Source organism: Cyprinus carpio, chromosome A20, assembly GCF_018340385.1.
Source record: "Cyprinus carpio isolate SPL01 chromosome A20, ASM1834038v1, whole genome shotgun sequence".
Taxonomy (NCBI): domain Eukaryota; kingdom Metazoa; phylum Chordata; class Actinopteri; order Cypriniformes; family Cyprinidae; genus Cyprinus; species Cyprinus carpio.
Window position 1 is genome coordinate 23938599 of NC_056591.1, and position 70000 is coordinate 24008598.

General features: G+C 38.7%; 4 protein-coding genes and 1 pseudogene across 7 annotated transcripts in view; 3 read left to right on the forward strand and 2 right to left on the reverse strand.

The window, feature by feature from the left end:
* The window catches only part of LOC109076449 (serine/threonine-protein kinase PAK 5-like), a 42321-nt gene extending 40777 nt beyond the window's left edge, over positions 1–1544 (reverse strand). Inside the window, exon 1 of one of the 2 annotated variants that reach the window (XM_042778190.1) lies at positions 1405–1544. The gene's annotated coding sequence lies outside the window, so the exon portion shown is untranslated. Of the gene's footprint in view, positions 1–1212; positions 1234–1404 lie in introns of those variants that run through there. The other variant, XM_042778192.1, reaches the window with a different exon arrangement.
* A 7530-nt stretch (positions 1545–9074) lies between these two features.
* On the forward strand, positions 9075–13076 carry LOC109080167 (galectin-5-like; the record flags this gene model as incomplete). Its single annotated transcript, XM_042778351.1, has 4 exons — positions 9075–9353; positions 10212–10300; positions 11824–11995; positions 12124–13076. Coding segments are annotated over 4 exons (699 nt in total), but the record flags the coding sequence as incomplete, so codon positions are not given.
* On the reverse strand, positions 12998–34021 carry LOC109080165 (mitogen-activated protein kinase-binding protein 1-like). 3 transcript variants are annotated; one of them, XM_042778199.1, is made up of 29 exons: positions 33803–34021; positions 32847–32938; positions 32370–32432; positions 31457–31514; positions 31206–31376; positions 30994–31131; positions 30723–30902; positions 30486–30646; positions 29389–29578; positions 28490–28621; positions 28228–28412; positions 26628–26719; positions 26421–26546; positions 26241–26314; positions 26028–26149; positions 25865–25940; positions 22583–22694; positions 21286–21349; positions 21100–21210; positions 20899–21011; positions 20402–20427; positions 19654–19857; positions 18854–19103; positions 17025–17162; positions 16859–16922; positions 16557–16783; positions 14854–15348; positions 13641–13726; positions 12998–13564 (listed from the first exon to the last, which is right to left on the reverse strand). In XM_042778199.1, exons 1-29 carry the CDS (start codon positions 33908–33910, stop codon positions 13358–13360), a joined length of 4065 nt encoding a protein of 1354 aa, XP_042634133.1. In that variant the 5' UTR covers positions 33911–34021; the 3' UTR covers positions 12998–13357. The 3 variants fall into 3 exon arrangements, with proteins under 3 accessions (XP_042634133.1, XP_042634132.1, XP_042634131.1); XM_042778198.1 differs by having other exon boundaries at positions 14854–15345; positions 30723–30905; positions 33803–34020; XM_042778197.1 differs by having other exon boundaries at positions 30723–30905; positions 33803–34020.
* A 3529-nt stretch (positions 34022–37550) lies between these two features.
* LOC109080164 lies at positions 37551–38462 on the forward strand. Its single transcript, XM_019095268.2, has one exon. It carries the CDS (start codon positions 37551–37553, stop codon positions 38460–38462), a length of 912 nt encoding a protein of 303 aa, XP_018950813.2.
* Positions 38463–45665: 7203 nt separating this feature from the next.
* LOC109078966 lies at positions 45666–52773 on the forward strand (annotated as a pseudogene).
* The last annotated feature ends 17227 nt before the right edge of the window (positions 52774–70000 follow it).

A 70000-nucleotide genomic window follows, 5' to 3' on the forward strand; every position in this document is an offset into this window, starting at 1 on the left:
CGTGTCATGATGAGAGGAACTTCCTGAAGTCCAGAGGAAGTGATGGAGAGCAGCTCACTGAGTTTCCTCCTCCTGCGTCCTGATTGGGTGAAGGAGCGCTAATGGTGCTGACCAATCCGATGATGCTTCTGAGACCGTATAAACACACATCAAGACACTGACCTCAATAAAGCCGCTCCACCGCAGATACACCAGACTGAACTGGGAAATCATACAGTCGAATCCAATCCAGAGGAGATTCTTCAGAATGGACTTTAAAGGAATAAATCACCAACAAATGAAGATTTGCTGGAAATGTGCTCATCCCATTGATCTAAACTGGACTGCTCATGACGCGCCCCATATTAGTTTTCCCAGTATTCCCTAACATTCTATTGAATTAATAGGAAATCGTACAATTTTAATGAGAAAACATCACCTAACGAGTCAGTGTTTTTAACACTTTAGTCTCCCTGTACATACAGCACAAACGTCCTGAGCATGTAAATGGTTATTTGTTTAATGTTGGGAAGTTTCCTGTGTATTAAAAAGATGCTACAGATCATATTCATCACAGTAGAGAACATCAGATGAACACATGAAGAACATCAGACGGACGAGATCCTCAACATTTGCATTTCAAATGACAAAGTGCTCATGAAATCTGAATACAGATTTATGCTTTATATGTTAATACGCGCTGTGAAAGCATCCTCCCTTTACAGCATTTTATACAAGAGCCTAAATCTTCTCTCAGTGCTGGAGCTGTGCAGGAAGGTTTCTGAAGCGTCTCCGAGTTGTGGCCACAGTTCTTTTTCAGTTCAGTTTTTTATACAGCCAGTTATACACTTTTTAACCTAAACCCACCCCACCCCTCACAGAAAACTCTCTGCATTTTTACAATTTCAAAAAAACTTTGTTTACTTTATTTTTATACCAGTTTTACAAACGAGGACGTCCCCAAATGTACGGGTTTTGCCATTTTTTCTGGTTTTGCTCACTTTTGGCTACAAATTTGTCCACAAAATATGGTTAAACAGGTACACACACACACACACACACTCTCTCTCTCTCTCACACACTCACACACACACTCACATACACACACACACACACACACACACACACACACACTCTCTCTCACACTCACTCACACACACACTCACACATTAATATTAATCATGCGGGCGCTCGAGCCGCGTTCAGCACCGAGGACAGCGGCGCGCGACGCACCTCAGGCCGCGTCGGGAAGCGTCGTTTCGGGCTCGCGTCGGGGATCCGACAGTCAGCGCCGCTCGAGCGTTTAGGCTCGTGCATGAGAGTCGCCGCGCTGTCCTTAAGCGTCACGCCGCGTTATAAGCGCCGAACCGCATCCAATCGCGCGGCCGCTTGTTGCTAGGAAAGACTCGGATGAAGATCGCTCACCTGCTGCGGTGGGAAGCGCGTCACATGTCCTGTCAGCGATGTGCTCCACTCCTGCGGGAATGTCGTGGAGGGAATAATGATGTTATGTGGTTGTCCGTGCCATGTTATTCTCCGGGAATTGATGCTGGAGACTGCGCGCTACATCCGTGGCTGCTGGGAAATCACGGCACCTGACAGCACCCTACTATGGCGAAGGCTTCAGCATGAATATTCATGAGCTAGGCGTTCGCTATTGGACGAGAGCAGCGCGACGTCACTACCAAGCCCGATAAAATTAAATACCTAAGACTTTCCATTGGAGACTTAGAACGTAACGTCAACATTGTCTTATTAATTAATAATCTTAAAGCAAGACTTTACTTTTATTAATTAAACCTATGATTATATAAAATAACAAAAGAGGTTAAAAAAAATCTGTATTATTATTATTATTATTATTGTCTACATCTTCATATCATTCGATAAAATACTATAGTATGACAACTGCAGAACTAAGTGCTTAAAAAAACCAAAAGACATTCTACAACTATTTAGAAAAGTGGAACGTTACTAATGTATTATTTTTAAAACCTCAAAACATTGTAAACTAATTGTAGGAACATAATAAAAGCGTTTCATTCTGAGATAAAATTAAAATAACAAGTCTCGATATATCCGCAAAACACTTGAAAAAAAAAAAGATGTTTTTAAAACATTCGAGACGACGTCTTCGTCACTAAGCAGCGTGGGGTTAGCGTAATTAATATTCAGAAACATAAGCCATCGCCATTGGAAGATGACCAGTCAACGTAGGCACGTTCTCTTTAATATTCATGAGCTACGCCTTCACCGTGGTAGGGTTTGTAACGTCGAACCGAGCGGCTTCGGATCATAACGCGTTTCAATGATAGAAATAACCTCTCAGAGCTTCAGATCCAGCGTCAACGCGTCACACACGCGAACCCGCGACGAATTCGCTACGTCGAAAAACGTCGTCTCTATTGATGTGGTGATGTCACGCCGCGTCTTTGGGGATTCTGGGTTATAAACTCTGACACACGGTCCCGAATCCAAACACCACCAAAACGCGACTGCTCTCAGCGTTCAGACGCGTCGTGCGAGATCCGCCGCGAGACCCGTGAATGACGTCACGACGCTGTCGATGACGTCATCGGTATCTCTGACCGCTGACCTGATGGTCCTCCAGCCACTTCACTGTAAAAATCAGTTTCGTACAGATCTGTTGTCTGGTTAAGATCAATATTAACAAAATCACAACTTTTAAAATAATTCATATTTTATTTAAAGACGTTAGTAGCCTATGATAGCTAATGAAGAACTAAAACATTTAAGTTATTCAGGAATGAATTCAGTTGTTATGTATGTATGCCAGAGCTGTAGTCCGTCACTGATTCCACATCACATGACAAACAATGTTAGAAACGATATCCCTGACATTACACACAATCAGAACACTTTCGAACGCTCACTCGTGTAATCACATTGATTTAAATAAGATAGTCTTGTTCCATATTGATATAAAAATGCAAAGAAAAAGAACATATATTCCATTCATTGTTACAACAGCCTTAATTGCATTAAACATTACATTAGGTCAAGGTTTAGCAGGAACTGCAGGGGGGTTGTGAGTTTAATGAAAAGCTAATAATTAAATCATAAAAAAAACATGATTCGAAATAAAACACTTACTAAAAAAATGAAAATGCAAATATATTAAAGGTTTACCTGCATGTCATGGTCAGAGAATTGTGAGCACGCAAATGTGATGAACTTATTAGCTTCAAATCTCAGGTGGACTTCAAGTGAATATATGAGCTGAAAGAGGTTTCGCTGACACAGCAAGTTGATAAGAAACAGAAATCATGTAAATAAGAAAGTAACGTGAATTTGTGCATTTTGATGTGTGTTGAAAGAAAAAGCCTACTTCAGATAAACATGAATGTGTTCATCAGCAGCTGATGCAATGTTGAAGCTGAACTGATTTCTGTGAACTTCTAGTCTCTGTGTGGGAACTGGAAGATCTAATTACAAGTTACTTCATTTTCAGAATCTGATCACGTGTAATCAGGGTACTGTATGAGTGTAATGTGTGGCGGCTTTGTTATGTCATGCATCACTCCATATTCAGAAGATCTGAAGATCTGTGCTGACCGTGTGCCACTGAGGGGCAGCACACACACACTGTCTGAAAGAAATAAAGTGATGTATTATCTCTGGATCACATTCATGGCTTCCTCTTGATTCTGGCAAGAGACTTTATCTCTGTGTCTGTGTGAGCTGAATCTCAGCCAGTCTTCTGAGATCATGTGCTCGGATCTGTGTTGAGAGATATCAGGTTCATCAGCGGAGCATGATGGGAAGGCCAGCTGACACACAGAGCACCTGGAACACAAGAGAGGAAGCATTACAGCTCCACAGGAAATGACACGATGAGCAGTGTTCTGTACACGTCTCGTATCTCATCTCAAGTACACTCACTTTACCGTTAGTCATAGTGAAAGTGATGCAGCAACAATTTTACACAATAAATATTGTTTATTTCAGTCATTGTCAATTTATATTTTTATGACAGATTTTCATAGTTTAAAACTGAATTTCTGGGTTTTGGATGAGTAAAAAAAACAAACAAATCTCCTCATGAAAGATATTTAAGAAGTAGCAGAGAAAGTAAAGAAGGCATGAAAAGGGTTAACAGAATTAAAATTTAAGGAAAAGTTAACTTAAAATGTGCTTGTAAATCTGTTCATCCTCAGATTATAAGTTTGTTTCTTCATCATGTTTGTAGAAATGTAGCACTGCATCAGTGTCTCAGCAATGGATGCTCTGCAGTGAATGGGTGCCGTCAGAATGAGAGTCCAAACAGCTGATAAAAACATCACAATAGGTAATCCACAAGTAATCCACAGCACTCCAGTCCATCAGTGAACATCTGGAGAAGACAAAAACTGAAACAAATCCAGCATTAAGACATTTTTAACTCAAATACAATAGAGTCTATAATCCATAATAACACTTCCTCCAGTGAAAAAATGTTCTGTTGTGAATCAGGAGAGAAATCTGCACAGATCAAGCAGCGTTTAAACAGATCTAAACAAATATGTGTCTGGATTTTGATGTGAGAGACAACAGCAGATGCACTTTTTCACTGCAGGAAGTGTTATTATGGATTCTTTGATGAAGAAACAAACTCCTCCACATCTTGGAGATCAGGACCTTCTGCAGATCTAATAGAAAAGGACATACATGATTGAGCTGAGATGAAATATGGGAGAGATCACCTGAAGGCAGATGTTTCTGTTCAGTAACGATTGAGACCGAGAGCAGCACTGACTGTGAGGAACAATGAGTCCTTTAGCATCATGTGAGGAAGTTTAGAGGAGCACAGTGAGCTGCGGTGCGTGTGGAATGTGTTGTGAACACAGTGTTGGTGGCGAGACACACAGTATAATGGTATTCTGTGAGCTGGTGATCCAGCAGCACATGACTGTCGACGGCAGCGCTCACAAGAGACTCATTACAGCACAAACCAGCCACTATAACACATCTACATCCATCTGTTCACCCTAAACACATCTCAACAAATAACACACTGCAGCGCAACAAATCATGTTCTCATTCAGTGTTTGTCTTGGATTCCAGTCTCTAAACATCCTTAAACCAAGACACATTTACTGGAGATGCACGTGACTTAATATATAAGATCTTGTTTTCTGAAACATTTATCAACATTTTGGATTAAAACAAGAACATTGTGGACAAAACAACAACAAACTCAATTCAAATAGAAAAAAAGATTATTTTTCTGACCCAGTTGGCAGAATTTAAAAAAATGTTTTAAACATAAATTCACTTAATTGTGATACATTTTTCAGAAAAAAAGAAGACTTTATAGTCATTTTGCATCTCCAGTAAATTAATCTTGCATGAATGTTTAGATATTTGTGACCCTGGACCACAAAACCAGTCTCAAGGGTAAATATTTTGATCATCATCTGAAAGCTGAATAAATAATCTCTCCATTGATGTATGGTTTGTTAAGATCTGATAATATTTGTCTGAGATACAACTATTTGAAAATCTGGAATCTGAGGGAGCAAAATAATCTAAATATTGAGAAAATCATCTTTAAAGTTGTTCAAATGAAGTTCTTAGCAATGCATATTACTAATCAAAAATTAAGTTTTTGATATATTTACGGTAGGAGATTTACTAAATATCTTCATGGAACATGATCTTTACTTAATATCCTAATGATTTTTGTCATAAAAGAGAAATGTATAATTGTGACTCATACAATGTATTGTTGTCTATTGCTACAAATACACCTGTGCTACTGATGACTGCTTCTGTGCTGCAGGGACACAGATGTGCTGGAAAACAAGAAAGAAATGCTGAGAAAGTAATCCAGACCGATCTGACTCTCGACTCACATGATGTGTGTAACTGGATCAACTTATAAAACTGCAGGTTACCGTGGAAACCGCTGGAATATTGACCGTGTGTTTGTGCGAATCTCATCATCCACACGACTGTATCGAGACAAATCAAGAAAACACAACTAGGAACTTATTGTTTTTATTTTCAGTAAATATTATGCCAGTAAATATTATGCCAGTTCTTTAATATAAGGTTAAAACTGACTGTAGAAGAAATGTTTGACTAGTTATTATAAAATATAAAGAGTTTCTGAATGTCAGACAAAAAAGACAAAACAGGTCATGTTCGTCAAATCTTCTGTAATCTGGTTTATTTTTGTAACATTATTGGGGAGTCTCACAAACAAACAATAAGTGTGGAAGTCACTGATATGTAAAATATTTACACACACACACACACACACACACACTCTCCACACTCACACAACACACACACACACACACACACACACACACCACTCACTCACTCACTCACACACTCACTCGAGCTCACACACACACACACACACACACACACACACACACACACACACACAACACACACACACACACACACACACACACACACACACACACACACACACACACACACACACACACACACACACACACACACACACACACTCAACACACACACACACACACACACACACACACTAAACACACACACACACATACACACACACACACACACACACACACACACACTGATACACACACACACTGACACACTGAAACACACAGACACACTCACACACACTCACACACACACACACACACACACACACACACACACACACTCACACTCACACACACACACACACACACACACCCACACACACAGTCACACACTCTCACACACCACACACACACACACACACACACACACTGATACACACACACACACACACAAACACACACACACACACACACACTCACTCACACTCACACATATAGACACACACACAAAACACTCACACTCACACACACACACACACACACACACACACACACACACACAAAAGATTTTCATCCTCATTTTTTTGTCTTGTTTTTCAGTAAAAATATCTAAACATCCTTAAATGAAGTGATAATTACTTGAGAAGCAAACTTACGTAAGATACAATACTTATTTTCTTTAAAAACATATCTAAATTAAGTGATTTCGCACTTAAAACAATAAAAAATTGTCTGCCAGTAGAGTCAGAAAAATAAACTTGTTTCCCCTTTAAATAAGTTTTGTTTTTCTTACCATATATTTTCTTATATTTGTTCTTATTTTAAGCATAATGTCACTTCATTCTGATACATTTTTTAGAAAACAAGACTTATGCATCTTATAATTATAAGGATGTTGAGATATTTGTACTGGAAAACAAGACAAAAATGCATTTTTTACAACGTATGTATTCTTTCAGAAGGTCATACAGCATATAATGTGTAGATTGTGAGTGTGGTGAACAAACGTGCTCTTTCTCCAGCGTGGAGTCATAATGAGGAGGAGACACATATAAACCCACGCAGACGCTGCTCTGCTGCTCCTCGACGTCCTGCTGCTCATCCACAGGTACTGTGATCCTCAGCTTCTCTTCTACACGCTGGAGTAGCCAGGAATGATGTAGCTGTCAGTATTGAGTGTGATGTGGAGAGGTTAGAGTGGTTAGATTTGATCCTGTGCTTGTGATGTTGTAGATTTACAGCACTTAGTGTCTAAAGACACGCTCACAGCAGTGTGTGTCAGTGTTTGCTGCTGGGCTCAAGACTCTGAAATATCACTGTTTGCCCCTCAGCTCTTAAATACTGATTTAACATTCACACTTCTAGCAGTCAGATCACTAGTTAGATCACAAGTACTGCTTTAGAACGATGATTAGCTGAGTGCATGCGGCTTTAGTGGAATATTTGAAATAATTCAAATAACGGGTAAATATTAAAGGATATACACTAATGGTCAAAATGTGAATATCTGTTAAACTGTAATTTATTTCCGTGATGTGCAGCTGTATTTTCAGCATCATTACTCCAGTCTTCAGTGTCACATGATCTTCAGAAATTATTCTAATATGATGATTTGCTGTTTAAGAAACATTTCTAATTATTATCAATGTTGAAAACACTTTTTTTTTGTTCATCAAGGATGCATTAAATTGATCAAAAGTGTCAGTAAATACATTTATAATGTTAGAAAAGATTTCCATTTAAAAAAAAAAATAACAAATGCTGTCCTTTTGAACTTTCTATTCATCTGTGAATCCTGAAAAATAAAAATTTATATTTTCATTATTGATAATAATATAAATGTTTCTTGAGCAGTAAATCATCATATTAGAATGATTTCTGAAGATCATGTGACACTGAAGACTGGAGTAATGATGCTGAAAATACAGCTGCACATCACAGAAATAAATTACACTTTAACAGAGATTCACATAGTCTAGTCACCTTTTTTTCATATGCAGTAAAACAGAAATACAACAGACATACAACAGACACATTCCTAAAAAAAAAATATGTGAATACTTAAAAATATAAATAAAATAAATTTCCCTAAAAATTTCCTTTAGGACCGTTTAAACAACTGAGGAGACAAACGAATATTTGTATCAGTTACTTTTCATCAAATAGCATCGGTGCAATCAAGCCATCAATATTGCCAGAAATTAAGAAAACAGCTGTTTTAAACTTTAAAATTTCACAGTTTTTACTGTTTTTGTGATCAAATCAATGCAGCCTATGTGAACCTATGTGAGCCTATCCTATCATTTAAAAAAAAAAAATCATTATTCCCAACTTATGAGCAGTCCAGTTCTAGTGATATGGCCCTATACTGTCAGACTGGTCAATATTAAGGTGCTAAAGGGATACAGTGAACGGGTTTATCATCATCATGTGACGATGTTCAGATGTCACTCAGTGCAGATGGTGAGTGGATCTGTGATGATCTGTGGTGGTTTATTTCTCAGGTTCAGGTCCATCATGAGTTGCCCGTCCTCCGGTCAGCAGGGCATTTACCCACAGACCCCTCAGCAATGGCCCGGTCAGCCCTGCCAACCCTGCTGGTCCTGCCAACCCACTCAGCCCAACTGGCCTGTTAACCAGCCCAGCGCTTCGGTTCCTACGACCTGGCCAGTCCAACCCACCCAACCAGGCTGGCCCAACCCTCCAACCACTCCAACAATCCAACCCTTCCAACCAACCCAACCGATTCAACCAACCCAACCCTTCCAACCCACCCAACCAACCCAACCCTTCCAACCAACCCAACCGATTCAACCAACCCAACCCTTCCAACCAACCCAACCAAATCCACCAGTTCAACCAAACCCTCCAGTCCAGCCGAGCCCACCCATTCAGCCGAGCTGGCCTGCTCAACTACCCACCCCGACGGGTTACCTGCCCTCTCCAGTCCCTCCGGCATGGCACGGTAATCCCGGTCAGCCTGGTTGGCCCGGTCAGGGGCCCGCAGGAGGAGCGCCGCAGCAGTGGCCCCCGGCACCAGCCATCGCTCCTGTAGTAAGACACTGAACCAGTGCTTCACCACACATCCATCAGTGCAGATAATAAAACAACGACAGCGCTGCTCACACTACACTCACATACAAGACTCCCACGACTCATGCTGACGCCCTTTCTAACTCCAGTCTGCTGAACTGCTGAATTCATATTTTAAGATGTTACTAACAGAAGATCAATGCACTGAATGCGTTTCAGTCTTGTTTTCCAGAACAGATATCCTTAAATCAAGACACATCTACTGGAGAAGCCACAAGACTGTTAGGTTTTCTGAAACATCTACCAAAAAGAAGTGGGTTTATGCTTCAAACAAGAACTAAATATCTGTCATTGCTGTGGGAACAATAAACGTCCAATTTTAAGGGAAAAGCAGAATCATTTTCTGAGCCCACATATTTGTTCTTATTTTAATCATAAACTCACTTCATTTTGACATAAAAAAAAAAATCATTGATTTATGAATTGTTTGATATTTATAATGGAAAATAAGACAAAAACACTAAGAAAATGCAGTGTGCATCACGTTGTGATCTCGTGGCTAAATTAAAAGAACACAAACTTTAAATCTGCAGGATTGCAGCAAACTGGAGTAGATTGTATATGGACATTTTTGATGTATTGTATGCTAAATTATGTTTTTTAAAAAAGATGCTGTGGATTGTGAGATCATGTAAGACCAATGCAGCATCTGAATTAGTTTTGCACGCACAAAGACTAAACAGATCCACCTCTAACAGGGAGGAGAAGCACTTCATGTAGTTGCTGAGGTCGTCCAGCCGAGATGAAGTGTTGAGCTCCAGTAGATGTAGAGATCATTCACTGATGTTCCTGAGCCTATTAATGTTTCCTGTTTTTCAGACGGTTCCTTTCAACATGAATTTCCCCCGCGGCATCTACGACAAGCTGATGCTGACCATCAGAGGACAGATTAAACCAGACGCCAAGATGTACGCGCAGACCTCATTTTTCATTTATTGATGGCTGAATTTCTGAACTTACAGAAAATATAGGCCCTTGCACATCCAAATCATTCATAAAACTCCAGTATAAACACACATATATATATATATATATATATATATATATATATATATATATTAGGGCTGTCAAATGATTAATCACGATTAATCACATCCAAAATAAAAGTTTTGTTTACATAATATATGTGTGTATACTGTGTATATTTATTATGTATATATAAATACACACACATGCATGTATATATTTAAGAAGAATATATTTATATATTAAATATATTTATATATAATATAAAAATATAAGAAAATAAATATATAAATGTATATACATGTAAATATTTTCTAAATATATAATTTATGTGTGTGTATTTATTTATACATAATAAATATACCCTGTACACATACATATATTATGTAAACAAAACATATATATACAAACATACAAATCCTTATCAATAAATTAAAATCCCTAATATATATATACATTTTTTTCTAAATTTCACACACCATCTCAGACAACTTGCATGACGATGGTTTTTTTTTTTATTTGCAACATTTCGGTCAAACGAACTTCCTCAAGCCAGAGCGAAACAAACCTTGCAAATAAAATGTTACGATGATTTAAAGGGACAGTTCACCCCCCCAAAAAATTATTCTATCAGCATTTACTCTCCGTCATGTGGTTCCAAACTAAACTTAAGGAGCACATCTTACCAGATCAGATATTGTTAGCTCATGTTGGATGCAGGGTTGCCAAGTCCTCGTTTTTCCACAGAATCGGGCTGATTTTAAACTTTGAAATATTGCATTAATTACATTTGACTGAAATGCTTGTATCGAAATGTTTTGCATTCTACCCATGATTAAACTGTGCTAAATGTAAGTTTTGTGAAGTAGGGTCACTGGTAGGAATCCTTAGAGCTGTATTTATGATCAATGTGCCTAACAGTGATTGTAAAATATGTATTTGACATATTTTGAGTTTTGATGTTTGGGATAAGGTCATTGTGCTACTTGGGGCTGTTTTTAATTGGCATGGGCTAGACCTGGCAACCCTGGCTGCTGAAGCAGACTATTCCAGTTTAGTGTAGCGTATGATTTCCAGCTGAACTAAATGACTTTTATTTCTATAAAAAAGCAAATCGACAGTGGGGTGGTTCCTTCTGTTGAACACAAAAGATGATGTTAGTAACCAGACAGTTGTTGGTGCTCACGGACTTCAATCGTATGAAAAAAATACTATGGGGACCATCAACTGCATGTTACATTCTTCAAAGTATCTTCGTTTGTGTTCAACAGGAGGAGGAAACTCTGAAAGCTTTGTAACAACACCGGAGAGAGTAGATGAACCACCTTGTTATGATTGAGCAGTGTGTGGGAATATCAGAACTTGAAATCATATAGAAATGACTCCAGATCTTAATGTGAACACAGTTTGATACTTTGACCAAAGGCAAAGACAAAAGTGTTACTAATGTTTCTTCCGCCTCCAGGTTCACGATCAACTTCCTGCGCGGGAACGACATCGCTCTCCACATCAACCCGCGCTTCAGTGAGGGCGGGAAACCGGTTCTGGTCCGCAACCACAAACTGGGAGAACGCTGGGGGAAGGAGGAGCGGGATCTTCTGTCTCCGTTCCCCTTCATGCCCGGTCATCACTTTGAGGTAAACGACTCGCTGCAAGATCCTCTGCCTAAAAACAGAGTGTTGAAGCGCTTCCCGTTTATGGGTGGAATTAAAGCAGCAGGACAGTCCAGACAGTGAATGACTCTGACCCTCACGTCTCTCTGTAGATGAAGATCCTCTGCACATTCACCGAGTTCAAGGTGGCCGTCAACAACACGCCGGCCTTCGACTTCCAGCACCGCATCAAAGAGGTCAACCAGATCGACCGCATCAACATCCTGCACGACGTCACGCTCACGTCCGTCAACGTGGAGACGCTCCCATGAGCCTCAGCGAACCAAACCGAGCATATTAAAGAACAGCGGCGTCACACAGCGTCCAGAGGCCCCAAAGAAACACAAACCTTCACCGGCTCTCGTGCATTCTGACCCGGAGAGGAATTTCTTCTTCACAAAAATGCTAGTTAATGTTTTCACACTGGACTAAAACTTATTGACTGCTCACACAAAAAATGATTATTTTGGGATTTTTTTTGTTTTGTTTTTTCAAACTAAAACCTTGTTAGGTGTTTCTAGTCAAAAATGACCAGCCTACAAAAAACTGCTTATAATGTTCTCATTATTATTGCTATATTATTACCAAATACTGAATTTAATCTTTTCGTCTTGTTTCTTATCTATAAGCACAGGCTTCATGTTTCTTTTTGGAGCTGATTGATTGGATTGAAGTGTTAAGTGAAAGTTTTAGAAATAGAGGTTTTCTTTTGCAAAACAATGGGACATTAACTAACAAAGAAATACTAACATCATTCCTTTTATTCTGTCATATCGGTAAAGTATAACAAGATCCAGATGTCTGAGAAACTTGAGAATCTGTCACGGATAAACTTATCATTTGTGCTGAATGTAATGTGTCTTACAGTACAGTATAATCAATTCAACAGAAGAACACTAATATATTCAAGACCCCACTAATAATGAGTGTGAATTAAAGTATTATTTTAAGCCAATGTGAATGAATCAGAAATGTCATCTACTCACATTTATAACATATTTCAGTTTATTGTGTAAGAAATCAGGTCAAACAAACAAACACTGATAAATAAATAATTCATGTCTGATTAATGTGTCATTCAATAATAAGACAAAACACTAATATGACAAACTGCAGATTACAGACACATTATTAACTTATTTGGCAATAAAACCAATAAAAATGGACATTAAAAGCAATTAGGAACACGAATACTCTGGTAAAAATAAAAACTATTAAAATCCACAAGAGTAAACGACACGGGAGAAACACCTCAGATCACAGAAGTTCAAATCAGTCAAAGTTCAAATTAAATATGCAAATATATGCATGTGAAACACACACACACACACAGGTGACTCTGCAGCTCTACTCGTCCTGAAGGAGTCTCCTCTCCACCGAGCGCAGCAGCAGTTGTGAGTATTGCTCCAGTAACGCGAGCGTCTCCTTTCCCTCCTCCATCCTCACGGCTCCGGACACTGAATCCAGCTCCGATCGCACGTGCAGCAGCGTGTCTGACATCAGCTGACACATCTGCTGCTGCTCCGCACTGCGCTCGGCATCATGGGAGATGAGCTGAAACACCACACACAGTGATATAGTAAAGACTCCGTGCCATCGGTTACCATGCAGTCCATCGCTGGTCACTCACCGTCCTGTAGAGCCGTGTCGCTGTCCTCACGCTGCTGCACAGATCAGCTGCGGCCCGTCTGCAGATCTCCAGACCGACCGGTGCGTCTGTGAACAACATCAGCATCAGATCAATGACAGGCCATCAGAACGCCATCAGTACAGACTCATGAGACGCATGTGAAGCTGCTATAAAAGGTGCTCTGCAGTGAATGGGTGCCGTCAGAATGAGAGTCCAAACAGCTGATAAAAACATCACAATAATCCACAAGTAATCCACAGCACTCCAGTCCATCAGTTAACATCTGGAGAAGACAAAAGATGAAACACATCCAGCATTAAGATGTTTTTAACTCAAATACATAGAGTCTATAATCCATAATAACACTTCCTCCAGTGAAAAAGTGTTCTGGTGTGAATCAGGCTGTTTAATCTGCACAGATCAAGCAGCGTTTAAACAGCTCTAAACTAATATGTGTCTGGATTTTGATGTGAAAGACAACAGCAGATGCACTTTTTCACTGGAGGAAGTGTTATTATGGATTATAGACTCTATGCATTTGAGTTTTTTGGGTGAACTAATCCTTTAATAAATTCAACTCTAACATTCTCCAGATGTTCACTGATGGACTGGAGTGCTGTGGATTTCTTGTGGATTATTGTGATGTTTTTATCAGCTGTTTGGACTCTCATTCTGACGGCACCCATTCACTGCAGAGCATCCATTGATGAGACACTGATGCAGTGATACATTTCTACAAACCTGATGAAGAAACTGTTTTAAAAACACAATGTTCATAGTGTTTTTGATTTTCCAAGAGTAAAAAATATTGAGAGATTGTTTATGTTGGGCAAAAAGAAAAAGATGTCAAATTTACCATCACACTGCAGTGTTAACTAGCTTACTGTTATTCAATACCAAGGTAAGAAAACAAAGTATTGTTTAATAAAATGAACATTACATTTTTAAAATATAAAACATTGCTTAATTTGTGATGTTAGTAACTGTGGAGAAGCGTCATCAGTCTGTGAAAAGAGTCCAGAGAGACTCGGACCTCATGACATCAGAACATTAAACAGCAGGAGAAACTAAACCAGCTGTGACGAATGACTGAGAGAATATGAACACAGCGTGAACTCACCCGAAACACACAGACGGCTGGAAGAGAGCGAGAAGAAGGGAGAGAAACAGAGAGGAAGAAGCATGACGGAGGAAGAGCGTCGCCGGTGCAAACCTTGATCATCAGGAGCGTCAGACGCCACAGAGTCAGCCTTCTCCGCCGCTCGAGGACGCTCCGCGTGAGCCGCCGTCTGCTGGAGGTCCGTGCTGGAGGAGGAGGAGGAGGATGAAGAAGAGCTCGGGTCAGTGAGAAGGCTCTGAGATGAAGCCGATCTGCGCTGACACACGCGGGGTCTGACGGCTCTCAAGGGAAGGGCTTTGGGAGTGTTTGTGAGGAAGGACGGGCTGCACGGCACAGGGATCACCAGACTCTCGCAGGAGCTGCTGCCCACATGCAGGCTGTCCCCGATGGACGCCGAGCGGCTGGTTTTGGCCATGGAGCTGGTGGTGGGGCTCATGTAGGAGCGCAGGACACGGCTCTGGGTGGGACTGTCCCACGGCTGAGGGGAGGACGGCGCTGTGACAGACGCGTGATGAGGGGCGAGCTTCTCCAGACTGAGCTTCAGCAGCGCCTCTCGCCGCAGACGCGACGGAGACAGGGACCTTCCTGCTGGGAAAAATAAATAAATAAATAAATACATACATTAATAGATTTACTAATACATTCAATAATTAAAAGTATAGTTAAAAATGAACATGAACAAAAGGGCAAACAACAACATAAAAAAACTATCACACTTATAATAGAAGTCAATGGCGACCACATTCAAGTACCCTAATAAACATAATATCCTAATAAATGGATTGTGATATAAATAAATATACATGCTGAATATGAGACTGAAACACTGGATCATGAGCTGAACTCTGAAACGTCAGTACATTGATTTCATTCATTATTTGCAACCAAAATAAAATTGTTTTACATTTGACAATCAAGAAATCATGACAAATATTAGCATTTACTGTTGCACTGTAAAAATATTTTTTATAATTATTTATTAAATACTAAATTACATTTATTTTACTTTATAGTATTATAGTATTAGTACAAATTATTTTGTTTAAAATTGTAATATTTTTATTCACTAATACTCTTATTTTGATTATTTTTTATTTTAAAAAGTATTATTTTATAGTCATTGAATGAGTCAAAACATGAAAGCTCAAGTGGAAAGATTTTACTTTTTTGGTTCCGTGAGTGAACACTTTTTGAGGATCATTTCAAAATAAAAAAAAAAAGTCTTCAAAGTAAAATGTATAATTTCTTGAGAAAAAAGTCTTATTTAAAAAAAAAAAAAAAAAAGGGACCTGATGCTTTAAAAAACATCTGCCAGTAGGGTCAGAAAAACAAGCATTTTCCCTTTAAATAAAGTTTATTTTTCTTACTACTTTGGCAGATATTTTTTCTTGTCATTAGCATAAAGTCACTTCATTTTCATATATTTTTCAGAAAGACTTCTTATGTCATATTGCATCTCTAGTAAATGTGTCTTGATTTAAGGATGTTTAGATTTTTTTGTCCTGGAAAATATATTCATTTTTTGCAGTGCAGAAAAACAATTTTGACAATATTGTGCATTAAAAGCCTTTAATAAAGCTTTTTAAAAAAGAATGCAAAACTCTGGTAAAATGATCCCATGTGACTCGTGCCATACAGTTAGAGTATTCTGGAGGCATGTGATTGAGTTTGGTGAAAAATAAACCAAAAATGTAATTTATTATTTAGCAAAAATCTTGACCTAATGATGAACGCTCAATCAGTGTGATGTATTCCAGAGCATTTGCTGATCAGCCCTCATCAGATCAAACACTCACGGTGGCTGCTCAGACTGTGTGCTGAAGCAGATTTCTGGAGTCCAGCTGAGGTCCTGCTGACGGGGCAGGAGACGCGGCTCAGGTACGGGTGGCTCCTCTGCGGGACGCGGCGCTGCTCTGGACGATCGGGGTCACCTGCGTCCTCCATCAGGGGCCTGACGCCGCTGACCGTGGGCTTCACTGCCACACTGGATCTGCCAGACTGATGAGGAAATGCCGAGTCCATCCTGCATGTACAGAAGATTATGTTACTGCATCAGTACATGCAGCTGGAGTAAAGCAGACCATCATCGTGAGAATACCTGCTAGAGGACTTCTGGCTGTGCAAGCATGCTGAGATGCTTCCTTCAGATCTCATCTGAGACCCTGAGAACAAATAAAATATTCAAAATTATTACATTCATGCATTCAGCCAATGCTTTTATATAAAGTGACTTACAAAAGAAGCAGAAAAACTAGAGAGTTTACCTGCATTGTTGCCGTCCGTCAGCGTCTCAGAGCTTCTCCTCCAGACGTCCTGATGCGGAACACTCTCAGAATCACAGATTGGCCGTGTGCTACTGCTACCATCACAGGATTCATCGTCAGAGCCCAGCGCCTCCACATCTGAGAGAAAAACAGCTCATGATTCTTCATCTCTGTGGTTCATCTGAGCGGTTACTGGTGGCTTCTCGAGTTACTGTTGCATTCACGCATTTGGTGACTTTTATCATGCATTCCCTGGGAACTGATTCCATGATACCAGTTTTGAGCTACAGTACATGAATGTTCAGATATGCAACATAATATACTAGAGTGCCAAGTTTCACTCTGAAACTTGCAGTGCATATATTTATTTATTTGTGCGATGTCAGACACTGTATCCTCTCAGCTGTGTTCCTTCTTAAAGAGAAATGGTATCTGTGAGGATTTCCAGTCAGGATTTAGACCGTATCATAGTACTGAGACTGCTCTCATCAGAGTTACAAATGACCTGCTCATATAATCTGATCGCGATTTTTCTGTGCTGCGTTTTACAATATTTACCACAACATTCTTTTGAGTAGACTACAAAATTATGTTTGCATTATTGGAATTGCATTGTCATGGTTCAAATCGTACTTATCTGACCACCATCAATTCGTAGCAGTGAATGAGCGAGATATCATATAGATCACAAGTACAGTATGGAGTGACAAAAGGCTCAGTACTAGGACCATTGCCTTTCATGCTTTACATGTTAACCTTGGAAGATATCATCAGGAAACATGGTGTTCGCTTTCACTGTTATGTTAATGATACTTAGCTCTATATTTCTTTGCAGTCAGACGATACATAATTCGCAAAACAGACAGATCTTTTTGCTATTTAGCACCCAAACTCTGAAACAAGCTACCTAGCGATGCTCAGGAGGCAGACACACTCTGTCAGTTTAAATCCAGATTAAAGACTCATCTCTTTAACCTGGCTTACACATAACACACTAACACATTTCTATATTTCAAATCTGTTAAAGGACAGGATTAGGCTTATTAGGCTGCATTAATTAGGTCAACCGGAACCGGGAACACTTCTCCTAACACCCAACGTACTCTGTACATCGCAAGAAGAATTGCACCTACGCTAATATTAGTCTGTTTCATTCTTATTCCAAGGTCACTGTAGCCACCAGATCCAGTCTGTACCCAGATCAGATGGTGGATCAGCACCTAGAGACGACCTCTACAGCCCTGAATGTCAGCTGATAGACACTAGAGAGCCCCAGAGATAGATCCCCTGCAAAGACCTCATCAACTACACGACGACTGGCACAAGACCACGGGAACCAGACAAGACCTCTGCACCTGTGCTGTAGCCTGGAATTAAACCACGCCATGCTGGTTTCATCTGGTCAGAGGAGAACTGGCCCCGACTGAGCCTGGTTTCTCCCAAGGTTTTTTTGTTCATTTCTGCCACCAATTGAGTTTTGGTTCCTTTGGCTTGTTTAGCTGTGGATGCTTTACTGATTGCACAGACACTATTGGAAGCGAGCTGAACTGGATGATGACATCACAGAATCATCAATGAACTGACTTTAGCTGAAAATGTTTATAGTCATATTGAAGAGTCATGAGCATGAAAACTCAAGCTGTTTTGATTCTTGTAAAGCAAAACCTAAGTGTGAACCCAAAATAAAAAAAATTCTTAAAAGGATCATTCACACTCAAAAGAAGTCTTCAGAGTAAAAAAGTAATTTGTCAGGTTTTTAATTCTACTGAATTAAAATATGTATTTTTTATTTTATTTAACTCTAATACCCTGTGTGTGTGAGGTTTTACCGTGGTGTCGGTGGTCTGGACTGGATCCTCCGCTGCCGTAGCCCATGGAGGCGCCACTGACGGGACTCTGAGCTTCTTCTGCTCTCTCCTCATGTTCGATGGTCTCAGACAGAGCCTGTATCCGGTAGGACGGTCCAGGCAGGCTGCTGGTGCTGGGACAGTGATCCGGGTACAGAACCACACCCTCAGGTTCAGGAGCGCCGACAGGAACCAGCCAGGCCGAGTCACGAGGACGCCGGAGACTCCAATCCTGAACAACACAGAGAACCACATGAATGGAGCCTGGAGGACTAGAGACGCAACTAAATAACAGCACCGAAAATATTCCGCTGAAAAAATTTATAATCGATTCAGCCAAAACTGCTCTTTGATGTGTGGTGACAGATGGCTGATCATCTCTTCCTCTTTACTACTAGTTACAGTAGCAAATAAACATGAATGAACATCAGAAGAAACAGAACAACAAACTGAAATCAGTCATGAACTATGGACTCAATCAATCAGTGATTCAACTGCAGAAAGATGTCAATCAAACACATTAGATCAATAAAAAAATAAATCATCGGAAGAAAAAATAAATCAATATATGCACAATATGACAAATTAGTTAAATATATTCAATAAAATACATTTTCATGCTATTTTAGTGAACCTGTTTTTCAGTGTTTAATGTTTATTTGAATAAATCTATCATAAAGTTGTATTATAACAACACAATGGAGTGCAGCAATTATATCAATAAAATATTTGCAGTTCAAATGCTTATTAACTGAAATGAAATGTGCTGAAGTAATAGTGACCTGCAGGCTGGAGGTGCTGCCTCGATCCTCGTCCCGCAGTCGTTCAGCGCAGCTTCGGCTCTGGACTGGAGCTTCAGAGAGTGAATCGAGCTGCCGCAGCTCCAGCATAGACTTCACCATGAGCTCCAGCGATCCCACACGACAGGACCAGCGCCTGCGCGGACGGCACGCCACCGCACACGCACTCGAGTCTACAGACGCCTCCTACAGACATGAATGTCAAACGTTGGTCAGCATTGGTCAGTCAGTTGGTCAGTTGGTCAGTCTTTACTGTCATTGGACTTCAGGATGCATCACACATTTTGGTTGTCACTTTCACAAGCCTTGCATTTTTCCTGTATGTCAGTGATTCCCAAACGTTTTCATAAAACAAACCCATTTGATCCGAAAGTTTCCATAAGATTTTAAAGTAATATTTCAATAATTTACCAACACATTCACGGTTCTCTGATGTCAGTAAAAGATCACATGACATGCAGCAAAACAAATATATTTTTCTGTATTTTTTTGGTAAATGTTTAATTTTTAAATGATTTAATTTACCATTTTATGAATGGTGATGATTATGAAGCACAGATTGGTAAACCCTGGATGAAATGTTCAGTTTTGAGCCTAAACCAGGCTTTATTTCTCATGTTCAATGAGAACAAACAAACCTAATAAGGCTTAATCATTCATGAAAACACATTTCAGATCATGCAGCTTTACAGCAAGCTGCTAAAGACTGACTCCAGTGTGAGATACTGACCTTCCTGTGCGTTTCATCAGATGCACCTTTACAAGAGAGAAGACGACAGAATCAGAATCAGTTATTCCACATCACATTAACGTCAGAAAGTGTTGAGATGCATGAATCTGTGTGTGTACTGGTATGTATGGTTCATGAGGACACAAACATGTATAATGACATGGATACTACAACGTAAACATGGTTTATGAGGTTTACACTTCCTGTGTCCCTGTAACATAGTATACTGTTTTTTTTGAGAATGTTTCATTTTACTATAATAATCCTGGTTTGTACCTACTGAACCATATTTTGGGAGGCAAATTTGTATCAAGAAGTCAGCTAGATCTGAACTGTCTGTGTGCATCCTCATTTGTATATTATATTCCAAAAAACAAAAACCAAAAAAAACTGAAAATGTGGAAAGTTTTGTGTTACTGTTAGGTTATTGTATTCATACGTAGCTGTATATAAAATGACAGAAGTCCTTCTTTGGAGTAAGGTGTGTGTGTTCTGACCTGTCTCTTCAGCTGTCTTCATGTCTTCATTATCTTCCTCTCGGTCGCTCTCAGATGGGCAGCTCGTGATGGATGTGGATCTGTGCAGTGTGAATCCAGTCACAGAAGAACATCTGAAACAGACAAACTCATTTACATCAAACTAAACACAGGCTTTAATCAGTCAAATGCAAATGATGCAGATGTCAAACTCTTCTGTACCTGAAAGGATTGTTCCTGACGCTTGATGCCCTGTCACGGCGTCTGATCACAGACAGTCTCTCTCTCATATTGATAGTGAGTTCAGGAGCGAGTCGCCACACAAAGATACAGCTGAAACACAACAGATGCGGTCAGTGAGATTCACAGCATGACAGGAGCTGAACAGAAGAACAGCTGGAGTCAAACCTGTCAGCTGAAGACGAGAGCAGACGCCTGCAGTCACTGCTGAACCTCAGAGCCGTGATGTTCTCTGCCAACAGGAACAACACAGTCACAATCACTGCCCGAATCACCATAATCACAGTCACCATCATCAGTCACAGTCACAATCACCACCATCACAGTCACAATCACCACCATCACAGTCACAATCACCACCATCACAGTCACAATCACCACCATCACAGTCACAATCATCAGTCACAATCACTCACAATCAATCACAGTCACAATCATCAGTCACAATCACTACCACCACCATCACAGTCACAATCAGTGCCCGAATCACCACCATCACAGTCACAATCATCAGTCACAATCACTACCACCACCATCACAGTCACAATCACCACCATCACAGTCACAATCATCAGTCACAATCACTACCACCACCATCACAGTCACAATCAGCTGCATCAGTCACCACCATCACAGTCACAATCATCAGTCACAATCACTACCACCACCATCACAGTCACAATCAGTGCCCGAATCACCACCATCACAGTCACAATCACCACCATCACAGTCACAATCATCAGTCACAATCACTACCACCACCATCACAGTCACAATCGCCACCACCATCACAGTCACAATCACTACCACCACCATCACAGTCACAATCACCACCACCATCACAGTCACAATCATCAGTCACAGTCACAATCACCACCATCACAGTCACAATCACCACCATCACAGTCACAATCACCACCATCACAGTCACAATCATCAGTCACAATCACTACCACCACCATCACAGTCACAATCACCACCACCATCACAGTCACAATCACCACCAGAGTCACAATCATCACCAGTCACAATCACTACCACCATCACAGTCACAATCACCACCACCATCACAGTGACAATCACCACCACCATCACAGTCACAATCACCACCACCATCACAATCACCACCACCATCACAATCATCACCAGTCACAATCACTACCACCACAACAGTCATCATCACAATCACCACCATCACAGTCACAATCACCACCACAGTCACAATCACTGCCACCATCACAGTCACTACCAACATCACAGTCACCATCACAATCACCACCACCACAATCACCACCACCACCACAATCACCACCACCATCACAGTCACAATCACTACCACCATCACAGTCACCATCACAATCACCACCACCACAATCACCACCACCATCACAGTCACAATCACCATCATCATCATCAAAGACACAATCATCACACACTGAGGAAGACAGAAGAAGCCCCATGTTACCTGAGTGTCCAAACACGGTGGCCAGGCTCTCTCCGGTCTGGAAGTCAATCAGATTGATGTTCTTATCAGAGCAGCTGGAGGCCACAAACAGACCTGACGGATCAATCTGAACCTGCAGAAATCACAAACTACACTTCACTGACAGAACACAAACAGTAGAACCAGACCGATTCATGACTGAATGAAGAGATTCACTGCTGGCTTTCAATAAAATTTGGCTTTTTTTTAAATGGGTGCAACATGATGAGAAAAAAAAAAACAACAGAAAGGGCTGTGGCGATCCCACAAAGTTTACCAAAAACCACTACCCATAATGCACTTTTTATTTTGGCCCCACCCATTAGTCTGTCTGTGGGCAGTGGATGTTTGACCAGTAGTTTTAACACAGAGAAAGAGTTCACAGCAGGGTTATTGTAGTTGACTAAAACTAAACCATAAAAATGCTACTTGAAATAAATGTTAACTGAAATAAAATATACAAAAAAACTTTAACTTATGAAATTGAAAGTGACATGTAGTCCAGTATGGTGTTCCATACTCGGAATTTGTGCTCTGCATTTTACCATCCAAGTGTGCACACACAGCAGTGAGTAGTGAACACACACACACACACCGTGAACAGACAACATTTCACTTTTTCCATGTAGTTTAACTTGATATTCTAAAATAATTAAAACTCAAATAAAAATGAATAAACCATGTTAGACATATTTAAAAAAAACCAAAAAGCAATAAAAATGACAAACACAACAAAATTACTAAAACTTTAACTAAAATTAACATGAAAGCAGAAAATATTTTAAAAAAAATCTAATTCAAAATATTAACAAAAACTAAAAAAGAATCTCAATAATACTAAAATAACACTGATTCATATTGTCAATTTATATATACTACCCAGTAGGGCTGGTCCGAATACCATTTTTTGAGCTTCAAAGCTTCGGTAGTAATCAACACTGAATATTCGAAGCTTCGGAGGGAGGGTCTGAACATATTCTTCTCTTTAACACCGTGTCTACACTGGACGCGAGCGGTGCGGCGTGGCGCAACAAAATACAGTAGAACCTATTATGCTGTCTACACTTGGATGCAGGGCGGCTGACAAATTCCCGACAGTAAACTGCTTCTGCGTTCAATTTATGACATATAGACACAAATTTCAAATGATTTTCAATGGTCGCTTTGTTGCATCCAGTGTAGATTACTTTAGCTGTTTTGGCGTGGCGCGGCGCTACGCGACATACGACAACTGTCGCGTCCGGTGTAGACATGGTGTAATAAAAGCAGGAATCTATGTGTCTGTCTGTTTGCTTTTTTATTTTCATCCAATCGACTTCACGCGTGGCGGGTGTGTTGCTGCGGACCCAAGGGAGTGCAGTGTCGCATTTTGGTGCAGCATGGACTCTCAACACGTTCAGAATGAATAAACTTTTAATAAACTACAGAACAGCGCGAGCTAGAAACAGCGCGCCTCATGCAGGCAGTGCTTATATGCTCTGAGAACAGACACTGCACTAGTGATACAAAACACAGGTTTGTTAAAAGCAATACTTTTAATATAGAAAAATTATTTTTTGGCTGGACTACTGACTTTTTTTTTTTTTTTTTTTTTTTTTTTTTAATGACTGCCGTATTTGCAACTATTTTCCAAGCAAATTAGGTGCACGTTTTTATCATGTGTAAAATTACTGATTAACATGCCAGATAAAGGCAGTTCGTTTTTTTACACCAACAATACTACTATTTACAGAAATAGTAACTACTATAGTAAAAGTAATAGTAGTATAGTAACTAACTTGATGTGCTGTTGTGGTAGGACAGTTTCAAATCGCATATCTGGCACACTGCCTTTCTTGTCCTCACTCAATTTAAAGTGTTCCCACACAGCTGAGGTCTTCGGCATGTTTGTCTTCTTCTCCAGATGAACTGAATCATGACGTTCACTCATGGGTGATTCATATTCAAGGGTGATTGAGAACTGTTTCGCGTGGGATGCCAGGTGTTTGACGAAAAAATAAAAAATAAAATATTTGAATCTCAAAATTGAAAATCGAATGCCAATCCTACGAATGAATATTTGAATTACCGAATATTCTGGTCCAGCCTTACTACCCAGTTTTAATTTATTTACTAAAAGTCCACACCACAACTATAACAATTACACCACAGAACTGCGGGTGGCAGATCCTTTTCCTATTTAGCACCTAAATTCTGGAATAACCCACCTAACATTGTTCGGGAGGCAGACACACTCTTGCAGTTTTAATCTAGATTAAAGACCCATCTCTTTAACCTGGCTTACACATAACATACTAATACGCTTCTAATATCCAAATCCGTTAAAGGATTTTTAGGCTGCACTAATTAGGTAAACCGGAACCGGGAACACTTCCCATAACACCCGATGTACTTGCTACATCATTAGAAGAATGGCATCTACGCTAATATTAGTCTGTTTCTCTCTTATTCCGAGGTTACCGTAGCCACCAGATCCAGTCTGTATCCAAGTCAGAGGGTCACTGCAGTCACCTGGATCCAGTACGTATCCAGCCCAGATGGTGGATCAGCACCTAGAAAGGACTTCTACAGCCCTGAAAGACAGCGGAGACCAGGACTAGAGCCCCAGAGACAGATCCCCTGTAAAGACCTTGTCCCAGACGACCACCGGGACAAGACCACAGGAAACAGATGATTCTTCTGCACAATCTGACTTTGCTGCAGCCTGGAATTGAACTGCTGGTTTCATCTGGTCAGAGGAGAACTGGCCCCCCACTGAGCCTGGTTTCTCCCAAGGTTTTTTCTCCATTCTGTCACTGATGGAGTTTTGGTTCCTCTGGCTTGCTTAGTTGGGGACTCTTAATATCCAGTGATATCGTCGACTTGATTGCACAGATACTATTTAAACTGAACTGAGCTGGATGATGACATCACTGAATTCAATGATGAACTGCCTTTAACTGAAAAATGAGTTTACTATTGTAATTTTGCATTACTGACACACTGTTTTCCTAATTAATGCTGTACAGTTGCTTTGACACAATCTGTATTGTTAAAAGTGCTATATAAATAAAGGTGACTTGACAGAAGAAAAATATCATTGGAATCACCAATCAGAATCCAACTGATTTTAAAGATCTTGTGTATTTAAAACAATAAACAGACTGATGTGTGGACACTGATATCATTTTCATTATAGTTATTGTTCTTTGTGTGAACGGCTTCTACACACGTCGGGTGTTTGTTTGAATCACGGTGAGCACTAGATGAGCTGCGTGATCTGACCTTCAGCAAACCGCCGTCTCCAGTCTGAGAGCCGCTGAAGGATCTCTTCTGTTTGCCGCTGCTGATGCTGATAACTCTAGAGAACCACAGACACACACCAACATCATCAAACCATCTCATCTCCAGCCATCACGCTCTCAGATCAGCATCTGTATCTCCTCACCGAATGCTGCGGTCCTGACAGCCCACCGCCGCGTACTTGCAGGAGGGATCCACATCCATGTCATTAGGAGTCGCTTTACGAACCACATGATGAGTCCGCTTGAATTCAGCTCCTCGGACCGTCTAAACAAACCAGGGTTAGTACCATTAACTAAAACCATCTAAAGAGTTTTGTTACCGTGGATCAGAGGTTGTGGTGTTTCTGGGGACTCACCCTGTGAGCGGTGCGGATGTAAACACTCTTATCTGCTCCACAGCTGATGATCCGCAGCGTCCCGTCACCGGCGGCTGGATCAAAACATCAAGGAAAGTCAAAGATCACAGAGATCAACACCCACCGCACGTCTGCTTGTGTATTATTATATTATAATAACAGGCAACAACGAGCTCTCACCAGCGAAGCGGACAGACGTGATGGAGGACAAGTGCTCGTCCAGAGTCTGCAGCAGACTGTAGTCTTCCTCAGCGTCCAGCACGTGGATCAGTCGATCTCGACTCGCAGTGGCCAGCAGATTCACACCTGTCCAACACACATTCACAGTCACACACACACACACAGAGAGAAACACTCTGATCTGAACACACACACACACACACACACCTGATGGAGGTTTGGAGTATTCCAGACATAAGATCTCAGAGTCATGGACCTCAGCCTTCACCAGCTCCTTCATACACGTCAGATCATGAATCCTGTCACCACATCATCATCATCATCATCAGAAACACTGTAACACTTACTCATGTTCTCATCCAATCAACAGCATGAAAACATTTCAAATTATAATATAAGATACACAGATAGGAGCTCTAATGCTTTGATACTTAAAAAAAAATCATACATAAAAGTAAATAAAACATAAATAAATACATTTATAAAATAAGAAATATAAAAAATATATATAAATTAATAAAAAATTAAATAGAGTAAATAAATAAAATAACCAATAAATAAGAAATAATTTTAAAATATAATAATTAAATACGGTTAAATAATAATAAATAAATGAATAAATAAAATAAAAAATAAAGTAAATAATTCATTAAAAATAAGTATGGAAATAAGTTAAAATAAATAAATAAAATATATAAAAAAGTAGGGATGTAACGATTACTTGTTTGATGATAAATCATGACAAAATTCCCCACAGTTAGTATTACCATTTCATATTTTAATTATCATTAAAACCGTATCAGATTACCACGATTTGAACAATTCACGATTAATAAATACTGTCCAGCATAGAGCACAGTTTTCAGTAACAGTGTCACGTGCGCTCAGCTGCAGAGTAGTTTCGTTTTGAGTGCTAAGGGAATTATACAAATGAATGAATTAATTATATGAATGTACCTCTGAAGGTTCGGACGGTCTTCAGAAACGATTCGATGGCATTTTGTTTTTATCTTCGCTACTTGTAATACCTAAATGAAGTGTTCTTAATCGCAATACTGCTTTGTTCACGGAGTTTACGGAAACAGCTGTAATTCAGCTTTTCCATAAGCGCCCCCTGCTGTCAGAGAGAGGATTTACATTCAGTCTGTGTGCAGTTTCTGTCTGGCCAAAAACTGACCGAATTTGCATGCCCTGCTGTAAATTTTGACCAGTTGATGAAAAACAAGCTTATGTTGATTCTACACATTTAAACAAGTTATCTAGAATTATTCATGGAGCAGATAAAATACATATAATAATTTATTAATTATCATTTTGACTTAACCCTTTTCTTAATTTAAAAGCTGAAATGTGAGGTTAACCTTTTTATGAAACTTTTTCAAAGCTTTATTTGAACATTTACATTAGACATTCGAACATGCTATTAAACTGCCGTCAGTCACGTTATCATTTAAAATCCAAATATCATTGGTCATGTTATTGTTTTAGTTATTATGCAAACAAAAATTAATTTTATTTGTTGTTTGTTGATTTTCAAATATAAAACTTGGTGACGTGATTTATGTGTCAGTACTTTTTGAACATCTCCAGCACATTTTAACAATACCGTCAAACCGTCATAATTTTGGTCACTATAATTGTGATAAGAAATTTTCATACCGTTACATGCCAATATAAAAGTAAATAAAAATATAAATGCAAATTTAAAATAAATTGCAAATAAATAAAATAATAAATAAATAAATGACTAAATGTTTTATGTAAAGATTGTATTTTTCATGACAGTTTGACACATGATTATCCAGACCTGAGCGTGCCATTTCTGTCTCCGGACGCCAGGTGTGTCCCGTCCGGACTGATGCAGATGGTTCTGATCCCGCTCCTGCCGTCGCCGCTCGATCCCTCGCCTTTCTCTGAGCCACCGATGGCAGTTCCCTCCACGTCCAGCAGGGCGGCGGAGCTGTCCTCCATGTAGAAGATGTGAAGAAGATCCTGTGAGAGTTCAGAGTCACCTCATCACTGGTCATCCGCTGACATCACCACACTCGGTGCTCAGCAGCCGGACTTACGTTACTCAGGACGTCACCGCCGGGAACGCCGTCTGAACTCCAGAGACGCACAGAGCCGTCAGACGAACACGTGAGGAACGCATCAGACGAGCCAAACGCTGGCTTGGAGCCGTCGCTCTTACTCGGAAACATCTGGAACAGATCATGCAAGAATTCAGACTCTTTAATGCTCTTCTGCTCACCGCGGCTGCATTTCTTTCATCAGAAACACAGTAAAATTGTTATTTAAAATAACTGTTTTCTATGTGAATATCTGTTAAACTGTAATTCATTTCTGTGATCAAAGCTGAATTTTCAGCATCATTACTCCAGTTCTTCTTCAGTAATTCCCTTTAACAAAAAGAAATGAATACGTCTATCCATCTTCATCTGTGATGGATTAAAATTGATCAAAAGTGACAGTAAAGACATTTATAATGTTACAAAAGATTTTTATTTCAGATAAATGCTGTTCTTTTGAACTTTATGTTCATCTGTGAATCCTGAAAAATAAAATTAATCACAGTTTCCACAAAAATATAAATTTTTTCAACACTGATGATCAGAAATGTTTCTTGAGCAGCAAATCAGAATGATTTCTGAAGATCATGTGACACTGAAGACTGGAGTAATGATGCTGAAAATACAGCTGCACATCACAGAAATTACACTTTAACAGATATTCACAGAGAAAACAGCTGTTTTAAAATCTAATAATATTTCACATTTTTACTGTATTTTTGATCAAATCAATGCAGCCTTAGTGAACAAAAAAGAAACAAAAATGGTTTAAAGTTTTGACTGGTTGGGTATTTACACAGTATGAGCGTGTGGTAAACTGTTGTGCTCTACAGAAAAAGCTACAGTATTGATATTAATATTGATAATCAGTGCAGACGTGTATGTGAGCAGATGTTCACCTGCAGATCCCAAACGCAGGACGAGTGATAAAGCGCTGAGTGAACTTTGCCCACTCCGCGCAGGTCTCTCGTGTCCCACACATATAAACTGTGGTCATTATACACACAGGACAGCCAGCGGTTCACGGGGTCAAAGGTCACCGCCACTGAGTCCGGGTAGCGGGTGTCCGGCGTTCTGCTGAACAGATGCCTGAAGAACAGACGAGACTCGTGTCCTTCAGTGTGAGTCTGCTAATTACAGCCGTTAATGCGTTAACAGAGCGCTAATGCTGCGAGTCTGGCAGGAAGAGACGTTACACAACCAGATCTACTCAAACACTCGACCCATAAACCTGTCTGCAATAACTGTTTTCTGTGTGAATCTCTGTTAAAGTGTAATGTATTTCTGTGGTGTGCAGCTGTATTTTCAGCATCATTACTGCAGTCTTCAGTGTCACATGATCTTCAGAAATCATTCTAATATGATGATTTGCTGCTCAAGAAACATTTCTGATTATCATCAGTGTTGAAAACAGCGGAGCGGAATTTTTTCAGGTTTCTTTGATGAATAAAAAGTTCAGAAGAACAGCATTTATCTCAAATAGAAATCTTTTGTAACGTTATACATTTCTTTATCATCACTTTTGGTCAATTTAAAGCTCCAAGCTTTTGAATGGTAGAGCTTACGTTACAGAAGCTTTTTATTTCAGAAAAATGCTGATCTTTGGATCTTTCTATTCATCTAAGAATCTTGAAAAAAAAAAGGTACTCAACTGTTTTAAATATTAACAATAATAAAAGTTTTCTTTTTTTTTCTTGAGCAGCAAATCATCATATTAGAATGATTTCTGAAGATCATGTGACACTGAAGACTGGAGTAATGATGCTGAAAATACAGCTGCGCATCACAGAAATAAATTACACTTTAACAGAGATTCACACAGAAAACAGTTATTATAGATAGTAAACATTTCACAATATTACCACTTTTACTGTATTTCTGATCAAATAAATGCAGATTGGTGAGCAGAAGAGAATTCTTTTAATAAAAAAACTCACTGTTCAAAAACTTTTGACTGGTAGTGTATATATTTTAATCTGTATCTGAATGTGTTTACCGGTGCTGTGTGGCGGCGGACACCTGGATGCCCAGAGGATGTGGACGGGGCAGTGTGGCGATGAAGCGCAGGTCAGACGCCCCGAACACACGCACCGTCCCGTTCCCACAGCCGCAGAAGATCAGATCCTCCGTCACCGCCAGAGAGCGCGCCGAACCCGTCTGGAAACACGAACACACGTGAGGAAGCGTCACAGGAAGCAGCGGTCGTGACGGGAGGTCATGTGATCTGACTGACCTGCAGGTGCACCCAGCGGTCCAGAACCCTCTGGCCGTTGAACTCACACAGCAGCCCCGACGCCGTCACGCAGAAGGTGCTGTCGGACCTCAGGCCTCGTCCACACGCCACGTCACAGAAGAAGTTATTCTGCAGCTCCCCGAGGAGCCCTGAGCGGCCCATCAGCGGCACGGGACACGCCTGCTGCAGAGCATCATGGGAATGCTCAATCCCAGACTTAACTACTGCACTCTTATAACCAAGCCTTCATTACTGCAGTGATGTAATGCACCTGATTAGCGTGAGACGGATCCAGATACCAGAAGCGGACGTGTCTGTTCCCTGCTGTGACGAAATGATTCCCGTCCTCTGAGAAGGACACGGCCGTCACCTTACTGGACACCTTGTTGACCGCTATCAGAGCGCTCTTCTGCAGGAACCACAGAGTGAACACATGTAGTGATGCCGAGACACGCTGCAGGGCATGATGGGTAATTACCGTACCTTCCAGGCCCACAGGTTGACGCTCATGTCGTGCTGAGATCCCACGCTCACGATGTATTTGCCGTTGGGGGAAAAGGCCACGCAGGACACACCATACTTGTGCTCCAGCAGCTCAGAGACCAGCGAGCCCTCGCTCACGTCCCACACACGCACCGCTGCCAGATGACCGCTCTGAACAACACACACACCGACCGTTAACTACTCACACAACCACTGACCACAACTACACACCTGCGAGACTGACTGCTGACCTCTCCAGTGACCAGATACCGGCCGTCTGACGAGAACGACAACGTGCTGATGCTCTTCCTGAAGATTCACAACACGCAGGTTAATGGAATAATAAATAAAAATGAAATAAATAAATGTGCTCAGCCTCAGATCAGGATGAGTTTGTTTCTTCATCAGATTTGGGGAAATTGAACAATTGCATCACTTGCTCACTACAAGTGAATGGGTGCCGTCAGAATGAGAGTCCAAACAGCTGATAAAAACATCACAATAATCCACAAGTAATCCACAGCACTCCAGTCCATCAGTGAACATCTGGAGAAGACAAAAGATGAAACACATCCAGCATTAAGATGTTTTAAACTAAAATACATAGAGTCTATAATCTATAATAACACTTCCTCCAGTGAAAAAGTCCATCTCCTGTTGTCTCTCACATCAAAATCCAGACACATATTTGTTTAGAGCTGTTTAAACGCTGCTTGATCTGTGCAGATTTCTCTCCTGATTCACACCAGAACACTTTTTCACTGGAGGAAGTGTTATTATGGATTATAGACTCTATGTATTTGAGTTAAAATCATCTTAATGCTGGATGTGTTTCATCTTCTGTCTTCTCCAGATGTTAACTGATGGACTGGAGTGCTGTGGATTACTTGTGGATTATTGTGATGTTTTTATCAGCTGTTTGGACTCTCATTCTGACGGCACCCATTCACTGCAGAGCATCCATTGCTGAGACACTGATGCAGTGCTACATTTCTCCAAACCTGATGAAGACACAAACTCATCCACATCTGGGATGGCCATATGATGACATGTTCAGCTTTCATTTTTATCCCATTCCTTTAACATCAGGATGACACTCAACACAAACACTAAAGTATTTATGCCTGACATTAATGAATGACGTGTGACACTGTAGTTCTTCACCTGGATGAGTTGATGAGATGCTGTTGTGTGTTTTTGGCTGGGTTCAGTAACACCACGACACACCTGAATGAAACACAGAAACAAGCACTGCGTTCACTGCGCGGCTCCATTAATAGGCCTAAATCTTTAACTAATCTTTGTATTTTCATTAAAAGCTGGTTAATCGCTGTAATACTCTTGAGAAAGAGCCACGAGGATTGAGATCTGCTTTCCTTACTGTTAATAACACACCTACTGTAGAAAACAGGAAGATGCCCTATTTAATCTAATGCATTTATTAATTTTACATTATTTATGTCTTTCCACAAAAAAACTACTTAAACTAAATAATAATTTGAAAATGATTTTTGAGAACTAGTCTTGACTTAAAGACAGTAAGGCATTGAACAGACAGTTCATCTTCCCTGAACACCTCCACATCACTCATGTCAGATTAAATAAGATCTACATGCATCCATTAACATGATTTCAGCTCACCCGGCTGGATAGGCCACCGTCCCTGAACAAGGATCGCATGTCAAACCACTGTTTCCTGCAGTCGTGATGCCCAGAACTTTCTCAAGAGTCACCTGAGATGAGAGAAAACACAAACCATTATATAATCCACAAAAACAGTGATCAAAATAAATATCACTGTATTACACGGACAATAAATCATTTATGGGTAAATCTAAACAATGTTTTTTAAATAAATAAATAGATAAATACTTTTACCTACTATATATAATAAATTTTAGTGTATGTTTATTTTGAAACTGGAGTGTGTCCTTTATTTACAGATATATATATATATATATATATATATATATATATTTACAGATATATATATATATATATATATATATATATATATATATATATATATATATATATATATATATATATAAAATGACAATAAAAAGCAAACCGCTTTAACGGTGGGAATAACTGATCTAAAGACAAGTTAATCTGCTTTACTGCTGATTAATGACATTAATGATCATTGTTCCTCAGAGCTAAAGACCTTCCGCACTGATTCAGGAGCTCAAAGTCAACACAGGAGCATCATGGGAATGTGCTGATGATGTGTTTAAGATGTCGATATCATTATTGACTCTCGTGCTGGTTTTACCACAATGATGTCGACACGTGAAAGAGTCAGAAAAACACTGACAACATCATCATAATCTGAGATCTTCAGTCTAGATGAGCTTCACACAAGATCAAAAGACTAATAACTAATCAGCGAAATAAACGAAACTCAATCAGAAAGCAGATCAAAGGACGCCGACTCTTCAGAACTCGATACATGTTGCGTTCGATGTGTGTTACAGTGCTGAGACATCTGATGACTGTTACACATGTGCTGAGTGTTTAGAAACATTCTGAAGCGCAGCGCTATGATGATGATGATGATGATGAATGATAATAATAATAGCAGTGAGTTTCTTTACCTTGCTGGACAGACTGTCTTTGACGCGGTCGCTGCGGCTCTTTCTGAGTTTGATGGACGGCGAGCGCAGGAGACTCTTAATGCGACTCTTGATGGTGAAAGACTCCATATCCCTCAGAGTCCAGCATTCACACACGAGCGCAGTAAAACACCACAGTAAAGTCGAGCGAGTCGCGCTCAGCGGCGTTTGAATCTACACTGACTCAGGCGGCGCTAATCAGCGCGTGCGGCGATCTGATTGGCCTCTGTGACGCATGACGTTTCGCTGTGATTACATATTCATGAGTTTGATCAAGAGGGATTGATTTGGAGTTAGGGCAAAGTAACAATTAACATAAATGAATGAAAATATAAATGTAAATGTAAAGAAATGATCTTAAATCAATCCTGACTGCATCACAGCACAGTAGGTGGCAATAAAAGAAGAAAGGAAGAAGATGTTTTCAAACTTGGTCCTTTTTATCTGAGCACGGTTCGCTAAAACATGCGCCGTGAGCCAGTCCGCTCACTTGAGGTTTTTTTTTGGTTAAGAGACCTACAATGGCATTCTAATGCCACATTAAAAAAATCTAAGATTACGAAATTAAAGTCGTAAACAATTTATTGAAAACCGATATGACAGAAAGCGCAGCCTGTTTGTTTTCTTTATTTTACAAAAGCACAATGTTTTGTTTTATTGTGTATACAAATAAAAGTAGATCCTTTATAGTAGATAACAGTGACTGTAAAATATGTATTTTAGGAAGGGTATGTTTTAATTCTTGCGCATGTGTGCACACACAACATATAATTTGTATCATTGCTAATGCTAAGCCTGTTCATACTGTAATGTATAAACAAATGCATTTTTAAAAGCACTTTTTAAAATGACTATTTAATCAAATCTGCAGTTTTTGTTAAAAATGAGATTGTTGTCTTAATGCCTGATTTTACTTGCTGAGATAATTCTCTGTCAGTCTGTTTCTTTCATTAAAAAGTGTTATTACATTTATAAAGGTAGGACAATGAAAGGACCACAACATTTACATGGATTTACATTTTATTTAAGAACAAGTCCATAATATCAACTCAATTCTGAGGCCATTTCAATATGAGAATCCATATAATTTACAAGCTTTACAGGATGAAAGCATCCAGATCAATCTGGTTATGAGTTTTTGAGGTTATGAGGTTATGTTTTCCTGAGAAATATTAATATATAATAAATGTGAAAGAGCCCAGATGTGTCCATCATTAGCAGAAAATTAAAGCATTGCTCCATCAACATGATTCCGGCCTCAGGTGGAGATATTAATGACACAAGCCTGACTGACTTCTGGGGAATGGAGGAGCTGCTGAAGAATCATAAAAACACATGTTAGCCTAACCCTGAATCACTGAAACTGAAGTCTGCTCCAGAGATCAAGTTTTACTCGACTTAATGTCTGAGCATTTTAGTCTAGTTTTAGTCAGTGAAAACTTTTCATCACATTTTCATCATGCTGTATCATAGTTAAACTGATAAAAATTATATTTGCTTAAAATTATAATCTATAAGATTGTTGTAATTTGAGAAATGACAACTAACCCTATGACAACTAACAATAACCCTAACCCTAACCTATTTTTAATTCAACTAACCATAAAATTATGCATATATTTAGAGACTTGCACACTCTGTATAGTAAATATACTGTATCTTGCAAGTCAATTGTTTTTGCATATTATCTGTGCTATTCACAGAAAACCATCCCATAATGCCTCTGTGAGCACAACAAACTCCACTGAGGGAAATAAAGAAAAGAGACTTACGAGTCATTGCCTCTGAGCTGCTTGCAGTGTTTTCCTGAAGAGAAGAGAGATGTTTAATGAATAAAGCAGCGGTTCAGTGTGTTTAATGCCAGCTGAATGAACCTGATCGTCCATAAGATGCTTCCTGAAGGATCAGACTCACGTCTCGCCCCGGCTCTTAGAGGCTGATGATCATCTTCTCATCGAACTCCTCAAACGTCTCCATGTCAGCTTCCTCCTCACTGCGCCACTCATTCTAGCATTGAAATATAATAGAGTTTGAGAACAGGGATTCAAATGGATTCTGTTCTTCAGGATGATTTGATTAAAGGTTGATTTTAGGACTGTTTTGGGACACAGTTCATGATTTAATTTGATTTGATCCACAAGCTTCCGATTTGATTCCATTTCAATCTCAGTTTGATTCGATATGGATTCATTTGGATATTTAGGCTATCTAGGTTCTGTACAGGTCAATTATAATATTTGTAAACAAATACACTGCGTTCCAAATTATTATGCAGGTGATATATCAATAGGATTTTGGTACAATAAAGAGTCAGATATTCGTTTGTGTGGTTTTCCACATCCTTTTAGATAACTGGTATCAATCTCAGACAGGTTTGGTCAATAGTTTGTCAGGTCTTCTTAGATAAACGGAAACCCTACTTAAAGAGATTGTTCCACATTATTAAGCAGGTCACAGTTCTCATGAAATATGATGAGGAAGAAAGATCTTTCTGAAGATGAAAAATATGAAACAATGCAATGTCTTGCAAAAGGCATCAAAACAAACAATATTTCACGAAAAGCAAAGAAAGATTATTGAACTGTCTAAAGATTTGTGAGTGATTTAGAACACAGAAGATGTTGGTCAGATAAAGATTTATTAAGGAAAGTTTTCTGTCAAACAAATGAACTGTATTGTAATGGCAGCTGTAAAAAAAGCCACTGCTGAGCAGCAGACAGGTGTTTGAAGCTCCTGGAGTCTCAAGATCCTCTCCATGCAGACTGACAGTTGTGTGTAAAGCTGTGTTTCAGTCACTGCTAACCAAACCTCACAAAGAGAAACCTGCACCTTGATATGTCACTTGCATAATAATTTGGAACGCAGTGTATTAAATTGCTCTTAATGCTCTTTTTATAATAAAAAATGCCTAATGTAATAAACACTACCAGTCAAAAGTTTTTGAACAGTAAGATTTTAAATGTGTTTTAAAGAATTCTCTCCAAGCCTGCATTTATTTGATCCAAAACACAGAAACCACAGTAATATTGTGAAATATTTTTATTTTCTAAAATATCTATTTTCTAAGTTAATATCTGTTAAACAGTAATTTATTTCTGTGATGTGCAGCTGTATTTTTAGCATCATTACTCCAGTCTTCAGTGTCACATGATCTTCAGAAATCATTCTAATATGATGATTTGCTGCTCAAGAAACATTTTAAGATTTAATTTAATTCATATTATTAGGCATAATTTTTTGATTATTAAAATTTCATTAAACCATTAAAAAAGCTCCAGAAAAATTACAATTTGGGAAAAAAAGTCCCTAAAAATGCAATTTTTGTTAAACTTTCAAGAAATAGTTGTTAAATTGTACACGTTTTGTTGTTTTAGTTATAAAATTCAGATTTATTTATTTTTATGTCGTGTTGATTGAGTGAGAGATCTGTTAATGATATACAAATGTGTGACGCAGTTAAATGTTTTTAATTATAATGAAAGCTGCTCTCCTTGGAAGCCAATATTTATTGTCAATCATCAAGTCAGTGATGAAGATGTGAGGCCAAGCTCCATGGAGAAATTAAGCCTGAGCTCCAGATGGAGGACACCAAAGCTCTAAGGCATCAATTACACCCTTCTCCACCTTCTCCAGCTTTTCCTCAAGCTCCAATTAAGCAGGATGCAGTGACATCACAGACACTTTGATCCGCTGGAGCAGAAACGCTGCTGCAGAACACTTCAGTTGAGCGATGGAGGGCTCTTACGTGGATCTTCTCGCTCTGAGGATCGTCATCTCCGTCCTCGGCGTTGTAGGAAACACGTTCCTGATCCTCTCCATCCTTCAGACGCCTCGCCTGAAGTCCTTCGAGATCTTTCTCCTCGGACTGGCCACAGCGAATCTGGAGGAGATCGTGATCGTGAACATTTATGACATCTTGCTCTTGCGCTCGTCTCGCAGGATAAGTGTGTGGAGCTGCAGAGGACTGAAGTTCCTCACCATCTTCGGGGAGATCTCCAGCATCCTCTTCACGGTTCTCATCAGCATCTACCGCTATCAGAAGCTGCGGGACGTCCACACGCGGGCCAACCTGCCCGTCCTCATGGACAGTCTGCGCTCGGCCGTGTTTCTCTCTGTTTTCTGCGGCGCGGTGGCTCTTCTCTTCAGCTTGCCCACGCTTCTCATGAACCTGGACTGGAGTCAGCTGAACTCCTCGTCTCTGGGCTGTCCGGTCGATTTCTTCCAGTGCTCGTTAACCAGGTGCCCAACTCGCAACCGTCTTTACAAGTACTCCTTCCTTCTGGTGTGCAACCTGCTCCCGCTGCTGATAGTCACGCTAACGAGCACCAAGATCGTCAGGATTTTAATAGTCCAGCAGAAGACGGTGAGGGCCCGACAGGCTCCGAGCGTAGCGACGGTGACGTCCCAGCAGCGGTCCAGGAGATCCTCGTTCCAGCGCAGCACGCTGGCCATCCTGACGGCCATGACCCTGTTCCAGCTCAACTGGACCGTCTATCTGCTGCTGCACCTGGGCTTTGACCCGCGCACCGTCCCTCTGTGGTCAGAGCTGGAGTTCTTCATCACCACCTTTTACACCGCCGTCAGCCCGTACGTCTACGGAATCGGCAACAACCTGTTCAACTTCAAACGCTTCATGAGCTGAAAGCTTCTAATCAGGGTTAGTTTCAGAGGTTTGAAAAACAATAACAGAAAAGGTTAAAATAACACTTTACTTCAAGCCTTTATGTGTAATGCATTATAAAAGTAGTTTTTGAGCATTAATAAGGTTGGCTTCACTTCTATGTACTATTTCTATTCCATTTAAATTCATTCAAACTCATCTATCTAATATTTCTAATCCATCCATCTATTTATTTTAGCGACATGCTAATCGTGTTAGAAACATACTAACAATATGTTAGTAGTATGCTAATCACATGCTAACAACATGCTAGTAACATTATAATCAGGTTAGAAACATGCTAGTAACTTGCTAATAATGCTAGCAACATGCTAATAACATGTTAATCATGCTAGAAACATGCTAGTTACTTGTTAATCATGCTAGAAACATGCTAGCGAGATGATAGTAACTTGCTAGCCGTGCCAGCAACATGCTGGTTACTTGCTAATCATGCTAACAAAATGCTAGTTACTTGTTAATAATGCTAGCAACATGCTAGTAGCATGCTAATCATGCTAGCATCATGTTAATCATGCTAGCAACATGCTAGTAGCATGCTAATCATGCTAGCAACATGCTAGTTACTTGCCAATAATGCTAGCAACATGCTAGTTACTTGCTAATCATGCTAACAACATGCTAGTAGCATGCTAATCATGCTATCAACATGTTAGTAACATTCTAATCAGGCTAGAAACAAGCTAGTAACTTGCTAATCATGCTAACAACATGCTAGTAGAATGCTAATCATGCTAACAACATGCTAACAACATGTTAATCATGCTAGAAACATGCTAGTTAGTTGCTAATCATCCTAGCAACGTGTTAACAAAATGCTAGTAACATGCTAATAATGCTAGGAAAATGCTAGCGACATGATAGTAACTTGCTAGCCATGCTAGCAACATGCTGGTTACTTGCTAATCATGCTCGCAACATGCTAGTTACTTGCCAATAATGCTAGCAACATGCTAGTTACTTGCTAATCATGCTAGCAACATGCTAATCATGCCAGCAATATGCTAGTAACAGACCAATCATGTTAAAAACATGCTAATCATGCTAGAAACATGTTATCAACATTTATTTAATCTATCTAAATTTTCAAACTTTTACAACTGCTTTAAACTTTCAGGTTAGGCTTTCTCAAGCTAACCTGAAGTGTGACTTGACAAACATTTTTATCTAGTTATGCCTTGTAATGCACCTTATTGTATACAGTTGTAACAACGGTTAATACATTATAACACTTATCACGTCATTGTTACACTATGCATGTTATAATTATTGACGACAAGAAATAATGTATTACAGTGCACACTATGAATAATTATGAATGCATTATCCCCTTTAATAACCCTTTATAATGCATTATACATAAAGGCTTTAAGTAACGTCTTACCAAAAATCATTTTCTCTTAGTTTAATACAAAATATCCCAATTAAAGTTCTTTAACATTTAAATAATATAATTTATTTTATTATTTGTAATTTTAATACATTGAGATATTATCATTCTTTGTTACTGTTTTGAATTACATTTGTATATTATTTTAGCAATTTGTTATGTTTTTTTACTTTATATATATAATGTATATATACTATATAGTTAATTTTTAGGTTATATAATTTATACTTTTTTATTTTAGGGTTTTTTATTTACTTTTTATATTTTAGTTTTAGTTGTTTTAGTGAATCAAGGTAATAAATGAAAATGGGATGTTGATTTGTAAACTAGTTAATAATAATTTAATCATGTAATTCATGTAGAGATTTACTATTGTTTATTCATGTTTATGATGCAATTATATTCTTTTATAAGCTTAAAATGGTCACATTGCAAAAAAAATCAAAATTATTATGCAATATAATTTCTTATATTCTATAATTTCTTGTACAGCACCTGATGTTTCTGTGCATTGATAATAAACACTGATTCTGTCATGCATCATGAAGTGTTGTGAAGTATTCTCATGACTCTATAAATGCTGACAGTCTGTAAGTAGTTGCACTATCATTCTCATAGTTCAAAGGCTCGATTAAAGCATAATAATTCAACCAAAAATGAACCATCTCATCATTTATTGCCCTTGTGTCTTTCATATGCTTCATATTTAATTATTAAACCAAAGCAATCAAAACTGTTGTTTGCTATGTTTTGAAGAATCCATGGAATCTTTTATTTATATGGAAAGAGATTCTTTAGATGATTAAAATACTGAAACATCAGAAATGATTTCTGTGGGAACATAAAATGGTCCTGCTAGGCATCGCTGCGAAATGTCTTTGAAACTTATATTTTAAAGAGTGTTTGATCACAGAGCTTCAGGTGAAGTGTGACTCAGATGTGCAAATACTTCTAATGGATAAAGTGTTAATTGATTCAAAGGTGTGAAGCAGGATTTGGATTTAGCTGTGACCGCATGCACTAAACAATCCTGAGAAGCTTTCGATCTGAGTCTCTTGTTTCTGTTTTAGTGCTGAATGCGTTATTGTTGGTCATATGTGAACATGTTTTTGACTCGGTGACCAAAGTGTGGTTTAGTCTTGAGAAAGTGCAGCTCTGCTCTCTGACTGAAAGTGAAAGTGTGAGCGGTGATTTTCTGTGCTCTTACAGTCATATCTGGAGATGTGTGTGACTGCTGTGGCTCAGTGTGACCTTAAACAATCAACACATCGAAATCATCGAGTCACTTCATTCTCTTCAGTCTTCTCAGGAGTTGCTGTTCTTAAAGCATTAGCTCACTTCCAGAATAGAAATCTCCTGATCATTTCATCCAAGATGTTCATGTCTTTCTGTATTCATCACAAAGAAATGAAGGTTTGTGAGGAAAACATTCCAGAATTTTTCTCGATATAATGGACTTCAATGAGGACCAACGGCAGAAGTTTCAGTGCAGCTTCAAAGAGCTCTACAGGATCCCAGCCGAGGAATAAGAGTCTTATCTAGAGAAACCATCGCTCATTTTCTACAAAAATAAAAATGTATATACTTTTAACCTTTTTTTTCCAACTGAAGACAGACAGACATCTTGAATGAGTATTATTATTCTGGAAGTGAACTAATGCTTTAGAAACGCAGGGTTCTCGTTGTTTTTATCCATTTTGTTTCAAAGCAGCTTTATAGAAAATTTACTTCTTTTGTTTTACAGCCGCCGGTGACTGCATAGCTAACAAAAATATGCTTCGCTAATGTTCCAGTGACAATATGAAAATGTAATTTCTGAATGTTCTCTGAACGCTCAAAACATCCTGTTTTTTTAAAGGTTTTTTCTTGGTTCTATTCGATCATTTTACAAACATTACAGGAACGTTACTTTTGAATGTCCTCTTCTGAACGTTCTGAAACAAGTAACATTCTAAAAAAGTTACAACATTTCAGAAAAAAGCTTCACGGTTGCATTTTCTGTGCATTATTAAAGACAAGATAACTTTAAACAAACATTGTGTCAATGTTACTAGAAGGTCATTTGTTCATAGCGTTGTTCTGAGAACATTCTGTTACAGAGAACGGAGAGACTCGAAGAACCCAGATGAGCCTGGACCGCAAGAAGACACCAAACATCCCTCCAGAAGTTACACACTTACTATTCAGCAGATGCTTTTCTCCAAAGTGCCTTACAGATGAGGAACATTAGATATTGTTCAGTATTCATATTGTAGTACACTGACAATAGATCCCAGGCGCAAGTGTAATATACTGTATGTACAGTACATACATTCAATTTACATATGAAAAATATTGTCATATGGGTAAAAACAGGGGTGCCGCAATGTTTTCTGGGCCCCCCTCCCTCGTCGGGCCCTTGGAATCGCCCTAACCTTCCCGTAAAAACATTATGTATGAAACCTTTTAAATATTGAAACAATTTCATATATTAACATATAAATGTATGTTTACGTGTGTGTATATATATTTATACAGTACAGGTCAAAAGTTTGGAAACATTACTATTTTAATGTTTTTGAAAGAGGTCTCTTCTGCTCATCAAGCCTGCATTTATTTGATCAAAAATACAGAAAAAACAGTAATATTGTGATATATTATTACAACTTAAAATAACAGTTTTCTATTTGAATATACTTAAAAAAAATAATTTATTCCTGTGATGCAAAGCTGAATTTTCAGCATCATTACTCCAGCCTTCAGTGTCACATGTAACATCCAGTCTATCACATGATCATTTAGAAATCATTCTAATATTCTGATTTATTATGAGTGTTGGAAACAGTTCTGCTGTCTAATATATTTGATCAATAAAAGGTTAAAAATAACTGCATTTATTCAACAAAAAAAAAAATTCTAATAATATATATTCTTATAATATATTTTCTTTACTATCGCTTTTTATCAATTTAACACATCCTTGCTGAATAAAAGTATTGATTTTATTTAAAAAAAAGGAAAGAAAAAAAAAAATACTGACTCCAAATTACTGACCAGTAGTGTATATTGTTATTACAAAATATTTATATTTTAAAAACAGCTTCTTCTTTTTTTTTATTCATCAAAGTATTCTAAAAAGTATCACATGTTCTGAAAAAATATTAAGCAGCAGTACTGTTTCCAACTTTGATAATGAATCATCATATTAGAATGATTTCTAAAGGATCATGTGATAATGATCCTAAAAATTCAGCTTTACATCACAGAAATAAATGATAATTTAAAGTAAAATAAATTTAAAAACAATTATTTTAAATTGTAATAATATTTCACAATATTACTGTTTTTTTTCTGTATTTTTGATCAAATAAATGCAGGCTTGATGAGCAGAAGAAACTTCTTTCAAAAACATTAAAAATAGTAATGTTTCCAAAACTTTTGACCTGTACTATATATATATATATATATATATATATATACATACAGTCGTGGCCAAAAGTTGAGAATTACATAAATATTGGAAATTGGAAAAGTTGCTGCTTAAGTTTTTATAATAGCAATTTGCATATACTCCAGAATGTTATGAAGAGTGATCAGATGAATTGCATAGTCCTTCTTTGCCATGAAAATTAACTTAAATCCCAAAAAAACCTTTCCACTGCATTTCATTGCTGTCATTAAAGGACCTGCTGAGATCATTTCAGTAATCATCTTCTTAACTCAGGTGAGAATGTTGACGAGCACAAGGCTGGAGATCATTATGTCAGGCTGATTGAGTTAGAATGGCAGACTTGACATGTTAAAAGGAGGGTGATGCTTGAAATCATTGTTCTTCCATTGTTAACCATGGTGACCTGCAAAGAAACGCGTGCAGCCATCATTGCGGTGCATAAAAATGGGTTCTCAGGCAAGCCACTTCTCTCCAAAAAAAACATCAGGGACAGATTGATCTTCTGCAGAAAGTATAGTGAATGGACTGCTGAGGACTGGGGCAAAGTCATATTCTCCGATGAAGCCCCTTTCCGATTGTTTGGGGCATCTGGAAAAAGGCTTGTCCGGAGAAGAAAAGGTGAGCGCTACCATCAGTCCTGTGTCATGCCAACAGTAAAGCATCCTGACACCATTCATGTGTGGGGTTGCTTCTCATCCAAGGGAGTGGGCTCACTCACAATTCTCCCCAAAAACACAGCATGAATAAAGAATGGTACCAAAACACCCTCCAACAGCAACTTCTTCCAACAACCCCAACAACAGTTTTGGTGAAGAACAATGCATTTTCCAGCACGATGGAGCACCGTGCCATAAGGCAAAAGCGATAACTAAGTGGCTCGGGGACCAGAATGTTGAAATTTTGGGTCCATGGCCTGGAAACTCCCCAGATCTTAATCCCATTGAGAACTTGTGGTCAATCCTCAAGAGGCGGGTGGACAAACAAAAAACCACTAATTCTGACAAAACTCCAAGAAGTTATTATGAAATAATGGGTTGCTATCAGTCAGGATTTGGCCCAGAAGTTGATTGAGAGCATGCCCAGTCGAATTGCAGAGGTCCTGAAAAAGAAGGGCCAACACTGCAAAATACTGACTCTTTGCATAAATGTCATGTAATTGTTGATAAAAGCCTTTGAAAACGTATGAAGTGCTTGTAATTATATTTCAGTACATCACAGAAACAACTGAAACAAAGATCTAAAAGCAGTTTAGCAGCAAACTTTTTGAAAACTAATATTTATGTAATTCTCAAAACTTTTGGCCACGACTGTATATATACACACACACACACTACCGGTCAAAATTTTGATCATAACAACTATTTTAATAATTTTCATCAATAATAATTTTTTTTTTTTTTTTTTTTTAACAGGAGTCTCTTCTGCTCATCAAGACTGCATTTATTTGATAAAAAATACAGGAAAAAATAAAAATAACATTGTGAAACATTATTATGATGTAAGATAATGTTTTTCTATTTTAATATACATTAATCTGTAATTTATTTCTGTGATGCGCAGCTGTATTTTCAGCATCATTACTCCAGTCTTCAGTGTCACATGATCTTCAGAAATCATAATAATATGATGATTTATTATCAGTGTTCAAACTGTTGTGCTGCTTCATATTTTTTTGGAACCTGTGGTATTTTTTTTTTTCAGGATTCTTTGATGAATAAAAAGTTCAAAAGAAGAGCATTTATTTAAAACAGAAATCTTTTCAAACAATATACACTACCGATCAAAAGGTTGGGGTCAGTGCATGTTTATTCTTTCTTTCTTTTTAAAGAAATTAACACTTTTATTCAGCAAGGACATGTTAAATTGTTAAGAAGTGATAGCAAAGATTTATATTGTTAGAAAATATAAATATTTGGCAGCACAACTGATCTATTTTGTTTAAATATAAAGTTGCATATATAAATAAAATGTATATTGTTGGCATATATGGTTGCTACATATATCATAAAAAAAACTGTATAGATATTACTAACATATACAAATTTTCTTATGAGGGTTTTATGTTATAAACATCATCAACTCAGAGAATGAGCATATGTGACAATTATATATTGCCTTATACTGTAGATAAATATATGGCAATATCATTTTATATAAAGGGCAATATATAATATAAGGGAAGCAGCAACATATTCAAATGTTCTTCTGTAAAAGCAAAACTAGAGTATATTTTTGTTATCTAATGCAGTGACATTCATGTGCTCAATAATACTTTACATACAGACAGAGTGATGATATTCAAGTGTTTCGGGTGTCACGGGTGTTTCATCATGCATCGCGACTCTAGACTTACAACGCGCGCTCATGCTGCAGATTATTGACGCTCCGACGCCGACTGTGATGCACATTCGTGATTTCCTGATTGGATGAGGAGGCCGCGAGGATCAGCATGTGTGTGTGTTATTGGTTCGCATGAAGTTCGGTGCAGAAGCAGGAAGAGAAGCAGCAGAAGCAGCAGAAGCAGCAGCAGCTCCGGCGAACACCCCGCGGGACCTCCGTGCGTTTACTGGTGAGTGCTCGCGCGCTGCACGGGAATCAACACGCGGCGCCTCGCGTTCAGTCGCGCGCTCCGTGCTGAGCTCAGTTATCACACCACATACCGTGCTGCGCGGACGCGTTTGATCCTCGCACGCACATCAAGGGCGCTTTTAAATCGCGAGCTATAACTTGATAGCAGCGCTCGCGTTGTAACGCCACCGACGCTGTTGTTGTTTGTTGTTGAAGAAGGGCGTTATTTCTGCCGAAGGCTGACGTCAGGCCTCTCGTGTTCTAATAAACAACAAACACCGCGACAGCGTCACGAACTAACGAGCGGCGTGACGTCACGACCGTAAGAACTTCAAGTGGCCCGATAATAAAACAGACGTGAACTTCAGTGTAACATTTGTGACTGATCACCAGATGTCACTAATCACGTTCGCGGGTCAGTTAAAGGGTTAAGATCTGGTGTAACTGAAAGGTTGTGGGTTCAAACCCTGAATGGGTTGCGCGAGGACGCAGTTTTGTTGTTTCATGCATTAAAAGACACCTACACGAATTCATATTCTTGCTGAATTCTGAGCTTTATGCTACTGGCATATGGAAAAAATAGTGAGAGTAGTGCACTTGTACTTCCAGATTCAGCGTGTGATTATTCTCTCACCAAACACAAATACTGCACAAAGTGATGTTTTAAACGGTCTCATTGGTTCCTCCAGCAAAAGAGAATGGAAGTAGACACTGTCAAACTCAAGAGAGAGGAGCAACAAAACATCAGAATGATGGGCAGACTGTATTCACCAGTTAAACACAAACAAAGTCTTAATTACGAGTGGGGAAACTTTCTTTTGTGTTTCTGTATTGTGACAAGCGCTTGGATTTAATTGAAACGAGTTTCTGAAAACATGGTGGATGCAACATCTGTATTGACAGTAAATTTGTCAAATTAAATGAAATAATTTTTGTTCTTTTACAGTAAAACTAACTTTAGTTTCATGTGTCAGATTCCATAGTATTGTATGACTAGAGTAGAATGTGTAACAATTCAATTTACAGAACCATCATAAAAAGGGAAAACACACCTGACACATGCAGGGCAATGTGACAACCGTCTCTCAGCAATCTAGTCAAGTCAAGCTCTGAAAAGAGGACAGTAGTTATCGTCCAGCTCGGCTCGGCTCTCCTCCAGTAGTGTCTGTGCTATCAAATTTCACAATTTCTCATTTTGTGTCTCCACTGAGAAAATATTAGTAAACAAGTTTGGAGTGACCGAAGTCATGACATTAAATGTTGCACGCACTGCAAAAATGACCATCTTCCTCAGTATTTCTGTCTTTGTTTCCAGTATAAATATCTAAACATCCTTAAATCAAGACACATTTACTGGAGATGCACAATGAAGACATGAATTGTTTTCTGAGAAATTAAACAAAATGAAGTGAGTTTATGCTTAAAACAAACAAATATCCACCAATGGGGTCAGAAAGTAAACTTGTTTTTCCTTTTTTAAGTTGATTTTTTCTGAGGCCGTTGGCACGTATTTGTTCTTGTTTTAATCATAATCTCACATAAATTTGATCTGTTTGTCAGAAAACAAAACTTCTTATCTTCATTGTGCATCTTCAGCAAATGTATCTTAATTTAAGGATGTTTAGATGTTTTAAGAACAGCACTTTTTTGCAGTGTGATCAGAAGATAGAGTAAAAGTTATTTCTGTATTAAGTGGTTGAAAACAGGGGTATTCAAGCTAGAAATATTACTTTACAACTTTGAAGTGTTACTAATACAAGACATTTATTTAATTGTTTTCCGTTCAGTTTATTTCTTAAATATTCTTTCCATGGTCTTAAATTTACTTCCTTAAAACCTGCAGAAACCCTGTTCTTAGTGATTCCTCTCTTGTTCATGGGTATTGTAATATTAACTTGAGGTCCCTCTTTATCCCGTAGCTTTTCTCAGGAAGCATGTGATGACCCATGCTCGGAAAAAAGCTTCCCTCAGCCAGTATCGTGGCGAGGGGCGGGGCCACGTAGAGGGCTGGTCACATGGTGAAACTATGGGCGGAGCCTGGCCTGCGCATTCATTGCGAGAAGGCAAGGCCAAGAAAGACATGGCGAAGAAAGTCAAGACCAGCGGTCGGGAGAGTCAGTGTTTGGCAAAACGTTCAATGAAAATGAATGAAACTAAAACCAAGAAAGGAAAGTCTAATACTACGAGTGAGGGCCATCGGAAGCTCTACCCGTTACGAGGAAGAGGCGAGGCCTTGAGTTGCCATGTTCTGCTCACTCGCCTAGATGATGGGACCGAGGTGTGCGAGGTGGATCCCAACAGAGTTTCAGGGCACAAAAAGAAATCAAAACCCTACAAGAAAGCAGAAAACAGCAGGGAGTCACTGCAGGAATGCCTCACAACCATTGATAAACCTTCAGCTCAGGAGCCACGGAAACGTAGACTAGCCTCGCTCAACGCCGAGGCGCTCAACAGTCTTCTACTCGAGAAAACCGACGGGCCGCCAGGTGCCAAACTCACGAAGAAACAAGGCGGTGGCTCATCTACTACAGAGCAAACAAAGACCGGCTCGAAAAGAGCCGAAAAGTCTGAGATGTGCCAAAAGCCCAAGCAGATGAAGAAAGCCTCGACCGATACGACGCACGACACTGAAGCGAGTTTTGTACGCTCCCACTCCCAGGACGCTTGGCTGGACTCAACGCCGCTGCACTGCTGAAGCTCACCAGCTCCACCAACGCAAACAAGCACAGGATCAAAATGGACAGCAAGACCGTCTGCGCGGCAGGGAAGCACAAACCCAAAGCGCAGAAGTCCAGGAAACACAGCTGGACGCAGCCTGAACTAGATGGAGCCTGCGAAGTGTGCAAAAGCAGGAGCTTTGAGTCAAAACTGACTCCGGAAAAGTCACTGCTTGGCTAAAGCAGGATACCATGGCATGCTGGGATATCATCCTGTGAAGCTAGTAAAGGAGGAGCCGGTGGAAGCAGAGCTGAGTCCGTATCACTGCTGTCCGCCGGAGGGTTCGGTGGAGTAGTATTGCCACCGGGGTGGCGCTCTTCCTCGGGCAGAAGGCGTACGGCGAGGAGGGCGAGGAGCACACGGTGGTCAAGCACGAGTGCCTGGTTCCGGCTCATCCGGCCCTGACACTCAGCGCCCATCCCTGCCTGTGTGCGGATCCGTGCTACTCCAGCTACTACGTCCACATCGCTCATCCCGGGACGGCGAGTCTGAGCACTCGGACGCTGCCCTTCTGCCCAGGCGGCCTCTCCGGGTCCAAGCTGCTGGCCTCCTCAGGTATCCCACACCCTGCCTTCTGCGGGTCAAGTGGGGTCACCCTGCTGCTGCGAGGTCTGTCGGGTCAGCGGATACTCCTTCAGCGCCGTGCAGCCGGTCGCCAGCAGGACCTGCTCGTTCTCCACCAACTGCTCCACCTGCAGCCATCCAGTCAAAACAGGTGAGGATTACAACTCTTTGATGGTATTGCTGCTAGGGTTGCAAAAAGGTGGACAATTTCCAGTAAATTTCGGAAACATTTCCACCCCTTTGCAACCCTAATTACAGCACGATATCACCAGTATAATGTTACAATATGTGCTGAAGCTAGAGATTTGTGCTGCAGCAGCATTTACACAACATTCGCAAGTCATCACTAGCACTGTAACAGTGTTATTCTGCAGCACCTTTTAAAAAGTTCAGGAAAATCGCAAATTGCTGGCATTATTAGCATGTTACTAGCTTGTTGCTAGCATGATTAACAAGTAACTAGCATTTTGCTAGCATGATTTGCATGTTGTTAGCATTGATTAACAAGTGACTAGCATGTTGTTAGCATGACTAGCATGTCGCTAGCATGATTAGCAAGTGACTAGCATGTTGTTAGCATGACTAGCATGTCGCTAGCATGATAAGCAAGTGACTAGCATGTTGTTAGCATGACTAGCATGTCGCTAGCATGATTAACAAGTGACTAGCATGTTGTTAGCATGACTAGCATGTCTCTAGCATTATTAGCAAGTGACTAGCATGTCGCTAGCATGATTAGTAAGTGACTAGCTTGTCAAGTTGCGACGCACATGAATGCCACAATAAAGTCATAATTACGAGTGTGAAACTGAAGTTTAAGCCTTGAGTTTCTGAGTTTAGGGGAATCAGCCATGGATGCAGCATCTGTATTGATGGTCATTTGGTGGTAATTTAAAGTCTCTTTTTGTAATTCTGACTAAAATGTGCAATATTTTGCATTAAAACAGAAGCACTTCAAATCTCTTCCCCCGACAGCACCATAAACCGCAGCTGCTTGACAGACTTTTAATTTAAAGACAGAGCCATAGTTTATTGAGTAAACCACCATTTAATAAAAAAGAAGCTATTCTATTTTTCATTTTTTCAAAACTCGACTTTAAAATTGAGATGCATGTTTTTAGTACTCATGGAAGTGTTTGACTGTGCTTTTTTAGAAGAGGAGCACAAATGCACGCTCCTCGTTCCCCCGGCCCTGCCGCGCTCCGGGTGTCCCAGCATGCCCAGAGTGACCTCCCTGGCTGTCCCGCCACCGATGTCTGACCGCAGGCAGGCAGAAGCCAGGCTTAAAGTGGGCACAGAATGCCCTCAGAACACCAAGCCATCCAACGGCTCGCTCACTATGGGCCACAGCATATCATCCCAGAAACATCCCTCAACTAGTCCAGCAAGTGCCAAACAGCAGAAGGCGGCCACGAACGGATGGCGTCCGGTCGGAGTCCCTACAGAGAAGGAGGTGTTTATTGCGGTGAGCGATCGTGGAGCAGTTCAGATGTGAAGTGCATGTGGTGTGAGTTTGACCTGTAATGGCTGTGCTTCTGCAGGGCGATGACGAGACGGTTCTCCGACAGTGTTATGAAGGAGTGGAGCGGGACGGAGAGGTGATCAGGGTACGAGACACTGTGCTCTTACGATCTGGACCCCGCAAGAAATCCCTGCCATATGTGGCCAAGATCTCAGCTCTGTGGGAAGACCCCGGAACAGGTTATCATTCATCACCCTCACGAATCATGTGCACTCTGACCACTCAAAGCTAGGGATTTGAAGTCTGATTCTGATATAACAGTTCAATCACGTGATGACATGAAGTGTGATTTTGGGGGAAAGACATTCAGTTCTGTCTTGAGTTTTCTACTGCTCAAGATCTTCAACAAAACATTATTTGCTGGAGTCTTGTAGGAGCTTTAATTGTCTCTGCTCATTCCTCACATGATCTGATGGGTTCTGTTTCAGGAGAGCTGATGATGAGTCTGTTTTGGTACTATCGGCCTGAGCACACGCAGAGCGGAAGAGATCCCAGCATGCACTGCGAGGTGAGCCGCTGCTGTTATTACTCTGCTCATGCACAGGGTTAGTGATCTGGACACAATTCAGTCCTGCAGCAGTGGTCGTTCGGGAAACTTTCTTTTAAATGTAATGCATTACATTAGTTTTGCTGTACATTTTCTCATCTGGCCTGGGATTGCTTGTTTGTTTTTAATATAAAAAAAGTTATATTTTTGGCAAATGTAAAAGCCCTTTCACACCGGGCAGAAAATGTATCATTTTAACATTGAAGCTCTGATTTGGGGATTTGAGCATTTGATATCTGGCGACCACACACATGAAAGCTGGTGAACTAGAGGCTCGAACAGCAACAAAAATTAAAATAAATTTTGGGATAGTTTTTTATTTTTTTAAATCCGTTTGTCTCGTCTTTTATTGCCAACGATATTGCATGTTGAAAAAGTCACAGTTATCATTTATTGACCTTATTTTCGTCTCGTCTTAGTCATGGGGAAAAAGCTCTTGTAAGTTGTGGTTAGTCATGCCATCACATGTCTTCTTTCAGAACGAGATCTTCGCCTCCCGTCATCAGGATGAGAACAGCGTGGCCTGTATCGAGGAGCGATGCTTCGTCCTGCCGCTAGCACAGTACTGTAGGTAAGCGTTGTGCCGCCGCTCGGATGCGTTCCTTACGCACCTGTCTCATCATCACTTGTGACGTTGCAGATTTTGTGCCTTGGTGAAGCGCCGCTCGGATGGCGTGTCCGACCATGCCCCGCTGGTGCCCCGCCCCTCTGATAGCGCTGGCCCCGCCCACCACCTGGTGTCCCACCCCTCTGACAGCGCTGGCCCCGCCCACCACCTGGTGTCCCACCCCTCCGACAGCACTGGCCCCGCCCACCGCCTGGTGCCCGACGGCATCGACCCGCAGCTGGTGTATCTGTGCCGGCACGTCTACGACTTCCGCTACGGCCGCATCCTCAAGAACCTGCAGTGAAGCTGTTAGTGTGTGGTCCGGTCAGCATTCAGAGCCATTAGATGGTGATGATGGAGGGACACGACCAGACCGAGGCTCTGGTCTTAATCTGCCTTCTTCATTCCTCCTCCAGAGACTCTGTTCATCAGCTCGCTGAAGGTTTGGTGGTTCTGTTTAACTCCTCGTCATGCACACTGGACTGTCACACTGCTGAGGGATGATGGGAGAATCTCTGAAGGATCCAGAACACGGATGCTTTCATAAATATCTCCATTACACTCTTAGAAATAAAGGTACTTCACGATGCCATAGAAGAACCTTTTTGTCTAAATGGAAAGAAGGCAAGAAATTGACTTATCTTCAGATTATAAAAAAGGGAAGAAAGAGATGCTTCTTTAAAGAACCTTTGACTGAATGGTTCTGTGTGGAAACCAAAATGGTTCTTCTACGGCATCGCTGTGAAAAACCTTTTTAAGCTCCTTTATTTTTAAGAGTGAAGTCCACAGACCCAGACTAAAGGTCCGTTCACACCAGTAATGAAATAACTATAAACTATAATTACCTTTAATATCCACCACAACTATAACGACACAGATGAACGGGATTTAAAGCGGCAGACCGCAAAACTGCAGTGTGAATTTTTTTTAATTTTTTTTTTTTTTTTTACTATTCTAAAGATTATTGCAGTGCATTTTATGAGAAAATATTGTTTCAGCCTTTCTACTTTAAAGTATCACATGACTTGCCTTTTATATACATATATATAATTTGTGAAATTTACTAGAAATTTCTGAATGAAAATATTAAGTAAATCCTACACCATTTTTTTTTACTTTATTAGTTATATAGTTACAGGTTTTGGTGTGAATGGATCTTAAAGGGACAGTTCACCCAAAAAAGATCATTCTGTGATAGAGTTTTGTCATTCCAAACCTGTTTGAGTTCCTTTCCTCTGTTAAGCACAAAAGAATATATTTTGAAGAATACTGGGAACCGAACTATTGTTTCTATCCTTTCGTTTTATTTTAGGGTGGACTGTCCCTTTAAGGGGGTGTTCGTGTGGTCTGGAGAAGATGCTCATCTGATGTTTCTTCACGCGTTTGATTATCAGTCGTCGTTCAAAATGTCTTGCAGCTTTTGTAGAACATTAATTTTGCCTCTTTCTTTAACATCCGACTCCTCTGACAAACGAACCAAAGGACCTTCAGGGTTAAACACGGCCAACTAATCAATGAAGCAGAACCGCTGAAGTGTTTCGTGTGATTTGTACGCAGATCTGTGTTTTATATGTATGAAATTGAGCTTTTAGATTCAGATCCTCTAGAATGCATAAATATATTTTAATATTTATTTGAGGACGCTTATATCCCCCCCCCTAAAAAAATTCAACAATAAAACCCCCTCCTTTTCCTTGTGTCTTGATTCTTAGATGCAGAGCTTTAATTCATTTTCTAAGTGAAAATCATTCCTATGTTAAGAAATACTCTAGCGTTTGATTTTCATCAACAACTAAACACGTGCTTCGAGTTCCTCCTTCCTTTTTAAAGTTCATAACTCCTCTAGACACCATTATATGGCTAGTTGCATTTTATTATTTGTGTTTAATATAGTTTTTCACCTGCTGTTGGTGAGAGACGGACACGGAGGTTTAGTAGCACCTTAACATATATAATGTGTGGTTAGATGAGCAAATATTAGATGCAGAATATATGGATTACAGTCGATTATGAGTCTAGAAGATCCTCAAGATGAATTTGTCCCAGTAGAAATGTATTATTTTCATTGAACATTTCCAGAATCCGCTGAAGTTTAAGCTTCACTGAGTTATTTGTCCATGCTTGACAAGATACTAGTTATGATTAATCAGAAGATTACACAAGAAACGTGATGGTTTTTACATTTGGGAACAGCGTCATCTTTCTGCTTTCGACTTCTTCTGAACAAAACGGAGGTATTTTATTAAGCTGGAATATGCAATATATTTTTAAGGACTATTTTTGAGAGAACAAATCTATTTAAATTCCAGTCCTTTTCTCTGATTTATGATCTGGCTTCTGAAATGAAATCTGAGGATATGTATATATCGTAACACCAGGCCATCTTTAAACGAGCTCGTGAAGCCTTACACAGTGCATTTATCATACTTTTGAGACTTGTAATTGTATGTAAAGAAATAATTTAAGTATAAAGTATAAGCATATATCTATATTTCGAGTGCTCTTATTTGAACAATGTTTGAAGTGCTGTTGCAATCTTGTGCTCGATAAGTGCAGTAGATTTAGTATTAATTTAGTTTTGTGTTAATGATGTGTCTTAATGAGCTCTTCAGTAATGTTCAGACGAGGTCATTAGTTCAATCGAGAGGTTCAGACCGCTGTGATCTCCGAGTGATTAAATACCTGACAAACATGGTGTAAAAACACAGTAAATGTACCTGATACACTGGCTGACATGGACGTGACTCACTGAGCCTTATTTCACTCTAGGTTTTATTTGCAGTTCATTTTAATCTGTATTTTGTTTGTTTCTCTGAAGTTTTTGTTTTGTGATTGATTTTATTGGCTGATTGTTTAATTGTCAATCCTCTGTGGTGTTGATGGCTGTTATAGACAGATTGATTTATGATATATGGAGGATTTTAAACCTTCCAGACCACTGGGAAATATTCCAGATCATTCCAGAGAAAGTCCCTGCAGCTGATCCGTGGATCTGACCAACAGTTTCCTGATCCACCGTTAGATCACAAATACTAAAGCTCAAATTCAGAAATCTGCTTTTGTTTTCTTTTTATTGCTTTGTATTTTTTGTTTTGTATTTGTTTATTTTTTTTGTTTTGTGTGTGTGTTTTTGTTTTTTCTCATTGTGAGCTTTGTTGTTATCTGATGTTTTTTGTCCCACTTTTATGTTTTTATTTAGTTGTTTTGTTTTTTGTTTTAGATCTCTTTTGTTTGATTTCAGAGAGTAAAAGAGAATGTCATGAATATTTATTTGATGTGTTTATTTTGTCCCTCTTTTCACTTTTTTTTAAAGCAATGGATCCCTGCTGATTATTGTTCAATGAAAAAGTATTTATAAAATATAAACAAGTCTTTTGTGAAAGCGTTGAATCCTCTGTTTACTGATTCTCCTGAGACATGATATCAAAACACTTGTTTTTTAAGGCAATAAGCCATGTGTTATTTTAATATTGAGATACTGTTATAGTTTTTTATTAATATTTAGGTTATTTTTATTTTATATTTTTCTGTTTTCATTTAACTTTGTTGTTTTAGTAAATTTTGCTGTTTTTATGTTTTGTTTATTTGTGTAGTACTTTTCTTTTTCTTTATTTTTTCTTCTTTTTTTACACCATGTGTCTATATAGTTTTTATTTCAGTTTTAGTTTGAATTATTTTACTACATCACGTTAAACTTCGGTTAAAAAAAAATGTATACATATATATATATATATACAGTACAGGTCAAAAGTTGGGAAATATTACTATTTTTAATGTTTTGAAAGAAACAATTTAAAATAATAGTTTTTAAATTTATTATACTTTAAATTATCATTTATTTCTGTGAATTGTGATATATTATTACAATTTAAAATAATAGTTTTAAAATTTATTATACTTTAAATTATCATTTATTTCTGTGATGCAAAGCTGAATTTTTAGGATCATTATCACATGATCCTTTAGAAATCATTCTAATATGATGATTCATTATCAAAGTTGGAAACAGTTCTGCTGCTTAATATTTTTTCAGAACATGTGATACTTTTTAGGATACTTTGATGAATAAAAATAAAAAAAAAAAAAAAAAATATATAAATATTGTGTAATAACAATATACACTACTGGTCAGTAATTTGGGGTCAGTAATTTTTTTTTTCTTTTTAAAAAAAAAAATAAAATCAATACTTTTATTCAGCAAGGATGTGTTAAATTGAAAAAAAGTGATAGTAAAGAAAATATATTAGAATATATATTATTAGAATTTTTTTTTTTATTTTGAATAAATGCAGTTCTTTTTAACCTTTTCTTCATCAAATATATTAGACAGCAGAACTGTTTCCAACACTCATAATAAATCAGAATATTAGAATGATTTCTAAATGATCATGTGATAGACTGGATGTTACATGTGACACTGAAGGCTGGAGTAATGATGCTGAAAATTCAGCTTTGCCATCACAGGAATAAATTATTTTTTTAAAGTATATTCAAATAGAAAACTATTATTTTAAGTTGTAATAATATTTTCACAATATTACATTTTTTTTCTGTATTTTGATCAAATAAATGCAGGCTTGATGAGCAGAAGAAACTTATTTCAAAAACATTAAGAATAGTAATGTTTCCAAACTTTTGACCTGTACTGTATATATATATATATATATATGAAACCCATATATTGACTTGAACCCACAACCTTAGGTTTAGGAGTCAAACTGTCTAACCATTAGGACACGACTTCCCTACTATATATATATATATATAAAATATAGTGGGGAAGTGAAGTTGTGGCTTCAGTTGTTTATTATTTCAGTTAAATTTTTTTTATGGTTTTAGTTGATGTATGCACTTGGAAAGTGGTTTATTGTGTTTCAGCTGTGCTCTCCTTGTCCAGCAGATGTCAGTGTTCAATGAGGTGTGTGTGTGTGTGAGAGAGAGAGTGTGTGTGTGTGTGTGTGAGTGAGAGAGAGAGAGTGTGTGAGTGAGAGTGTGTGTATGAGAGTGTGAGTGTGTGTGAGTGAGAGAGAGAGAGTGTGTGAGTGTGAGTGTGTGTGTGTGTGTGTGTGTGTGTGTGTCTGATGTGTGTGTGTGTGTGTGTGAGCGAGAGAGAGAGAGTGTGTGTGTGTGTGTGTGTGTGTTTTCAGGTGTCTTCTTCAGTGTTCCTGTGCTGTGGTGTGCTGCAGGTCTGTCACACAGTGTTTATGGACTCAGGCGTGTGTCTTCATGTGTAGCGTGTCCTCGCACACGTGATTGAGCTCTGATCCTCTTTAAGGACGGAAGCAGACAGAAGGGATTGTTGTTGAACATGGATTTATCAGAGCTGCTCCACATTCACACCAATGACTGAATCATATTCCTGCTGTTTCCTGGAGAGAGCGATCAGAACCTGCAGCACAGTCTCAGTACAGAAACATGACATTTAATTACGATGTGTTACTGATGAAGATCCTGTCATTTATTATCCAACAGAATAAACCAAACGGTTTCACCATTCCACATTTCTTGCATCCACAAACAGATGCTTTCAGTGAAGGTTTAATAAAAATAATGTTTTTTTGAGATTAACCAGTATTTTAAAAAATGTTAATATGATAATTATTTTTGCTATGGCAGAGGCTTTTATCCAAAGTGTTAATTAGTTCATTCATTCAAACCATGACTTTGGTGTTACTAGCACCCATGATCTAGTGCTTTTTAACTTTTGAAAGGTTTTTTATTATTTTTGATGTTAATAAAATTCCAATAAAATAATATATCAAAGCAATTTTTTTTAATATCATCAGATCTTAGTAATACTATATATATATATATATATATATATATATATATATATATATATATATATATATATACACACACACACACACACACACACAAAATTTAAGCATGGGTCAAATTTATGATTTTTATGCAGTTATTTCATGCACGGAGAAGAAATAAACTTGTGTGGAAATGCATGAATATGAAACTATGATTGTGCAGCACTGACAGAATGAGAGATTATGATTGTGTTCATTAAACTCTGAGCTAATGAACATACGGTGCTCTGATGAATATTACTGACACATCAGCTGCTCTCTCTGTCAAGGAAAATAGTGTCAGTTTTCATTTCATTATTTCATCTGACTCTTTTCTCTGGAGTGAAATGATGTTTCCTCTTTGAGCGCCATTGATTTGATTTTCAAATGCTGAAGAGTGTGTTTGTGCATCTTTCTTTAAAACTAAATGACACTCGCGCGCTGTCTAATAAACAAGACTTTCAGATGTTTTAAGTGGCCAAAATTTTCTAAGATGCTTCATGTTGGCAGAATATTTAAAAGTTTTAAGCATAAATCTCAAAACATTTGTGTAAATGAATCTAAATCAGTGGAGTAATCATACATATTCTCCTCACAGCTAATGCAGTTTCTCTTGTTTTACTGAAAACAACACAAGGACCTGCTGAAGAATATGAATGAAGAACGCTTCAGTCAGCGACACGAGCTCTTGAGACGCTTACAGACCCTAATCTGTCATACACATCATGTGTGTGTGTGTGTGTGTGTGTGGTGTGTGTGTGTGTGTGGATTAAGAGGCTCATCTGAGAGGAGGAGCGTGTGTGTGTGTGTGTGTGTGTGTGTGTGTGATCAGGGGTTTGTCTCTCAGACGGCTGAGAGCTGATGGAGCGCTCTGATGGCAGACGAGTGTCTGCTGCCCGACACAGACTTCATGATCGGGTCAGTGAACACCAGCCTTTTCATCTTTTTGTCATTATATATTTTGTTTGTTTGTTATATATACATATATATATATACACACTACCAGTCAAAAGTTTTTGATCAGTAAGATTTTTCATTTTATCAAAGAAACCTGAAAAAATTCTGCTCAAACTTGTGTTCAACATTGATAATAATCAGAAATGTTTCTTGAGCAGCAAATCATCATATTAGAATGATTTCTGAAGATCATGTGACACTGTAATGATGCTGAAAATACAGCTGCACATCACAGAAATACATTACAGTTTGTAACAGATATTCACATAGAAAACAGTTATTATAAATAGTAAAAATATTTCACAAATATTACTGATTTTGTTGTATTTTTGATCAAATAAATGCAGCCTTGGTGAGCAGAAGATAATTCTTTACAAATCATTAAAAATCTTACTGTTCAAAAACTTTTGACTGAGAGAGAGAGAGAGATGTAGTTTTTATTAATTTTTATTTCATTATTTTTCTTTACATAAAATAAATGAGAAATGTTGCTTTGGTAAACTATAGCTGAAATATTTTTTATTTACATTTTTTTTGTTCTAACCCATTTAATGTTTATTTTATTTCAAGTAATAAAAATAGTTTGTTAATGGATTTGATTTTAGTTTGAGTTAACTATATTAACCTTGATATGAGAAACAGCTAAACATTTGACCTTAAAAATCAAAACAAAAACATTAAATTTATTTACCAAACAAAACATATGGACATTTTTGCGATGCATTAATAATAATTTGTTGGCAAAATGTTTTTTTTTTAAAACATCATGATGTTAATCTCAAAATGCAGAAAATCTTACTGTTTCTTAAAACAGGATTCATTTTCTTGATAAACAAATATACTTCCTCATTTCCCTCCGTTTGAGTTTGAGGTGAAATGGAGCTGGTTTTCCTCCGTTTTTTCCCCTGAGAGTCTTCTCTTCTCTGTAGTGATCTGTAGTGTGTGTCTTCTCTCCAGACGTAGAGGCGTAGACTCTTTGTTCTTCAGGCAGTGAATACAGAGCCCCCTGATTTGCGGCTGTTAATGCCTTCTGCAGTGAGATTATGAGTGATATATAATCCACTCCTCCATATGGGATGGGAGCTCCGAGGACCACACAAACACACGGCGAGAATCAGTCAAACGATTCAATCGATTCACTCAGCCACTGATTCACTGATGCTTCACTGTCTCACACACACACGAGCAATCAGAAAAACACCAATCTCACACACGTCTCCTGAGAAAAAGACCATTAAATAACCTCACACATGTCTCCTGTAGAGACCTCAACAATAGGAGGCTCGTGTGAGTCTGTGGATTTGAGGTCATTGATTCTGTTTATTGATGGTAAAGCTGCTTTGAAACAATGAAGCGCTACAGAAATGTGTGGTGTTGTGTCAAGTCACCTGTATTTTCTGTAGCTCTTTATACGTGTACTGATTGTGTCAAAGCAGCTTTGGACAATAGTTTGTCAGTAATGCAGTTGTGTGTGTGTCAGACGAGCGGCGCTCTCACGCCAGCGGGATGGAGATGATGGATCGCCTCATGTTCCTGGAGCAGCGCGTCCAGATGCAGGACGATGAGACATCCAGCTGCTGAAGATAACCATGACTGACGTGCTGAAGAGGACTCGACATCTCAGAGGAGCACAGGAGAGCACCTGCTTAAAGGTTTGCCGCGATCACACACACACACACATACATACAGGTGCTGGTCCTATAATTAGAATATCATCAAAAAGTTGATTTATTTCACTAATTCCATTCAAAAAGTGAAACTTGTATATTATATTCATTCATTACACACAGACTGATATATTTCAAATGTTTATGTCTTTTAATTTTGATTATTATAACTGACAACTAAGGAAAATCCCAAATTCAGTATCTCAGAAAATTTGAATATTACTTTAGACCAATACAAAGAAAGGATTTTTAGAAATCTTGGACAACTGAAAAGGTATAAAAATGAAAAAGTATGAGCATGTACAGCACTCAATACTTAGTTGGGGCTCCTTTTGCCTGGAATTTCTGCAGCAATGCTGCGTGGCATGGAGTCGATCAGTCTGTGGCACTGCTCACAGGTGTTATGAGAGCCCAGGTTGCTCTGATAGTGGCCTTCAGCTCTTCTGCATTCTTGGGTCTGGCATATCGCATCTTCCTCTTCACAATACCCACAGATTTTCCATGGGGGTAAGGTCAGGTGAGTTTGCTGGCCAAGTAAGAGAACAGGGAGGTACCATGGTCCTTCAACCAGGTACTGGAAGCTTTGGCACTGTGTGCAGGTGCCAAGTCCTGTGGAAAAAATGAAATCTGCATCTCCATAAAGTTGGTCAGCAGCAGGAAGCATGAAGTGCTCTAAAACTTCCCGGTATACGACTGCGTGGACCTTTGGACATACAGGAAAACACAGTGGACCAAACACCAGCAGAGGACATGGCACACACAAACCATCACTGGACTGTGGAAACTTTACACTGGACCTCAAGCAACGGGGATTGTGTGCCTCTCCTCTCTTCCTCCAGACTCTGGGACCCTGATTCCAAAAGAAATATAAAAATGACTTTCATCAGAGCACATAACTTTGGTAGCAACTCAGCAGTCAGTCCAGTCCTTTTTTGAAAGCGAGACGCTTCTGACGGCTGTTTGTTGTGTTTCAAGAGTGGCTTTACACAAGGAATGCGACAGCTGAAACCCATGTCTTTGCATAGTTGTGGGTAGTGGTTCTTGAAGCACTGACTCCAGCTGCAGTCACTCTTGTGAATCTCCCCCACATTTTTGAATGGGTTTTGTTCACAATCACTCTCCAGGGTGTGGTTATCCCTATTGTTGTACACTTTTTTCTACCACATCTTTTTCCTTACTTCGCCTCTCTATAATGTGCTTGGACACAGAGCTCTGTGAACCAGCCAGCCTCTCTTGCAATGACCTTTGTGTCTTGCCCTCCTTGTGCAAGGTGTGTAGTGGGCTTTTGGACAACTGTCAAGTCAGCAGTCCTCCCATGATTGTGTAGCCTACCAGAAAACTAGACTGAAAGGACCATTTAACGGCCTTTGCAGGTGTTTTGAGTTAATTAGCTGATTAGAGTGTGGCGACCAGGTGTCTTGCAATATGAACCTTTTCACAAATATTTAATTTTCTGAGATACTGAATTTGGGGATTTTCCTTATTTGTCAGTTATAATTATCAAAATTAAAAGAAATAAAACATTTGAAATATATCAGTCTGTGTGTAATGAATGAATATAATATACAAGTTTAACGTTTGAATGGACTTAGTGAAATAAATCAACTTTTTGATGATATTCTAATTATATGACCAGAACCTCGGTACACACACACACACACACACACAAACACAACACACAAACACACACACCACACACAACACAACAAACACACACATACAAACACAAACACACACACACAACCATGTTCATCACATGCATTAATTAATGCGTTAGAATGATTAAAGCATTTAACGCAGGCTCCGTCCAGACCTGTCAGTCATCTTTCCAACTGATGCAGGGTCTGAGGAACATTCTATTAGAATACAGCCTAAAATCAAAGGTAATAAGCGCAAACAATAAAATTTATATCATATGATATAATTTAGCAATGTCACACCAGCAAGAGTGCTGTTTCTCTCAATATCTGCACTGTTGCTACTGTACTATATGATCTTATAGATCAGTTCAATAAACAAAGACGTTCATATTGCTACATTTTAGACATATTGTCAATTTAGTTCAGTGTTTGCAAACAAAAAATGAAATCCAATCATAGCCACAGCAGAACTGTTGAGTGTCTCTGATCAACACTACCATGGTGATTCATTACTGAACGAATCCACAGTTTGAAGAAATCAAGTGAGTTTAATGATTCCGTGACTCATTCAGAAATGACAGTCACTTTCTTTTTTTCTGGCTGAATGAATCAGCTGTTTGATATGAATCAACTGAGTTAATGATTCCAGTGACTCATTCATGAAGACAGTCCCTTTCTTTGTTTCTGAATGGAATCAGCTGTTTGAAGGAATCAAACTGAGTTAATGATTCAGTGACTCATTCAGAAATACAGTCACTTTCTTTTTTTATGAATGAATCAGCTGTTTGAATGAATCAACTGAGTTAATGATTCAGTGACTCATTCATGAAGACAGTCCCTTTCTTTGTTTCTGAATAAAACCTAATTGGTTGAATGACTGATTCATTGACTCAATCCATTAAGACACTAGCTCACAGCCACCTACTGGATAGTAGCCACCTACTATCACGATAATGACTTTAAATCATTTTTTGTGGGGTAATTTCTCAGCCCAAATTTATATGCGAATCATTTAAGATTAATAGACACATCATGTGATTATTTAAATGAAACATGTAATGTTGGAGAGCCCTGCTGTCTCTGCGCACATCTGCTGTGTGTGTCCTCAGCGGCTCGTCCTGCTTCTCTGTGTCTGGCTCCTAAAGCCAACCATCAGCTCGTCTTACTCTTCTCTGAGGAAGAGCTCCAGCTCCCCACGCTTCCCCTCCCCCCGCTTCCACCCCTCCTCCAGGAACTACAGCCCGGCGCCCGGCGCAAAGAGGTGTGTTGTGTGTGGTGTGTGTGAGAGAGAGAGAGAGTGTGTGTGTGTGTGTGTGTGTCTGTGTGTGCGAGAGTGTGTGTGTCTGTATGTGTGTCTGTGTGTGTGTCTGTGTGTGTATGTAAGTTAGTCTGAGTTAGTGTGTGTGTGTGGTGTATGGTGAGAGAGAGAGAGAGAGAGTGTGGTGTGTGTGTGTGTGTATTTATGAGAGAGTGTGTGTGTGTGTGTGTCTGTGTATGTGTGTGTGTGTGTGTGTGTGTGGGTGTTTGTGTATGTGTATGTAAGTTAGTCTGAGTTAGTGTGTGGTGTGTGTGTATGAGAGAGAGAGAGAGAGAGAGAGAGTGTGTGTCAGTGTGTGTGTGTGTGTGTGTGAGTGTGTGGTATGTGCTGTGTGTGTGTGTGTGTGTGTGTGGGTGAGTGAGTGAGTGTGTGTGTGTGTGTGTGTGTGTGTGTATGTAAGTTTAGTCTGAGTTAGTGTGTGTGTGTGTGTGTGATGTGAGAGAGAGAGAGAGAGAGAGAGAGTGTGTGTGTGTGTGTGTGTGTGTGTGAGAGTGTTAGTCGAGTTTGTGTGTGTGTGTGTGTAAGTCTGAGTGTGTTTGTGTGGTGTGTGTAAGTCTGAGTTTGTGTGTGTGTGTGTGTGTATGTGCATGTGTGTGTGTGTGGATGTGTGTGCGTGTGTGTGTGTGTGTTTGTGGTGTCTATGTGTATGTAAGTTAGTTGAGTAGATAGTGTGTGTGTGTGTGTAGTGTGAGAGGGAGGAGAGAGAGAGAGAATGACTCGCGAGAGAGAGAGAGAGAGAGAGTGTGTGTGTGTGAGAGTTAGTCTGAGTTTGTGTGTGTGTGTGTGTGTGTGTGTGTGTGTTGTGGTAAGTCTGAGTTTTGTGTGTGTGTGTGTGTGTGTGTGAGTCTGAGTTTGTGTGTGTGTGTGTGTGTGTGTGTGTTCAGGGGACTGACGGTGTGTCTCTCTCTCTGCAGGACTCCTGCTGCAAACACCCTTAAAGACACTCAGCAGCACTAAAGCAAAGACGAGAAACTCCTGCAGGGAAACCACTGGAGAACGTGAGTACAGAGCTGCATGTGTTTGAAACTCCTCCGTCCCAGAAACTGACCTCAGTCCTCTCCATTCACCACAGCAAACCAAAGGAAACAAGTGCAGCAAAAAACAGGTGAGAATCACATCTTTCTTATTGTTGTCGTTGGTGTTATTTCTGTCAGTTCCTGGTGTGAAGGAGTCTTAAACTGAAAAGCAATGGCAGTTCCCTAAATCAAACTATTTCACAATTGGTTAGTACAGTGTTCCAAAAATAAATAATAAAAAACTCAATAAATAAAAATAATAAAATCAAATCATTACTTGAAATAAAAATAATATACACAAAATTTTTTTTTCCAGAAAGCTCCAAAAGGAAACATTCTCATTTTTCATTTAGTTTAACTTGAAGTACTAAACTAAAATAACTCAACTAAAAACTGAAATAAAAAATTAAAAAAAACTATTTATATTTATATAAAGGAAATTTATATAAAAAAGTTGAAATTGTACGTATTATATTATATTTAAAGCTACTTTTTTTTGTATTATTTATTCAATGCATTCTCATGTAACACAATGTAATTAGCCCAAATTGATCATTTGAGATTAATCAATCAGCACTTCAGGTAATAATATAGATTAAACATTTGAATCACTTGAAACTTTAAAAACTTCATTTAAAATGACTAAACTAAAATTTAAATGAAGGGAGGAGGAAAATATATATTTAAAAAATGTCATTAAAAAAATTAATAAAAACTAGAATATACTGTCAGTAAAATTAAAAATAACCTTGGTTTAATGAGTAGATGTACTACTAATTAACATTTACATTTTTTATTTTTTACCTTTTTAATATTGTATATATAAGATTGTGTACTACAAATATTGTCAGCTTTTGGACAGATTGCCTTGTTCCTCTTTTGTAAGGTCACTTTTGTGATAAAAGCTTAATGCATAAATGTAATATAATATTTCAAATAATAGTTTTTTTTTATATACGGTAACCATTGTATAATATCAGTAAGGCATTTGTGGAGACAGCTCCTATAAATTACTTCATACTTTCTCTCTGTATTTCTGTGCTTTAGGCTCCAGACCGAGTCTACTCACTGCAAAAGGTAGGTCTGATGCCAAATCATAAGATTATTTCAGTTTTATGCATTTAAACATTTCCAATAAATTCTCATCAACTTAAACCACAAAATACGTATTATTATGAAAGTTTTCACCTGGTAGGAAATTTTCGTGTTTTTCTGTGCCTGCCTTTAAAACTTATTCCTGTTGTAAATGAGCTGTTATTTCAGCACACATTTCTCCACATTTTTATCATTTATTCATTTGTGGTGACATTCACCCCATTCCTCTTGAATATCGGAGGTCCATGTAGAGCAGACGATGTGTTAAAGACCATGTGTCTCTTAATGTTTTCTCTCTCTGTGTTTATTCCTCCTCGTCCTCGTCCTCATCTGCCGCTTCACTTAGTGACTATGCAGATCTCTCTGACGCCGCTGTCAGGAAGGAAACTGGGTCAGCTGAGCCGGAAGCCGGTGGTGTCCGTGTCGCTGCGGTCCACCGTTTGTGTTCCATCCACAGGATCTGCAGTGACACCGTGTAAAGCTTTCGTCAGAAGAGCTCCTGTCAGAAGCCCTCCTCGCTCCGGGGGGCCCCGAGCCACAAGAGTCCCATGAAGTCCCCCCAGTCAATACTTCCAGATCTGTTACTGAAGCCTGTTCCCAGTCACACGGAGTCCTTAGTATTAGGTTACTTTCTGAAGAATAACACTGCCTCCAGTGAAAAAGTGCATCTCCTGTTGTCTCTCAATATTTGTTTAGAGAGCTGTTTAAACGCTGCTTGATCTGTGCAGATTTCTCTCACCTGATTCCACACCAGAACACCTTTTTCACCGGAGGAAGCGTTATTATGGATTATGGACTCGTATTTTAGTTTAAAATGTCTTGATGATGGATTTGTTCTTAGTCGTATTTGGTGCTGAATTAAAGCAAATCAGATTCATATAGTGAGTTTTTAATTCTATAATCATCTACTGCTGTGTGGTAGCTCCGACTGCCACCTGCTGGCTCGGATGATTGAGGATGATGTTCCTGTCCGGCCCTTTCATTAAATAAGATGACATTGAGAAACGGACTTTTCTTTACGAACAGATTTTCATCCACAAATGATCACACTTCAAACAGGGACTGAAATATTGTGTTCAGGATTAGTGATACCGTAGGTGAATTCATTGTAAACTAATTCAGAAAAATACCCCATCATATATATATATATATATATATTATATACACTGGTGATCAAGAGTTTGGGATCAGTGAGACTTGTAATGTTTTTTAAAGAAGTCTCTTCCTGCTCATCAAGGCTGCATTCATTTGATCAAAAATACTGAAAATAAATCAGTAATCTTGCAAAATGTTATTACAATATAAAATAATGATTTCTATTTTAATATCCTTTAAAATCTAATTGTATTTACTGTGATGTGCAGCTGGATATTTCAGCATCATTACTCCAGTCTCCGTGTGTCACATGATCTTCAGAAATCATTTCTAATATGATGATTTATTATTAGAATTATCAATGTTGTGTGCTGACAAAATATATTTTTTGGAACCTGTGATACTTTTTTTCAATAAAAAGATTCTTTGATGAATAAAAAGTTGAAACAAATAAAAGATTCTAAAATCTAATAAAGAATACAATTACAAAAAAAAAAAAAGAAAACATAAAAAATCAACAAAACACAAACATGCTGAATAAAAGTTTAAAGAATAAAAAATGTACTGACCCCAAACTTTTGAATTGTAGAGTATATTGTTAGAAAAGATTTATATTTTAAATAAATGCTCTTCTTTTTAACTTTTTATTCATCAAAGAATCCTGAAAAAAAGTATCACAGTTTCAGCAGCAGAACAGTTTCAGCTCTGATAATAAATCATCATATTAGAATGATTTCTGAAGATCATGTGACCACACTGAAGGCTGGAGTAATGATTGCTGAAAATACAGCTGCACATCACAGAAATATTTTATTATTTTGCATTATAATAATAAAATGCATATATCAAATGAAACCGCAATCCTTGATGAGAAAGAAGAAAATCTCACTGTAAAAAACATATAAAATATGACCAGTAGTGTTTATATATATATATATACATATACTATATAGATATAGGTAATAAGTATATATATATAGTGTTTACAGTTACTGTGCAGAAGTCTTAGGCCATTAGTTTTTTGACCAACAAAAAAATCAAAGGATTTTGAAAAAAAAAATAAAAAAAAATCTTTTGCTGTAGCTTTGTACTTTGCAAGGTTTTAGGCTCTTGTGTTAAAATGCTGTAAAGTGAGGATGCTTTCAGATAATAATGTCATAAATAGATGTTATCGATCAATTTAACTTCTATTAACAAAACTAAAATTAAGATTTGGTGCGACCATCCTTTGCTTTTTTAAACAGCTTCTGTCCTCGGTACGTGAGCAGAGTGTATATAACGATATATACAGACAGTAAAAACTACACCCCCAACACCCTGTAATATTTTTTTTTTTTTTTTGATATTGAGTTATTCAGATCTTTTACTCGTTTTGAAAATAATCAGGTATATTTTCCATATATAATATATATAATATATATATATATATACATACAGTCAATTTCACAAGTAAATTGCAAAGAGAAAAAATTTTGAAAAAAACAAAATAGAAATGCTAGTAAATTTTTAAGAATGTGCAGAAAATATCAGTTAAAATTACTAGTTAATTGCACATTACAAAGAATTATAATTTTAAAAAAAAAATAAAATAAATAAATGAATAAATTATAAATTGTAAAAAAAAATAAAAAGTGTATAGAAACTATTATAATAAAAAACAACACTAAAAATAATAATTTTGAAAACATTGAATTAAACATAGGAATTTTGAAGTAGAAAAAACTGAAATAGTATTTATGTGTGTCATATTTTTAAAATCTATATTTTAGTCGTTAATATCTTTATTTTAAAGCTAATTAACGCTGATCTCCACATATAGCCTACTAATTTATCACTGAGAAAACGATCAACAAAAACTCCTCAGCTGCTTGAAACTGAAGAAGATGAAGAAGATGGCGCGTCGGTTTAATCCTCCAGTCTTCCGGTCCTCCGCTGCTCGGTCAGCCGTGCGTTGTGAACGCTCCAGAGCAGCGGGCGCGCGTGTTCCGGTGGTTTCCGGTGTGACGTGACGGAGGGCGCCAGCGGCAGAAGCGGTGAGTCAGTGCGCGGCGGACGGAAGATGGCAACCGAAAGCGCCGCTGCTGTGACCGAGCGCCGCCGAACCGGAGACCGGGGGGCGCGGCGCGATCCCTGTGAGATGGACTTGAGCTCGAGACCCTCAACACGGCGACAAAATCACGAGAAAACGTTTACGCACTCGACGCAGGAGCGGCGCGTTCTGCTCTGTCGCATTCTCTCCTCGCGGCGCATCCATTATTTAACGAACCTCACGGGATATTCACCGGTAAACGCTGAGCGGCGTGGACTTTGCACACACGGGTCACCGAAAAAGACTGCGCTGACATTATTCCATCTTCACTTAAAACGAAGAGAAAAAGAAGAAAAATATGAGGGTAAGCGCTCGCTCGCGCGCAGCGTCCGTTATTATATCCGTTATTGATGGCGCGAAAAGCTGCAGCGGCTCGTGAGGCGGGAGGAGTCAGTGATTCACATGCACGGGTTTTCAGGGTTAAATCGACATATATGTTGTGAAGTTATTGGATGAAATAACGGGGTTTGAAGCGTCAGGCGCGTTCACCTGAGGACGGCGGGCCTTCAGCGCTGACGCGACGCGTTTTTACCGCGTCAGTGTCGCGCGTTGATTAGTGTCGCTTCTGACAGATGTGACAGCGCGCGAAACGGACGCGTTTTCTTATGATTGTGTGAAAAAAAAAGTGCGCGAGAGAAAGAAGGGCGCGTAAGCTGGATACCGGAGGATCTGTGATGTGTCGCGGAGGGCGTGGTCGCGGCTGTTGTCATGGTAACCGGAGATGCGGTGATGCTGCTATTATTGCGCAATAATCCGACATCTGAGTCCATAATGAACGATCAGATATTCATGAATGGATTTCAGACTCGAATCTGGCCAACAGTTCAGTGTAAACACATTCTCAGAATACACTCATAACCTCATCAGTTCGCATAACATTAATAATTGAATACTAATAAATAATGCATTTTCGTTTATTAAAAAAAATATATATATATTGTTAATGTTTTATGCCTTCGTTTGATAATCACTGTTTTGTTAACCTACATTTTATTAGTAATGAGTCCAGAAAAATGAAAACAGACAACACAGAGTTTTCTAAAAATAAAACATTGCAATAATAATAATAATAAAAAGATGATTAAGTTTTATAAATTCAGTCGATTAGATATGCTTTGGATTGAATTTGGAACATTGAAGAGTTTGAGAAAAGATAAAACAAATTTCATCAAGCCCAACATTTTTATAAGTTGTATGATTTCAATTAACTAGACATGCTTGATTTTAGATTACATTAGAATTTGATTACTACAATTAAATTTAACCATCAAAATCAAAATTAAACAATAAAATGCCACCAAGGTTAAATCAATGCAGCAATGGGTTCTATTTAAAACAGGAGTATTTTCTTTCTTTTTTTCAATAATAGTAGTTAGATCGCGGGTTTATACTTCTTGGTGCAAATAGTGCCAGTTTTCTGCACCTCACTATTGTAGTACATTATAAAACAGTGTGCAATATTAATGTATTGAGTG

Excerpts from the sequence above, each read along its gene's own strand:
- LOC109080164 (XM_019095268.2), top strand. The coding sequence starts at position 37,551 with ATGGAGGGCTCTTACGTGGATCTTCTCGCTCTGAGGATCGTCATCTCC.
- LOC109080165 (XM_042778197.1), bottom strand. The coding sequence starts at position 33,910 with ATGGAGTCTTTCACCATCAAGAGTCGCATTAAGAGTCTCCTGCGCTCG. Across the intron at positions 29,579-30,485 it reads TCCGCCGCCACACAGCACCG|GCATCTGTTCAGCAGAACGC; the intron begins GTAAACACATTC and ends TCTGTTCTTCAG. Across the intron at positions 19,104-19,653 it reads GCAGCACCTCCAGCCTGCAG|GATTGGAGTCTCCGGCGTCC; the intron begins GTCACTATTACT and ends TGTGTTGTTCAG.